The sequence below is a fragment of the Dermacentor albipictus genome, unplaced genomic scaffold (genome assembly GCF_038994185.2).
Source record: "Dermacentor albipictus isolate Rhodes 1998 colony unplaced genomic scaffold, USDA_Dalb.pri_finalv2 scaffold_66, whole genome shotgun sequence".
NCBI lineage: Eukaryota > Metazoa > Arthropoda > Arachnida > Ixodida > Ixodidae > Dermacentor > Dermacentor albipictus.
The window spans coordinates 12522-84610 of record NW_027225620.1 but is presented as its reverse complement, the minus strand read 5'-3'; the positions used below and the strand labels follow the sequence as shown (position 1 = coordinate 84610).

At 45.7% G+C, this 72089-nt stretch overlaps 1 protein-coding gene across 4 annotated transcripts; it reads right to left on the bottom strand.

Annotated features, from left to right (window-relative positions):
- Positions 1 to 16850: 16850 nt before the first annotated feature.
- Positions 16851 to 64447, bottom strand: LOC135916376 (uncharacterized). 4 transcript variants are annotated; one of them, XR_011510198.1, is made up of 14 exons: positions 64268 to 64447; positions 62377 to 62542; positions 59340 to 59464; positions 57097 to 57540; positions 53851 to 54121; positions 53272 to 53427; positions 49010 to 49072; positions 47283 to 47374; positions 46133 to 46206; positions 44368 to 44490; positions 42076 to 42169; positions 40898 to 41016; positions 19474 to 19550; positions 16851 to 17223 (listed from the first exon to the last, which is right to left on the bottom strand). XR_011510198.1 is itself a non-coding variant. In XM_070530220.1 (14 exons), exons 1-13 carry the CDS (start codon positions 64425 to 64427, stop codon positions 19504 to 19506), a joined length of 2058 nt encoding a protein of 685 aa, XP_070386321.1. In that variant the 5' UTR covers positions 64428 to 64447; the 3' UTR covers positions 16851 to 17223; positions 19474 to 19503. The 4 variants fall into 4 exon arrangements, 3 of the variants coding, with proteins under 3 accessions (XP_070386321.1, XP_065305807.1, XP_070386322.1); XM_070530220.1 differs by having other exon boundaries at positions 44244 to 44490; XM_065449735.2 differs by lacking the exons at positions 16851 to 17223; positions 19474 to 19550 and having other exon boundaries at positions 39511 to 41016; positions 44244 to 44490.
- Positions 64448 to 72089: the final 7642 nt, after the last annotated feature.

Sequence of the window (72089 nt, the reverse complement as noted above, 5' to 3'; positions counted from 1 at the left end):
CGATATAAGAGACCATGTGCTGACCTTCTCAGTGTCTACGTCATTATTTAGCACGTAACAAACGAGACAATATGTGTCTAACCGCCAGTGAGTGGACATGCTTGATCGTGTCCTATCAAAAAAGGCATCATGCTTGCCAAGCGTCAAGTGACAACAGGTGGGAAGGTTCTGTAGTTAACGTCGAGAACGTGACGGTCCTCCATTCCATTAGGAGAACTGATGTTGGATCGTGCTTAGGTATCAGCACAAGACGACCGTCGCGAAAACTAGACGGGAAATCAGTTTCCGAGGAAGCGGATGATGACAGACACGAAAGAGGCACTAATATTTCCCCAGAATGTTACATAAAATTCTAGGGATAGGTGAGTTTAGAAAAAGTTTATTTAAACAAGAGGCTATAGGAAGACTGAGTAGCAATCACGGCACAATCACTCCAGGGCTATGATATATACACAAAAAGAACCATTGTGTATGCGGGATGTTTTCAAAGTAGTGTACGAGTCCTCACTAACATATATTCACATAGACCTAGAACAGCACACTGAGGTCCACTGCTTCGCGAATGGAGCCAAATTGCACATATTACACCGTAATACTCTCTTGTTTCAGCGGCAGTTGTTGCACAGGGTGCGTCTGAATAGTTTTCTTATTTAGCCGCACAACCTTAAAATATATATTTATTTTCAAAAAGCACGAGACTCCAAATCTCACGAAGCAAGGAAGTTTAATTAAAAAAGGTACGATTGATCCCTCTTTGACGCAAATCGACATAACAAGAAATGAAACCTGTCTTCACAGAAGCTGTGCATGTTTGGGTACAGACAGTCCGCTGCAGCGAAATCTGACCCGACGACACATTATTGGAACGTGTGCGGCACCCTGGGCAAGCTAGAGGAAGCAGTAAGGATGACATTTTACCTGGAGCACGGTTTTCGAGAACGTCTACATCAGAACATATCTGTTCTATGTGGCAATAAAATACCAAGGCCGTACATTAAAATGCAGGTGCGTTTAATACTTGTGATCCGCGATGCAACTACACGCCCGGTAACATGTAACTAGTTTTTGTGCCAAGGGAATCGCAGGTGACTTCGCGCGCGGACCACTAATCACGCTGTAACTGGCGGAGCAGAAATCGAAGAGTGAACAGCCCGCAACAGGCAGATACGAATGAGAACGCGAATCCAACGCGAGAGCGTGGTTGCCCAAGCACCGTGCGACCGATCAGTTCGCTACTGCCCGACCAGGAGAAGGAACCGAGAAGGGACTGCAAAGACCTTGTAGCCCTGAATAGTAGCTGTACAACAGGACAAACGTACCTTACTGAGACGCAAAATACTGATTGCGTTAAGTACCTTCTTTCACATTGGGGTTGACCATAGCCTTGAAAATCCTGAGTATTTACCTTTACATATTCAAGAATTGAGAGCCTCACACAGTCTAGTACACCATCATGGGTTTAACTTAGGCTTAAAATACGAAATGACTCACTCTTTGGAAGACGGAAAAGGGGAATTAGGTGTGTATGTGGTGAATCCATGAACAATTACCGACATTTTCAAAAATTTAGCGCAGCACCTGAAAGATTTCCGTACTCAGTGAAAATTCGAAGGCGACGGCATACGCTATCTTCATTACCGAGATAAAATGTTATGTCATCGGCGACAGCTGCCACTTAACAAACACCCCTACTAGGCAGTGGGAGGCCGCATAATAATGGTCTCTCTGTATTGAACGCCGAAATGGCTCAAGGATGAGCACAAAGGTTACTGGAGACTGAGGACGCCCCTGACGAACACCACGAGTGACGGGAAATGGTGCATTTCACGACCATCAAGAAACAATGTTCTTCGAATGTTTGTATAAGCAATCCTGATTAGTTCGACAAAACTTGATGAAAAGCCGAACGAGGTCACTACAATAAATATGTAACTATGTTCATGGCCATCGAAGGCCTTTCCTAGATCTAGTGAAACTAAGACTCTATTTGCTGACCTGCTCAGTCTTTACGTCATTATTTCGCACGTAACAAACGATAGACTATGTATCTAACTGCCAGTGAGTGAACATGCTTGATACTTGAAACTCTTGCCTTTGCTTCGTGTTGTCGACAAATTCGACTTCGCCCTACCATCTGCTAGCCGCCTGGTTAGCTCATATGGTAGAGCGGCTGCCCCGGAAGTGGGTGGTCCCGGGTTCGAGTCCCGGACCAGGACGAATTTTTCTTCAACTATGAGGCTTTTCTTTCGAGGAACCCGCATGGGTTTCCTTTGTAGCAATCGCTACGAACGGGTGGATGTCTCATTTTCTCTTTATTCATGCTTGATCGTGTGCTATCAAAAAAGGCATCATGATTGCCAAGCGTCAAGTGACAACAGGTGTGAAGGTTCTGTAGTTAACATCGACAAGCGTGACTGTTCACCATTCCATTAGGAGAACTGATGTTGGATAGTGCTTAGGTATCAGTACAAGACGACCGTAGCGAGAACTAGACGGTAAATCAGTTTCCGAAGGAGCGGATGATGACAGACACGAAAGAGGCACTAATATTGTCCGAGAATGTTACATAAAATTCTAGGGATAGGTGGGTTTAGAAAAAGTGTATATAAATAAAAGGCTATAGGAACACTGAGTAGCAATCACGGCGCAATTACACCAGGGCTATGACATATACACAAAAGGAACCATTGTGTGTAAGGGATGTTTTCAAAGTAGTGTATGAGTCCTCACTAACATATATTCAAATAGACCTAAAACAACACAATCCATGCGGACCGCTTGTGAATGGAGCCAAATTGCACATATTACAACGTAATACTCTTTTGTTTCAGCAGCAGTAGTTGCACAGGGTGCCTCTGAATAGTTTTCTTATTTAGCCGTACAAACTTAAAATATATATTTATTTTCAAAAAGCACGAGACTCCAAATCCCACGAAGCAAGGAAGTTTATTCAAGAAAGATACGATTGATCCCTCTTTGACGCAAATCGGCATAACAAGAAATGAAACCTGTGTTCACAGAAGCTGTGCATGTATGTGGACGGACAGTCCGCTGCAGCGAAAGGAGCACAATTTGCGAGAGCACGACGGTGTTGCATGTTGGTTTCACGCTCGGCGTCCTTTTGCCGAGCGAGGACCTGCTGCCGAGTCGTTTCGCGAAGGCACGAGCATTTCGGACCGGCACCATAGTGTCTTGGGAAGCCAGTTGAATTGAGACGCGCTTAACGTCAGCAGTGTGAGTGGCCGAGTTCACAGCGTTAGACGCGAACGCACGAAGGCGTTCTGCCTCATGCTGGCCTGTTTCAGGAAGAATAAATGCGTGATAAGTTAGTCGAGGACTTTCGATTTCTGCCCCAGTTAACATTTACGGTTAACGGCTTTCTTCGTTGGTGCCATCACAAGGCAAACAGTAATGGGTGCGTAAGCACTGCTGACGCATGTAAGCATGTTGAAGCTTCTCTACGTAGGTGACGTGGCCTCACAGACTAATCGGACGCCAAAGACAAACCACGTGCGGGAACTACTTAGCCACCTCAGAAGAATGCCTACACCGCCTACACCAGGTTACACCGGGTTACACCGCCTACACCAGCGAAGGCTTCTACACCGGGCACTAGCCTCCGCTGCACTGACACTACTGAAGCGTTCACTGGTTAGAGTAATGATGCAGTATTTCGCTTCCCTGCTCCTAGACGGTGGCGCCATCTAGGCCCGTCAAGAGAGAGCATACTTAATGCGTTCGCGTCGACACCCGTTATAGAAAGCTGATGGTGGACCCCGTCATAAAACACTTTTATGTTAAAAATTCCCAACAGATATGCCACGTCTCATTTAACCTTTATTATTACCCATATATTCTTTTGGAACTCCCGCCGTGATTTAAAACACCTACTAGCACGGAGGAGGACGAGGAGGAGGAAAAACGGTTATTGAGCTCTAGAAAAATTTGATGAATTTGACGCTAAGATGGTGTCTTCCATCTTAGCAATGGCCGTCTGCCCCTAGTCTAGGGCTCTGCTGGATGCCGCTGCCAGCTGGGCCCGTCGGATCAGCCCTACAGTTGGACGTTCTGACGGTCGCTGGAGAGCATTCCTTCCCATGGTTGCGCACTCGCATTTGGGTATTATTGGTGCCGCATTTGTTTTCTGGCAGGCCCACGTTATTTGGTGGAGCGTGGGTGTATCCTGGCACCGCGGGCATTTGTCATTGAATGTGTGGGTTCTATTTTACTGAGTGTGTTTAGGTTCGGATATGCACCGGTCTGTAGAAGCCTCCAAGCTACGGAGTCCTCTCAAGTGAGAGAGCTATGTGGCGGGAGGTACCGCTTCCTGCTGCCCTTAAAGTGGTTTAGAATAGCCGAGTATTCTCTGGGGAGTGGCTCGGTTTCCTCGAGGTCATTGCCGGAGGGTGCTTGGTATGCAGTGTATCCTCGAGCTACCCTGTCGACCGCACGGTTGCCTTCCACGTCCGTGTGATCCGATGTGCACACTATCCTGTGTCTAATTGGTTGTTCTTTTTCTGGGTCTTGTGTGTCGTAGTCTTAAGAGCGGAGTATGCGCAGCGCTCTGTCACATATTCTGCCTAACGTGTAGTTTTGGCATACTGCTTGGGTGTCAGTTAGTATTGTTAAGGACCACCTAGTCCGGTAGCCCTGAGCTGCCGCTAGGGCGGCGGCCGCTTATTCAGCCTCGACTTCCATGCAGTCCCGTAGAGTTGCTCTGACAATTTCTCATGTGTCCGAGTTTATCACCACCGCTACTGCGTTGGGGTTGGTCTGTCTCGCCCTTCTAGTGTATGTGGCTGCGTCCGCGTATACCGTTGCTGCCTGGGAAGCTAGTGACTTTTGGATGTATTCGGCTCTCTCCTTCCTGCGTTCTTCGTGTGGGTTGGGGGTCCATGTTCTTGGGAATGGGAGCCACCTTGATTGTGTTTCGTATTTTGTACGGGATAGTCGCGGTTCTTTGGGCTTCTTGCATCTGTTCGCTGCATCGCAACTTCTGCAGAAGCTCCCTGCCAGACGGAGTCTGTTGTAGTCTGTGCAGCTGAGCAACATGTTGTGCCTCTCTAAGTTTTTCGAATGTGTTATGAAGTCCTAGTGCGAAGAGCTTCTCCGTGGATGTGCATTGTGGTGGACGGAGCGCTGTTCTGTATGCCTTGCGTATGATCGCCTCTATCTGATGAACCTCGCTCTTGATTGGGTTGTAGTACGAGAGACTGCAGGTAACCCGGCTGATCACCAGACTCCTAACCAGCTTTAGTGTGTCATCCTCTCGCATGCCTGAGCGTCTGGGATAGATGCGCGTTATCATGCGAGCAACTGGTAGAGTTGATATCTTGAGTAGAGCGAAGATGTGTGAGCAGTGTTGATTCGACTGTATCCACATACCCAAAATTCTTATGAGCATTTTCTCTGGTATTGGTTTTCCTTCGAGGTAGACGCCTAGCTTGAGCTCGTCGCTAGTCGGGACCGTGCGATTCTGTTTCCCTCTCCAGACTCTGAGCAGCTCAGATTTCTCGGTCGAGCAGGCAAGCTCTCTTGCCCTCGCGCAGTTCTCTACGCAGGTCGCAGCTTCTTGTAGTCTTTCTTCTTTTTCTTTGAGTGATCACGTGTTGGTCCAAATGGTTATGTCGTCGGTGTACATGGCATGGTGTATGCCCTCGACCTCTTTGAGTTGTCTCACTAGGCGAATAATTGCTATGTTAAATAGCGTTGGTGAAATGACGATCCCTGGGGGTTCCTTTGTTGGGGGTATGGAACTTCTCTGAGCGGAGTTCTCCTAGCCCTATCGTACCTGTTGTGTTGGAGAGGAAAGCTTTGCCGTAGCCGAAAACTCTCCTGCCGCAGTTTAGATCGCCCAGGCCCGCTAAGATGGCTTCGTTGCTCACGTTGTCAAAGGCTCCTTGAATGTCCAATGCCATTATCACGTTCTCTCTGTTCCTGGGAACGTTGCTTAAGACTTCTTCCTTGATCTGTAATAGTACGTCTTAGGTCGACAGCTTCGCCCTCAATCCGATCATACTGCGGGGGTATAATTCGTGATCCTCTATGTCTTGATCGCCTCTATCTGATGAACCTCGCTCTTGATTGGGTTGTAGTACGAGAGACTGCAGGTAACCCGGCTGATCACCAGACTCCTAACCAGCTTTAGTGTGTCATCCTCTCGCATGCCTGAGCGTCTGGGATAGATGCGTGTTATCATGCGAGCAACTGGTAGAGTTGATGTCTTATCGTGACCCCTCTCTCGTACAACTTGCCAAGGCATGATGTGAGGGAGATGGATCTTAGGTTTTCGATTTGGAGCTTTTTACGCGGTTCTGGTATCATAACTACCTCTGCATGTTTCCAATCCTCGGGGACGGTCTCCGCTGCCCAGTGCTTATTGAGGAATTCGCTTAGTCGGAAGTCGACTCCGGAATAATTTGGACCAACTGATGCTCATTAACGGCAACCTAAATTTAAATACAAGGGTGTTTTCGCATTTCCCCCCATCGAAATTAGGCCGCGATCGCCGGGATTGGATCCCGTGACCTCGTGCTTAGTAGTCTAACAACATAGCCAGTAAGCAACCACCGCAGGTCGCGAAGTGTTTGTCACAACAAAGAAAGCATGCTTACGACGTCGAACTCAACGTTAAAAAATGATTATTTTATGCCTTTTAAGTGGGCAAATATGACCGTGGACGTTTTTCAACTGTCAGATGTAGCTTCATTATTTGGAGCGTGCCTTACTACTCACATATGGAGAGGTATTGGCGAAATGGCACGTTGGTGTTTGTTTCTCCGTTGGCAAAGTGCCTCGAGCATTTTTTAGTAATGTCGCACGGGTTTGATTGTGAGAGTGCATTACAGCTGAAGCATAAAAGAGAGCAATCAGCTGAAGTTATTCAACGAGAACTCTGAACAAATATGAGTTAGCTTGCGCGTGAGTAATCCTAATTTTCGAATACTCGACGTGTGCAGTGGTGTACTCCAACCTGAGTTCTGTTTTTCTAAGCGCGAGAATACATCGCCGCGAAAGAGCCCGGTTCCAGCAGTCAAGTCTTGATCTTGAAGCAGGAACGAGCATAGTGCGTACAAAGCTCCAGCACGGAGCGCTTACGTGGCTACATTTGTCACGTAATAACCAGTGCGCCATTGTTTTGCAGTAAAACGACCTAAGCAACTAACTAAACTAATATACAATAGCAGGAAAAATTCACGGGTTTTTTACGCAGTTGACGCCTTATTGTGTGTTTTTATGGATGCCGCTGCCAGTTATTATTTCTTTCTTGTTCTTGAATTTGTTGCACATAGTTTACTGAAAATTCGCAAGATCAACATGAACTGCGACGATCCACTTCAGCCACCGGGTCGCTTCCACCGGTTAAAAAAATATAATGGGGTTTTACGTGCCAAAACCACTTTCTCAATATGAGGCAGGCCGTAGTGGAGGACTTCGGAAATTTCAACCACCTGGAGTTCCTTAACAAGCGCCTATGTCTAAGTACGCGAGGGTTCTCGCCCCCATCTAAATGCGGCCGCCGTGGCCGGGATTCGATGCCGCGACCTCGTGCTCAGCAGCCCAACACCATGGCCACTGAGCATAGCCACGGCGGTTTGTACACCGGTTTTGAAGGGAAGTGGTACAATTTGTTGCCGACATTCGGTTCGAGGTTGTGAAAATCCTTAACGCCGCAGTATCTGCGATTGCTCTTTTCATTCACACTTCTCGCGGAGGAGCTACCATGAAGCTGCGGTGAATTCATTGGAAAAGCTGGCTTTCCGGTGGAGCTGAGCGCGCCACGGACAATGGTGAAATGACGGTAAGGGCCAACTCGTGGGTGCTCACCGCCGCTGCTAGGTGGCGTGACATGTACCGGCAGACTTAATCGCAGTGTACCCATAGGTGAGACTATGCCTGGTCGCTTCCCTGCCTACGAATAAGCGTAGATAAAGGCGAACTTAAGAACAAAGTTTCTTTCGTCTTCAAGCCTACACGTGGCACCAGCATCATGACCATATCAACGACCGCCATGTTGGATGAACAGCAGCGGCACCCATAAGACGTGAAAAATGCGAATAATTATCGGGGACGTGTGGAACGACATTAGCGCCGCTGTGCAGAATAATATTAGGGCATATATGATAAATGCGGTTGCAGCAACAGCTTTGTAGGGTTGACTACAAACAATGTTGCGAACTTCTACGCAAGATCAAGTAGGTATATGTAGAAGCATAACGTTATTCGCCCCTAGACATTCCGGAAGATTGGTCATGAACTTGCTAGGCCAAACTCACGTATGCTAATATCCACGCCGAACAGATCCTTGACTTCCTCGACGGGATATTAGTAATAGCGGGAACAAGCGGCACCATGTTTAGTACTCACCGTATGATGCAGGCAGAGAATGGAGCAAGAGGGACTATATATATATATATATATATATATATATATATATATATATATATATATATATATATATATATATATATATATATATATATATATATTCAGTTGTGCAGATGTAATTCAGTTGTAAATTGTAATGTAAATTCAAATTCAAATTGTAATGTAGTTGTAATGTAAATTCAGTTGTGCAGATGTAATTATATGAGAGAGAAATGAGCACATCATGTTAATGCTAGAGGGAGTCGAACGCGAAACCTTGCCATTTGTAAGTCGCGTCATATACAGGCGACGTGTTCGCTCTATCCAGTTTCATTTTCCTCTTTACGAGCATCAATCCTCCCATAGGGAAATAGCTCTTCAATAAGTATCTCTATCTCGTACTCCGTATATAAACAAAAGAGTTCCTTTCCTCAAAGCTTTTATTGGGCTCTTTGTTTGCGTGCGATGTTTACAAATTTCGCGAGAATCACCAGTCAGAAATGGCCATTCGTTTAAATGTGTTTCAGCGAACACTTTAAAAAAATCTCTAAAGGTTGCCTGTGTCAGACATCACAATTTATGTTCATGAACTGGTCTACTCCAAGCCGTGGACAATTCTTGCACAAAAAATTGAGAAACAAAATCGACTAATTAATAAATATTCACTAATTAAATCTTTTACTATTTGCATTAGGGCCCATAACGCAATTTACAAATTCTAGCCGTGGAGTTCTCAAGGCGGATTCACTTGCAACGAATTTTTAAGATTACACCAGTTTCGAGGCATGAATTCCTGAACTTTGCGGAGAAATGCAGTGCTGTTCCGTTTAATTTAGTAAGAAAACGTCGTTTCATGCACCGAGAACACAAGTAACGGAAACGCCAATCCATTCCTCCGAAAAGTTCGGGAATTTATGTCTCGAAACTGGTGTCGTACTGAGAACTCGTTCCAAGTGGATCCGCCTTGCGAAGTCCGCTCCTAGAATATTAAATTGCAATATGGGTCATAGGATAATCAGCTAACAAGTTAATTACGGAACTCTTGTTAATTAATCGATATTCCATTTCAATTTTTTGTGCAGGTTGTGTCCGCCGCTTCGAGTAGACGGGTTCATATAATATAATTGAGCTATATCGCATTGGCAGCCTTTAAAAATTTGTGAAAGTGTTCGCTGAAACACCCTTTATGTGACATATGGGACACAATGGTAATATCTGTATGTACGACAATCGTCTTTTCTAAAGATATGCATGCAACAGTACGACCGAATTCCGGGCCAGGCCTCCTGCTCACTTTTCTCTTCCCAACTAATTGCCCTTTTTGAGAAAAGGTACTTTATACTTTTTTAAAGAAACTTTTACCTATCCAAGCGCCAAAGCAAGTGGACTACCAATGTATTTTGTCACCCTATTTTGGAAAAGAAACATCTAAAACTGCTGCCACCCTCACAGTTGTTTCCGAGAGATTAGCTGTATCGAGCTTACCGGTTAGCGTTAGCAAAGCGCAATTCGTGCCGTAAACTGAATAACTAAAAATATCCTTAATAATTTAACTTTAATTAGTGCACATGCGCTTGAAGTGATTCACCAAGAAATGTCCGCCCCTTCGTGTAATTCAACTCAAGGACCACAATTATGCAATCTGCCGCAATTTCAAACCAAATATCAAATGAACAGCGAAAAGCGATCACGTACGACTTTCTCTCCGTTTCTCAAATAAGGTCTGGTGGCTGAAGCAGCACGGAATTCTAGTACCTGGACTTTCATACTTCTCAAGATCTGCTTATCATTTGCGATATTACTAGGGCGAAGAAGATGTCAGAAAACAAAACTATGAGTAAAACACTCCATACAGATTGCTAACCAGTGAAGCTGAAACGTGTGATCCCGGTGTTTATCCTTGGATAAATAACGACGATTCCTTAATTTGTTTCTCAATAATTGGTTATGTCTGTGTTTATTAATAATTTCTGCCACCTAAGTACACGGGAGCTGTGCCACGAGCGTGTTCGTGAGGTATCGACGAGGGGTGCGTAAGAGCAAGCTGTGGAGGAAGGCGACAGCGCGGGAGCCATTGTGATGTTGACAGTTCTTTCAACACGTAAATCGATACTGGAGGAACTGTGCCTGTAGCTGGGCTTTAAAGAAAGCCGAAGGAAACAGGGGCATCATTACTAGGCTGAAGCATTCATCGACGTCCACCACGTCACACTTGGGGGACGATCCTTTTAGTGACGTTGGAACCAATCGGCGAGGACCTCTTCATCGAGGCACCGCCTCACGTACTTTTCCAAACTTACACTTTCGAATAGCGCAGCCTAATGTCTGCCGTAACTTGACACAGCTGCCACACACGCGAAAGACCTCGCCGAAGTCGGTTCTCGTCAATGCCCAGTCCAAGCGAGCTAGCGCATTGAGTGACAACTAACTCAAGTCGGACCATAACACGCCGAGCGCACTCATCACCACCTGACCGAAACCCACGTGGCCACAACCAGCTTCTCGCCGTTGCCAACCAGCCGGTGAGGCGCATTTGAAGCCTGCGTTTGCTTCCAGTGTTAGGGTGGATATCTTTATGGGAGACATCGGCGGCGCCAACCACTACGTGGCCTACGCAAACGAAGACGCCATGATGACTCCCGAATGGCTGATGTGCGACGTCTTGATTCCGAAAGGGCGGCCGACGACCGACAAAAATAGCGTCGACGAACAGCAGCACACAATGGGGAAACAAGGTACGAAGATCTTTGTTGAAGAGCTTCTTGGAATGCCCCAGTGGTTACAGTTTTCCTGTTCTCTATGGGGAATGGGACCTATAACATTCGGGCACCCGCTGCCGTACTACTGCGTCTGTGTGTTCTGTGGGACGGTTCCCTCCAAGGCGATACTGCTTCCCTGCCTCAACATTATGTGCGATAAATGCCGAAGCAAATCCATCAGCGACACGAGAGAACCAGTCCGCGTAAGCCAGCGACGAAGCCAAGACGCGCTTGGTCTGTGCTTGGCCCTGTGACAGCGCCCCTTTTCAGTATGGAGCACATCGAACGGGAGATCGTGCTTTGCTAATAGGCAGGCTTGGGGTGCCAGTTCCGGGGGGAGCTAAAATACCTCAAGCATCAAGACTACTTCGACTGTCGCCATGGCCCCAAAACCTGCAACCCCTGCGGCAGCTCCCAGATTCCAGCGTTCGACCTTCTGCGGCATACCCCGCTCTGCCCGCGACGGTAGGTGGGTGAGAAGACGCTAGCCGCCAAGACTGTACGTGTCCTATAGGACATGTAATTTTCTACAGCTACACAATTAGACAGCAGTGATTTAAGCGATCATTTCAGCGACAAAGCGGTGTAGTATCTCACGTCAGAAGTAAAGGGTGGCCGGTTGAATGTCATGAACCAAACTTTAAAATTAATTTTCAGGGAAACTACATGACTTGCAGCCATATACTTTGGCCACAAAGTTAGAGTGCTAAAGAGAAGATATAGTCAAACTTTATAAAGATCAGTGGACATCTAAAAATCGTCTGAGTTGCCTGAAGGGAAGCCTAAGTGAACCACTACATTTTTTATCGAGGCAAAGGTTCTTTTTTTGTTACAACCAGTTTGAAATTCAGATGGCAAAATGTTAAACAAAGTTAAAATTTTTAACTTGACGCTAAACAACGCACGCCGTTGTGTCAATGCGACGTCATGATTATCAATGAATTTTAACCCTTATAGCTATGTTACACCGGGTTCCATCCAGTTCAAATATCACCCAAGTACCTACACGTCACGCAATCATGCATGTTCACGTAAATCCACTAGATCGTGATACCACCTAACTCAAAGAAAAGTAGGCTTAGAAGTTATCAGAAATTCTTCCTTTATCACAACAATTGGGCTTCCGATGACGTCTATTCGTCCCAATGAGGATATTTAGGTATAATTTGCAATATGACTGAGTAACTTTGTAGACAACATGACCGACAGCCTAGACAAATTTAAAGCTAGTAAAAATAGTAGTGTACTTAACTGTCGTGCAATAATGCTTTACCCTTCTGCGCGCGCCTAATAGATTTCCAAACTACACAGAAGTGCACATAAAGTCGGAGGCGTGAAGTAGTGAGCAGAAGTTGAAGAAGATTGTTTGAAGAGATTGATTGAAGCTGATGAAGATCGATTGTTGCTTTTAGTGGTTCAACTCAGTCATTTAAGGACAAGCTAGTCGAGGATTCACTACAAGAATGCTTATGCTGTAGCAAATGAGTTCGGAAAGAAAGCAATTGCAAAACGCTGCTATATTATTCACAGCAAAGCGGCCTATGGCTAGGGTCTGGAAAAAACTGTTTCCGAGACAAGGACAAAAACGTGCCGGTGAGATCAGTCAAACAACTATTTCCACGTTATGTTATTTGTCGCGGCGGTCACTCTGAATGTATTGTTTCTTCGGGCTGGCAAGTGGAGAGGGAGGGACAAGAAGGAGGGGGAGGGGAACTAACTTTCGTCTGTTAACACGCTCCGTTGTTCGTTGTGGCAAGTGCTGGGAAAGGGCGCATGCACTTAAGGACGCGCCCTTTTGCAGCCCTTCACGCGATAGCAGCAAGTGGATTGTATCGTTCCTGTTGGAACGGTTTCGAATTCAGTGCTACATGGACGTCAATGTGCCGACCAAGCGTCACCGGTCGTGTATAGCTCCATCCTTCCGCGAGAACGCGTCTAGCTAAACAGCATAATTGCTTTCACAACTCACAACTAATATTTGTTAAGCATGAACCAACTTGTACAGCAACAAATTTTGTTAACATGTCCAGCGTAGCAGTAGAACCGATCGCGGTGTACCACAGCGAACACAAAACTATTGTCACTGTGCTAACAAATGAGACAAAATAAAGACAATAACAACCAAGAAGGTACGTCTATGTGTCTTCATTCAATGAATATTGCAAAAACCATGTAGATCAATAGATTTGTCGATGTAGTCACCCCATACAACCTCGCTGGTTATCATTTTTTAAAGAATGGAAGGGCATTAAATTTTCTAGCGGTGTCTTGGAACACTATTCGCCTTCTTGAAACGTTAATCCAAGAAATATATGTTCGAACTCTGAAGTCTAGGTGGGAGATCAGCACAAACACGACGTAGGAAGTTGACATCCTGATGGCTTTAACCAGTTAAGAAAAAAACTTCATCCACGCAACTATGACATAAACCTGTTTAGAAAACGTTTGTCTCCACAAGAGACGATACTAACGCTGAGTAACAATCAGGGTGCAATTTCACCAGGACGCTAACATATGCAAACTACAAAGCATTTTATAGATCGCGCGCTTTAAAGTAGTGTCCGAGACCTCACTCACTAACATATAACCACATAGACCAACGGAAGTGCACAGTTACATATAAAATAATTGTCAACATGTATAAAATGATGTTAAATGCATACAATTTACACAATCATGAGGTGACAGGGACACTTTACATATTTTGTAGGAATGCTGTATGAGATGTCTCTATATCAAAAGGGTCATGCATACGAGAGCACGCACACACAGAAACCACGACGCCTAAATTCTACGCCCATTCAATAACTTCATCTGATGGCCTGGCTACAAGAACTAGGCTGATCGAAAATTAAGCCATAGGCGTCCATCAACCACCGACATGAAACGGCATGACCAATGTCGAAGAAACTCTTCTTCCTCAAAAAAGAACAACTCTTCTGACAGAAACGACAGTAGCTCAGAGTGGAGCCTCCCCAGAAGTGGAAACACACCGCGGTGACGATGTCCAGCGGCTAGATGCCTCACACCGGTTACGCCACAGACAAAAGGCCCACGCCAAAATTAAAGCTCAAATTAAAGCGCAAAGCTTCCACACGAGCAGCAACCAGATTTATAAAGCGGTTAACAACAAGGCCACGCAAACCAGCATACACGGCCATCCAATATACCCTGGACACGACGCATTGCAGCAGCAGATTTTGAGTGGATTCTTGAATAGGGCAATAGGGACACAGCAAAGATGGGACTATGACCCCTGTTCAAGCCTATCACGCATTGGGAGCACTTGCCACTCTAGACTAGGTGGCCAGGGAAAAATGGCACCATTATCTGACCCGACGACACATTATTGGAGCGTGTGCCGCACCCTGGGCAAGCAAGAGGAAGCACTAAGGATGACATTTTATCTAGAGCATGGTTTTCGAGAATGTCTACATCAGAACATATCTGTTCTATGTGGCAGTAAAATACCAAGGCCGTACATTAAAATGCAGGTGCGTTTAATACTTCTGATCCGCGATTCAACTACACGCCCGGTAACATGTAACTAGTTTTTGTGCCAAGGAAATAGCAGGCAAGTTCGCGCGCGGACCACTGATCACGCTGTAAGTGGCGGAGCAGAAATCGAAGAGCAAACAGCCCGCAACAAACAGATAGGGATGAGAACGCGAACCCAACGTGAGAGCGTGGTTGCCCAAGCACTATGCGACCGATCAGTTCCCTACTGCCCGACCAGGAGAAGGAACCGAGAAGGGACTGCAAATACCTAGTAACCCTCAATAGTAGCTGTACAACAGGACAAACGTAGCACACTGAGACGCAAAATACTAATTGCGTTAAGTACCTTCTTTCTCATAGGGGTTGATCATAGCCTTGAAAATCCTGAGTATTTACCTTTCCATATTCAAGAATTGAGAGCCTCACAGAGTCTAATATACCATCATAGGTTTATTCTAGGTTTAAAATACGAAAATAATCGCTCTTTGGAAAACGGAAAAGGGGAATTAGGTGTGGCTATGGTGAACCCATGAACAATTACCGACATATTGAAAAATTTAGCGCACCACCTGAAACATTTCCGTACTCAATGAAAATTCGAAGGAGACGGGATACGCTATCTTCCTTCCCGAGATAAAATGGTATGTCATCGGCGAAAGCCGCCACTTTCACAACACCCCTACTAGGCAGTGGGTGGCCGCACACATAATGGTCTCTCTGTGTTGAACGCCGAAATGGCTCAAGGCTGAGTACAAAGGGTACTGGGGGCCATGGGCGCCCCTGACGAACACCACGAGTGACGAGAAATTGTGCATTTTACGACCACCAAGAAAGAATGTTCTTCGAATATTTGAATGAATGAATGATGTTTTTATTTCTTTTCACATTGAAAAAGAGGAGACAGGACTAAAAGCTGGGATACAGCTTGACGAGGGTCCCGCCCCCTTATACGTTTGACAGCAGAGCACTGCAGAAACCATCCGAAAAGATGCAACACTTGCAACAAAGTAATATTGGAAAACAAATGCACTTTTAACAAAGGAAAAAACCTAGTATGAAATTACAGAAAATACATACATACTCATATACGGACACAATTTCGCATTTATGCATATATACACACATTCAGATACATACTATATGCACAAGCAATGCACACAGATCTATTACACATATGAACAGGTGTGCTATTATGACTAAAATATTTTCACATTCTAGTCTATTTGGCACAACTGACAAAATAGTCTTATTTCTTTATTGGAGTTGCATAAAGTATCAAAGTCTTCTTGTGCGAGTTGATTAAGTAGAATGGGTACAGTAAGTGTTAATGATTATTTATCGTAATTGGTCCGAGGTGTGCGTACGTGCCATTCCTCTTTATGCCTAGTATCACGGGGCATAAAGAGGAATGTACAAGCAATCCTGATAAGTTCGACAAAACTTGATGAAAAGCCGAACGAGGTCAGTACAATAAATATGTAGCTATGTTCATGGCCATCGAAGGCCTTTTCTAGATCTAGTGAAACTAAGAGACCATGTGCTGACCTTCTCAGTGTCTGCGCCATTATTTCGCGCGTAACAAACGAGAGATTACTTATCTAACTGCCAGTCAGTGAACATGCTTGATCGTGCCCTATCAAAAAAGGCATCATGCTTGCCAAGCGTCAAGTGACAACAGGTGTGAAGGTTCTGTAGTTAACGTCGAGAAGCGTGACTGTCCTTCATTCCATTAGGGGAACTGATGTTGGATCGTGCTCAGGTATTAGTACAAGACGGCCGTCGCGAAAACCAGACGGGAAATCAGTTTCCGAAGGAGCGGATGATGACAGACACGAAAGGGGCACTAATATTTTCCCAGAATGTTACATAAAATTCTAGAGATAGGTGGGTTTAGAAAACGTTTATTTAAACAAGAGGCTATACGAACACTGAGTCGCAATCACGGCGCAATTACACCGGGGCTATGACATATACACAAAAGGAACCATTGTGTATACGGGATGTTTTCAAGGTTGTGTACGAGTGCTCACTAACATTTATCCACATAGACCTGGAACAACACCACAATGCCATGACAGCGTGAATGGAGCCAAATTGCACATATTACAACGCAATACTCTTTTGTTTCAGCTGCAGTAGTTGCACAGGGTGCCTCTGAATAGTTTTCTTATTTAGCTGTACAAACTTAAAATATATATTTGTTTTCAAAAATCCCGAGACTCCAAATCTCACGAAACAAGGAAGTTTCTTTTTAAAACATGATACGATTGATCCCTCTTTGACGCAAATCGGCATAACAAGAAATGAAACCTGTCTTCACAGAAGCTGTGCGAGTTTGTGGACAGACAGTCCGCTGCAGCGAAAGGAGCACAATTTGCGAGAGCACGACGGAGTTGCAGGTTTGTTTCACGCTCGGCGTCCTTTTGCCGAGCGAGGACCTGATGCCGAGTCGCTTCGGCGAAGGCAGGAGCATTTGTGACCGGCACCATAGTGTCTTGGGAAGCCAGTTGAATTGAGACGCACTTAACGTCAGCATTGCGAGTGGCCGAGCTCACAGCGTGTGGCACGAACGCGCGAAGGCGTTCTGCCTCATGCTGGCCTGTTTCGGGAAGAATAAAAGCGAGATAAGTTAGTCGAGGACTTTTAATCGAGGCGTTAATCGAGGAAGAGAAAGAAAGGATGGTAGAATTAAGTATGGACGTACGTTTGCAAGATTTCGGATACCATATCAAATGTTGCTTTATATGTGAAATATGGTTAATGTACTTTAAGTTGTAATCGAGGACAACCCCCAAAAAACGACGATGACTAGAAGGTTTGATGGATAACTATCGATAGCTATGGTCGGAATGCTTATTACTTTCCTCTGAGTGGAGTGAAATGGCATGAAGACTGCTTTACTATGGTTGATTTCTAAAGAGTTACGATGACACCAGCCAATAATAGTTACTAATCGCTATTGAGCTTAGAAGTTAGGCAATTACTATAGGTATCAGCAGTTAAAATCGTAGTGTCGTCCGCATAGAAGTAAGGTTCACAATGCGAAAGATACTGTGGTATAAAATTGTGTAAACAGGGATGAAGTACCTCAGACAGGCTGGCCAACATTTCGATAGGTGGACCTATCTTCGTCAAAGGCGGCCTCGTCATCCTCGGCGTGTTAGTTTTAAAGGGTTAGTGTAGTGACGTCACGTGCGGGTGTTGTCGCTGGCGGCTGGTTTTAAAGAGAGAGATTACAAGAGGGAACAGGCGCTGTCGTCCGACGTCTGTGAGCCTCATTCTCAAGACGAGGGGACAAGAGCGTGAGAGTGGGCACGCGGGGAGGAAAGAAAAGTGGCAGTAGCCAGCCACTTTAATGAACATGGACATATGTTTGACAAAGCAAGGCTCTATATACTACAAACAAATTTCCGTTCCCCTCGCGAAAGGAAGTACACGGAATCATACCTCATACACAAGTTTAATTGCCTACACCCGACAGGAATTAATTTGGCACGCGGCAACTTAGAATCTTTAAAAGCTGTAACTTAAATCTGAAACTCTCATATCATCAACCAATACACAAACCACATTAGGCCACCAGCCAACTTTAATTCTTAACCTCACCTACTCTTCCATTTCGGAGGAAAAAAAAATTTTCCTGCCTACTACTCAATTTAATGTACTCTTTCAGGATTTTACGTCTATACCAACTGTACGATCCCCTTATTCCATGTACACTTGCCCCCGCCCGCTTCTGCACGCGTGACCCTCCTGTTTGCTATACCGATTTTGCCCCCCCCTTCCCCCTGCCCCCTTTTTTAGTCTTTTATTTTGAAACCCCCTCGACAACACATTCCGAAGTCACTATGCCTTTTTCGGCGCCTCAACCCAGAGTATCGCCTTCTGGATGCCGCCGTAATGACACCTACGTTAAGCGCGTGGGGCAGTGCCCCTTGAAAGACCATGCCGCTGCCTTTCAGTCACCTCACACATTGCACCGCAGACTCCTCGTCGCCACCTGAACTATTTCAAAATTACTCGACCTATTGCTTGACCGGCCGTTCTAATGCCTCAAAAACATGCCGCCAACGACTCCCCCTGAATACCTCCTAACCTTTCGCATCCCCAACACGCTCCCAAGCCCCCGTATTTCTTAAAGATTTCATTTTTCTCTTTCTTTTTCTTTCACCCCCCCCCCCTTTGTTGTGTCTTGGTACGGCCCTGGCTCCCCCCTCCTTTTTTTCTTTTTTTCCCTTTTTTTCTGCTTCTATTTCTTTTCTTTCCTCCCCGCGTGCCCACTCTCACGCTCTTGTCCCCTCGTCTTGAGAATGAGGCTCACAGACGTCGGACGACAGCGCCTGTTCCCTCTTGTAATCTCTCTCTTTAAAACCAGCCGCCAGCGACAACACCCGCACGTGACGTCACTACACTAACCCTTTAAAACTAACACGCCGAGGATGACGAGGCCGCCTTTGACGAAGATAGGTCCACCTATCGAAACGTTGGCCAGCCTGTCTGAGGTACTTCATCCCTGTTTACAAAATTTTATACCACAGTGTGCTATTCCATCTGTCAGCCCCTTTCTTGTTTTTGGAATGCGAAAGATAGGCATTTAGGTCATTAATGTAGATAGGGAAGAGCAATGGACTTAATATAAACCCCTGAGGAACTCCCCTGTCAATTAATTTGAAGTTGGAAAGGTGATTAGAATAGCTAACAGCCTGTTGTCTGTTAGTTTATTAATCTTGAACAAAAGCCATCGCCGGGCCTACTACGCCGATTGCGTTTAATTTATTAATTAAAATATTATGAAGAATTGAATCAAACGCTCTGGTGAGGTCAATAAACACTGCTCCAGCATATTTACCTTCGTCAGTGTGGTGCATAAGTCGATTCTTTAGCGGCTATTCAGGAACTCAAGAAGGTTGATAAGGCGATGGAAATCTGCGAGAGAATACACACTATGAATAGTAAGACAGCTACTTGCGTCAAGGTACACTGGATCCAAGGCCATTCAGCGAACCCTCACAACATTGCTGCTGACCAGCAGGCACACTCCCCTCCTAATCCTGATCCTCCACCTATTCCCCTCCCACCCCAACCCCGTAACTCGCTGCGAGCCCGTAAAAATGTTCTCCGGCAGGACACACGCGCTCTTATCCCACCGTGTGTCTGCTCCCTCCCCCTTCACCTTACTATGGCGGAGGAAGTTGTGCTTAGGAGGCTTCGGGCCGGGGTGGCCCTTACACCGACTGTTGTATCAAGGTGGAACTGGCCGCATTTACCACTGGGTGCTACGTGTCCATACTGCTCCGTTCCTGTGGTGGAATCAGATGCATACCACCTAATATGGACATGTACGGGTTTACAATCGGAACGCTCGCGTCTCCTACAGCAAGCCGGCCTCCGCTACAGTGTGACAACCAGCTATGACCGCTGGATACATGACAATAGATTTCACAAAACACTGCTTCAATTCATACACAAAACAGGCCTCACAGCACACATATAATACACATATACGCTCCAAGAATTATGCCTTAAGGGCAAGCCTTCATCGCAATAAAAAAAAAGTCGATCAGTAAGTGAAAGAAGAGCAAGATTGATAAAGTGACCTGCACGAAAGCCAAACTGCGTGGTGCAAAGAATGTCAAATTTTGTTAGAGACTTAGACGCTTTTCAAAACATTTCTCTATAATTTTTCTGAACACGGATAATATAGCAATAGGGCGACAGTTAGAAATAAACCCCCTATCACCTTTCTTAAATATAGGGGCTATTTTGCCTTTCTTAAGTTTCGATGTAAATACACCACATTTAAATAAAAGGCAAATTACATAATAAACTGGTCAGCGACAATGTCAGCAACATATTTTAGATGCACTACTTGTATTTCATCAAGACCGGCACTTTATTTATTTATTTATTTACAATACTACCAGTCTCATATCGAGACCATAGCAGGTGGGCATATGATTATACATACATTTCATGGTTTATATGCCGAATGGTAAGAACATGAAAACATGTAAATGGAAATACATAAAACAGGTTCAATGCACAATTTTACAACACTAATAATATGAATAACAAGAGAAACTCACAGAAATAGTGCACTTCAGGTTACATACACGTAAGGATTAATACAGTGTTATAAAAACAAAGAAAGAAACAAAGGGGGTAAATGTTTAGCTACAGTTTTAAAAAAATGGGGGTTCTGACAATTATATATGCATAAGCTCTATTATTTCCTAATTAATTATTTCGGTTTCTAATAACTTAACAAAATCAGACTGCGATACTGTGTTAGTTACAGATGGATCTAGGTTATTCCACTCGCGGACAACACGGGGGAAAAAGGAAGACTGAAAAGTATCGTTATTACAAAGGAACTCGTTTAGTGTATATGCATGATTATGACGAAGTACGCGGGATTTAGAAAAGGTAACGTATGCAGAGGCATTTATTTTTAGTCGGCTGTGTAATATTTGATGCAGAAATTTGAGACGAGCTCGTTTTGCTCGTACAGCCAAAGTTGCAAGCCCTGACTGTCTTAGAAGAAGAGTAGGGGAATCACTGCGCCGGTATTTTCGGTGGATAAACCTAATTGCCTTTCTCTGGATTCTTTCCAGTTTAGATATGTTTGTTTTAGTGTGCGGGAACCATACGACATTAGCATACTCAAGGACGGGTCTCACAAATGTAATGTAAGTTAGAAGTTTGACGTTAGTTGGTGCCAACCGCAGGCACCTTTTGAGAAAGAAGAGTTTCCGTAATGCACAAGAAGTAATGTTGTTAATATGTGTTGTCCAGTTAAGGTCGGATGTTATTGTTAAACCGAGATATTTATGCTGTTGAACTCTATAGTTACGAGGCTGCCGTTAAGTGTGTAGTGGAAAAACGATGGGTGCTTTTTTCTCGTTACTGTCATGCAAACCGTTTTGTTTGTATTAATAGTCATTTGCCAGTTATCACACCATTCGGTTATTTTTGCTAGTGCGTTATTGAGCTGAACTTGATCTTGGTGATTGTGTATTTCTCTGTATATTATGCAGTCGTCTGCAAACAGTTTGATTTTACAATCAATGTTATTTGTAATGTCATTGATAAAAAGTAAAAATAAGAGCGGATCTATTACTGAGCCCTGTGGTACCCCTGATGTGACAGGCATCGGGGCAGATGGGGTGTTTTCGATGACGACAAATTGGGATCGGTGAGATAAAAAGTTTTTTATCCATGCAGTAATAGGTCCATTGCCAATCGCAGCTGTAATTTTGGCAGTTAGTTTAGTATGGCACACACAATCAAACGCTTTACTGAAATCTAGTAAAAGTAGGTCAGTTTGATTATGATTATTAATACTTAAAGCAAGATCGTGTATGACCTCTCTTAGCTGAGTGACTGTCGATAAGCCTCTTCTAAAACCGTGTTGAACATCTACTAGAATATGTTCTTCGAAATATGCGGTTAAGTGTTTGAGAATAATGTGTTCCAAAATTTTACATGATGTGCTGGTAAGCGAAATTGGTCTGTAGTTAGATGGCAGGTTAGTATCGCCTGACTTATGAATGGGTACAATTTTGGCAATTTTCCAGTCTTCAGGTAGCTGTGACGTCGAAAGTGACTTGCGGTAAATAAGGCCAAGATATTTACTATTATATTCAGCATATCTTTTCAAGAACTCGTTGGGGATGTTATCTGGACCGTTTGATTTCTTCACGTCTAACTCAAGTAACTGCTTAAATATTCCGGAGTCATTTATTGTTAATGTGTCAATAGTGTGAAATGATGACGGTGGCAAATATGGAATTGCGTTGTTATCTTTAGTAAAGACTGATTGAAAGTGTTGGTTAAATTTATCAGCGAGTGCCAGTTTTTCCTCGCGTGGACGATGTGGTGTCGTTGCGGGGCGTGTGCGAAAAAAGTTCCAGAAGCGATTAGGGTTGTGATTGATAAGGTTAGGCAAAGTTTCATTGAAATATATATGCTTCGCAAGCTTCGTCTTTAACTTGAGCTCGTTGGCAGCGCGGGAGAGTTGCGATTTCGTTTGTGTACTTGCACCGGTCATTTTCATCTTACGCCGCAAACGTTTTATTCTGCGCTTGACATGAATTATATCGCGTGTTATCCAAGGATTCTTTTTGTTCGATTTTTTACTTTTTTTCGGGATGTAGTGATGCATGCAGTGCGATACTATACGCTTGAAATGAAGCCAGAGATCATTAACGTGGACAGAACTTTCGTTGGCAGTTTCGTAAAATTCTTGGTATTCATGCGCTAAATAGGTTAGTATAGCGGAATCATCTGCTTTTTCAAAATTAGGGACAATGATTTCACTAGCTTTGGCTGTTGCAGTGCATCCGAGGGGCAGCAGGCATTTTGGTATGTTGTGGTCTGAGATACCATTTGTGATCTCCGAGTTCAGTAGATCAAGGGGGAAGTTGTCACTAATCAGTATTAAGTCTAGAATGTTAGCCCTTGTTCCTTGTGTTCGCGTAGGAGAGGTTACTACTTGATGAAGCCCGAAATTTAGCATCAAATCAATGAGCGAATTCGATGAGAGTGAACTGTGGTGCATGGTATTCCAGTCAATGTCAGGTAAATTGAGGTCTCCCATAAGAATAGCTCGGTTGCTAGCATGCTTCTGCATAAACTCCTGTACAGCAATAACACTTTCGGGACCAGAAAGAGGACTTCTGTAGAAGCAACCAGTAAGTATAGCAAAATCATCGCACATAATCTTGCAGAACACAGCCTCGACATCTGGAACGTCGGGCATCAATACAAAGGGTAAGTGCTTCTTAATAAGCAGAGCTACGCCACCGCCTCTAGTTGGTCGATCTTTACGGATAACTGAGTAATTTGGGTGTGCTATTTCGTGGCTGAATATTTCTGGTGAAAGCCATGTTTCAGTAATAGCAACAATGTCAGGGCTGTGCTCGAGTAACAGGTTTTCTAATGCTTCAGTTTTATTTACTATACTTCTCGCGTTCACATTTAGCAGTGTTATTTCTGTGAATGTTTGTGGCTTCGGGTTACTGGTCGACTTCTTTCGGCGTTTTTTCTTGAACTGCGACTCTCACATTTCTTTCATCATCCCAGACAAACATGCTATCGTTTATGTACAGTTTATCAAAGAATAAGGATACCTTTTCACCTTTCTCACGGTTTGATTTAGCGCTTTCCCAGAGGTTTCTTCTCTTGTCTCGCACTCTACGACTGAAGTGTTCACCTATAGAGTACTTAGTATTCTTGAATTTATAGCCTTTCTTCAGTATCGCTGGTTTGTTACTTGAGTCAAGTAGCTTTAAGATTACTGGTCTGTTTTTTCCATTATTCGGCCTGCCTAAGCGGTGTATTCGTTCGATGGCAACTGGCTCCAGGCCAAGGATTTCCTTGATGATTGTATGATTAACACTGTGTTCCAATGTAGAGCTGTTTTCGCCCTCATCCTCGGGAAGTCCGTAAACAATAAGATTTGATCTTCTGCTATGGTTTTCTAAATCATCAACCCTGCTTTCTAATCTTTTAAAAGCTTTTTCCAACTGCAATATGTTCTTTTCGTATGAGATGACTTTTTCTTCAAGTTTGGAGAGGGCGTCTATTTTCTTTTCAATTTCGGTTAGCCGATGTTCTTTGATATCTTTTATATCGGTTGCGATATCCTTGAGTTGTTTAGCAATCTGGCTTAAGTCGGGGCCTGGATTCTCTTCTACATCCCCAGCTACTAAAAGAAGTTTCCACAGAAACAATACAACATCGGCAACTGCAACAACAAGCCGCGGGCACGGCAGCACCAACAAGAAGGGGTTACTAGATCTAAAACACTTATCGTGACGCCTCCTCACCTGCATGAAGAAGGACAGCGGGTTAGACGTCTGCATTCTTGTGGTACTGCCGTGCCCAATGGCTCCCGGCAGCGAAGAAAGACCATATATAGATGGCTGTATAGATGGCGCTCGATGCCGGTCATGTGTCCAGCAGGGCGCGTCGGTCGTCGAACCACGTCGGCAGTTGTTCCAGCACGGATGGTAGGAGAAATCTGGCACGTGGAAAGCAGTGTTATTGATATGCCTTCCGCTGATCACCTCCGGCAGCAGCCCAGTGCGCGCATCCCCACCGATAAGGAGTATGCTGACCGCAAACTGCATGAAGAAGGACAGCGGGTTAGACGTCTGCATTCTTGTGGTACTGCCGTGCCCAATGGCTCCCGGCAGCGAAGAAAGACCATATATAGATGGTTGTATAGATGGCGCTCGATGCCGGTCATGTGTCCAGCAGGGCGCGTCGGTCGTCGAACCACGTCGGCAGTTGTTCCAGCACGGATGGTAGGAGCAATCTGGCACGTGGAAAGCAGTGTTGCTGATATGCCTTCCGCTGATCACCTCCGGCAGCAGCCCAGTGCGCGCATCCCCACCGATAAGGAGTATGCTGACCGCAAACTGCATGAAGAAGGACAGCGGGTTAGACGTCTGCATTCTTGTGGTACTGCCGTGCCCAATCACGGCAGTACTTGTTAGCTTTAGTTGTTGCATGACGTTGTATATTTCATCCGGAATGGTAGGATATAAAAAAAAAGATTTTGATTGTCTCTGGATTGTTGGTATAGGAATGGTAGGAAGGTGCTTGTTTTTATCGGAAAAGAAATTATTAAATTCATTTGCGATGTCTGATTGGTTTTGATACGAATCGCTGGAGCTTGAAATTTAACTTATTTGTCAGTCTTTTGAGCTTCTCTTCAACTGACCTACGGAAATGCACAGTTACACATAAAAATAATTGTGAAAATATATAATATCATGTTAAATATATACAATGTACACAATGATGATGTGACCGGGATATTTCACATATTTTGTAGGGATGCTATGTGAGATGTCTATGTATAAAAATGATAATGTATACGAGAGCACGCACAAAAAGAAACCTACATTCTATGCACAATCAATGACTTCATCTGATGGCCTGGCTACAAGAACTAGGCTGGTCGAAAATAAAGTCATATTCGTCCATCAGCCACCGACATAAATGGCATGACCACTGTCAAAGGAACTATACTTCCTCAAAGAAGAACAACTCCTCTGACAGAAACGACAGTAGCTCAGAGTAGATCCTTTCCAGAAGTGGAAACACAGCGCGGTGACGATGTCCAGCGGCTGCTGCCTCGCACCGGTTACGCCACCGACAAAAGGTCCCCAGCACAATTAAATGTCGCGCAAAGCTTCCACATGTGCAACAACCAGATTTAATAAAGCGGTTAACTACAAGGCCACGCAAACCAGCATACACGGCCATCCACTACACTCTGGCAACGGCGCATTGCAGCAGCACATGTTGAGTGGATAGTTGAAGGGGGCGATTGGGACACAGCAAAGATGGGACTGTGACCCTCGCTCTATCCTCTCACGCGTCGGAAGCACTTGGCACGCTAGACTACGTGATCAGGCAGGAATGACACTGTTATCCATCCCGACGTCACATTATGGGAACGTGCGCGGCACCCTGGGCAAGCAGGAGGAAGCAGTAAGGACGACATTTAACCTAGAGCACAGTTTTCGAGAACGTCTACATCAGAACTTATCTGTTGTATGTGGCAATAAAATGCTACGGCCGTACTTTAAAGGCAGGTACGTTTAATACTTGCGATCCGCGATATAACTACACGCCCTGTAACATGCAACTACTTTTTGTGCCGAGGGAATAGCGGGAAAGTTCGCGCGCGGAATACTGATCACGCTGTAACTGGCAGAACAGAAATCGCAGAGCAAGCTGCCGGCAATGAACAGACACGCATGAGAACGCAAACCCACCGCGAGAGCGCGATTGCCCAAGCACCGTGCGACCGATCAGTTCCCTACTGCCAGAACAGGAGAAGGAACCGAGAAGGGACTGCAAGGACCTAGTAACCCTCAATAGTACCTGTGCAACAGGACAAACGTACCACACTGAGACGCAAAATACTAATTGCGTTAAGTACCTTCTTTCTCATAGGGGTCGATTATAGCCTTGAAAATCCTGAGTATTTACCTCTACATATTCAACAATTGAGAGCCTCACAGAGTCTTATATAACATCATAGGGTTATTCTAAGCTTAACATGCCAAAATAATCGCTCTTTGGAAGACGCAAAAGGGGAAATACGTGTGTCTATGGTGACACCATGAACAATTACCGACATTTTGAAAAATTTAGCGCTGCACCTGAAACATTTCCGTACTCAGTGAACATTCGAAGGCTACGGGATACGCTATCTTCATTCCCGAGATAAAATGTTATATCATCGTGGAAAGCTGCCACTTTCACAACACCCCTACTAGGCAGTGGGAGGCCGCATAATAATGGTCTCTCTGTATTGAACGCCGAAATGGCTCAAGGATGAGCACAAAGGTTACTAGAGACTGAGGGCGCTCCTGACGAACACCACGAGTGACGGGAAATGGTGCATTTCACGACCATCAAGAAACAATGCTCTTCGAATGTTTGTATAGGCAATCCTGATTAGTTCGACAAAACTTGATGAAAAGCCGAACGAGGTCACTACAATAAATATGTAGCTATGTTCATGGCCATCGAAGGCCTTTCCTACATCTAGTGAAACTAAGAGTCCATTTGCTGACCTGCTGAGTCTTTACCTCATTATTTCGCGCGTAACAAACGAGAGATTATGTATCTAACTGCCATTGAGTGAACATGCTTGATCGTGTCCTACCAAAAAAGGCATCATGCTTGCCAAGCGTCAAGTGACAACAGGAGTGAAGGTTCTGTAGTTAAAGTCGAGAAACGTGACTGTCCTGAATTCCATTAGGAGAACTGATGTTGGATCGTGCTTAGGTATCAGTACAAGACGACCGTCGCGAAAACTAGACGGGAAATCAGTTTCCGAAGGAGCGGATGATGACAGACACGAAAAAGGCACTAATATTTTCCCAGAATGTTACATAAAATTCTAGGGATAGGTGGGTTTAGAAAAAGTTTATTCAAACAAAAGGTTATAGGAACACTGAGTCGCAATCATGGCACAATTACACCAGGGCTATGACATATACTCAAAACGAACCATTGTATCTACGGCATGTTTTCAAAGTAGTGTACGAGTCCTCACTGACTTACATACATTCACATATACCTGGAACAGCAGAAGATGTGCTTCTGGACCGTGAATGGAGCCAAATTGCATTAGTACAACGCAATACTCTTTTGTTTCAGCTGCAGTAGTTGCACAGGGTGCCTCTGAATAGTTTTCTTATTTAGCCGTACAAACTTAAAATATATATTTATTTTCAAAAATCACGAGACTCCAAATCTCACGGAGCAAGGAAGTTTTTTTTAAGAGATGATACGATTGATACCCTTTTGACGCAAATCGGCATAACAAGAAATGAAACCTGTCTTCACAGAAGCTCTGCATGTTTGTGGACAGACAGTCCGCTGCAGCGAAAGGAGCACAATTTTCGAGAGCACGACGGTGTTGCAGGTTTGCTTCACGCTCGGCGTCCGTTTGCCGAGTCGCTTCGGCGAAGGCACGAGCATTTCGGACCGGCACCATAGTGTCTTGGGAAGCCAGTTGAATTGAGACGCGCTTAACGTCAGCAGTGCGAGTGGCCGAGCCCACAGCGGGCGGTGCGAACACGCGAAGGCGTTCTGCCTCATGCTGGCCTGTTTCAGTAAGGGTAAAAGCGAGATAAGTTAGTCGAGGACTTTCGCTTTCTGCCCCAGTTAACATTTACGGTTAACGGCTTTCTTCCTTGGTGCCATCGCAAGGGAAACAGTATTCGGTGCGTAAGTACTGCTGACGCATGTAAGCATGTTGAAGCTTCCCTACGTAGGTGACGAGGCCTCACAGACTAATGGGACGCAAAAGACAAACCACGTGCGGAAACTACTTAGCCAGCTCAGAAGAATGCCTACACCGCCTACACCAGGTTACACCAGGCAGGAACCTCCGCTGCACTGACACTACTGAAGAGTTCACTATTATAGTAATGATGCAGTATTTCGGTTCCCTGCTTCTAGACGGCGGCGCCATCTAGGCCTGTGCAGAGAGAGAATACTTAATGCGGTCGCGTCGACACCCGTTATAGAAAGCTGTTGGTGGACCCCGGCATAAAACACTGTTATGTTAAAAATTCCCAACAGATATGCCACGTCCCGTTTAAACTTTATTATTACCCATATATTCTATTGGAACTCCTGCCGTAATTGGAAACATCTGCTAGCACGGAGGAGGACGAGGAGGAGAAAAAACGTTTATTGAGGTCTAGAAAAATTTGATGAATTTGATGCAAAGATGGTGTCTTCCATATTCTTAGCAATGGGCATCTGCCACTAGTCCAGAGCTCTGCTGGATGCCGCTACCAGCTGGGCCCGTTGGATCAGCCCAACACTTCGATGTCCTGACGGTCGCTGGAGAGAATTCTTTCCCATGGTTGCGCACTCGGATTTGAGTATTATTTGTGCCGCATTTGTTTCTTGCAAGCCCATGTTATTTGGTAGAGCGTGGGTGTATCCTGGCACCGCGGGCATTTGTCAGTGTACTGTGTGGGTTGTATTTTACTGAGTGTGCTTAAGTTCGGATATGCACCCGTCTGTAGAAGCCTCCAAGCTACGGAGCCTTCTCTAGTGAGAGAGCTATGTGGCGGGGGGTACCGTTTCCTGCTGCCCGTATAGCGGTTTAGAATAGCCGAGTATTCTCTGGGGACTGGCTCGGTTTCCTCGAGGTCATTGCCGGAGGGTGCTCGGTATGCAGTGTATCCTCGAGCTACCCTGTCGACCTCACGGTTGCCTTCCACGTCCGTGTGACCCGGTGTCCACACTATCGTGTGTCTAATTGTTGTTTTTTTTCTGGGTCTTGTGTGTGGTAGTCTTCAGAGCGGAGTATGCGGAGCGCTCTGTGACATATTCTGCCTTACATGTAGTTTGGCATGCTGTTTAGGTGTCGGGTATTATTCTTAAGGACCACCTAGTCCGATAGCCCTCAGCTGCCGCTAGAGCGGCGGCCGCTTCTTCAGCCTCGACTACCGTGCAGTCCCGTAGAGATGCGCTGACAATTTCTCATATGTCCGAGTTTATCACCACCGCTACTGCGTTGGGGTTGGTCTGTCTCGCCCTTCTCGTGTATGTGGCCGCTTCCACGCATACCATTGTTGCCTGGGAAGCTAGTGACTTTTGGATGTATTCGGCTCTCGCCTTCCTGCGTTCTTCGTGTAGGTTGGGGTCCATGTTCTTGGGAATGGGAGCCACCTTGATTGTGTTTCGTATTTTGTCCGGGATAGTCGCGGTTCTTCGTGTTTCTTGCAGCTGTTCGCTGCATCCCAACTTCTGCAGAAGCTCCCTGCCAGATGGTGTCTGTTGTAGTCTGCGCAGCTGAGCAACATGTTGTGCCTCTCTATGTTTTTCGAAAGTGTTATGAAGTCCTAGTGCCAAAAGCTTCTCCCGTGGATGTGCATTGTGGTAGGCGGAGCGCTGTTTTGTATGCCTTGCGTATGATCGCGTCTATCTGCTGAACCTCGCTCTTGATTGGGTTTTAGTACGGGAGACTGCAGGTAACCCGGCTGATCCCCAGACTCCTAACCAGCTTTAGCGTGTCATCCTCTCGCAGGCCTGAGCGTCTGTTGGAGATGCGCGTTATCATGCGAGCGACTTGTAGAGTTGATGTCTTGAGTAGAGCGAGGATGTGTGAGCAGCGTTGATTCGACTGTATCCACATGCCCAAAAATTCTTATGAACATTTTCATCGTTATTGGCTTTCCCTCGAGGTAGACGCCTAGCTTGAGCTCATCGCTAGTCGGGACCGTGCGATTCTGTTTCCCTCTCCAGACTCTCAGCAGCTCAGATTTCTCGGTGGAGCAGGCTAGCTCTCTTGCCCTCGCGCAGTTCTCTACGCAGGTCGCAGCCTCTTGTAGTCTTTCTTCTTTTTCTTTGAGTGATCCCGTGTTGGTCCAAATGGTTATGTCGTCGGCGTACATGGCATGGTGTATGCCCTCGACCTCTTTGGGTTGTCTCGCTAGGCCGATCACTGCTATGTTGAATAGCGTTGGTGAAATGACCGCTCCCTGGGGTTTCCTTTGTTAGGGTTATGGAACTTCTCCGAGCGGAGTTCTCCTAACCCTATCGTAGCTGTTGTGATGGAGAGGAACGCTTTGCCGTTGCCGAAAACTCTCCTGCCGCAGTTCAGATCGTCCAGGCCCACTAAGATGGCTTCGTTGCTCACGTTGTCAAAGGCTCCTTTAATGTCCAATGCCATTATCACGTTCTCTCCGTTCCTGGGAACGTTGCTTAAGACTTCTTTCTTGATCTGTAATAGTACGTCTTGGGTCGACAGCTTCGCCCTGAATCCGATCATACTGTGGGGGTATAATTCGTGATCCTCTATGTATTGTTGTAGCCTTATCGTGACCCCTCTCTCGTACAACTTGCCAAGGCATGATGTGAAGGAGATGGGTCTTAGGTTTTCGATTTGTAGCTTTTTACGCGGTTTTGGTATCATAACTACCTCTGCATGCTTCCAATCCTCGGGGATGGTCTCCGCTGCCCAGTGCTTATTGAGGCAGTCGGTTGGTCGGAAGTCGACTCCGGGAAAATTTGGACCAACTGGTGCTCATTAACGGCAACCTAAATTCAAATACAAGGGTGTTTTCGCATTTCGGCCCCATCGAAATTAGGCCGCGGTCACCGAAACTTGAGGTCCGCGATTCAACTACACGCCCGATAACATGTAAAGAGTGTTTGCGCCAAGGTACGCTGTAAAAGGGGGAGCAGAAATGGCAGCGCAATCAGCCAGCTATGGACAGACACGGATGAGAACGCGAACCCATCGCAAGAGTGTGGTTGCCCGAGCGCCGTGCTACCGACCATTTCTGTACTGCCCGACCAGGAGAAGGAACAGAGAAGGGACTGGAAGGACCTAGTAACCCTCAATAGTAGCTGTACAACGTGGCAAACGTACCACACTCAGCCGTAAAATACTTATTGTGCGAAGTACCTTCTCCCTCATAGGGGTAGACCATAGCCTTGAAAATGCTAAATATTTAACCTTACATATCCAAGAATTTAGAGCCTCACAGAGTCTAATATACCATCATGGGTTTAGTCTAGGCTTAAAATACAAAAAAGAATAGCTCTTTGGAAGACGGACAAGGGAAATTAGGTGTGTGTATGGTGAACCCATGAACAATTACCGACATTTTGAAAAATTTAGCGCAGCACCTGACACATTCCCGTACTCAGTGAAAATTCGACGGGTACAGGATATGCTAGCTTCATTGCCGAGATACAATGTTATGTCATCGGCGAAAGCTGTCACCTTCACAACACCGCTACCAGGCAGTGGGAGGCCGCACATGTAAGGGTTTCTCTGTATTGAACGCCGAAATGGCTCAAGGCTGAGCACAAAGAGTACTGGGGATAGAGGGCACCGTTGACAAAGCCGACGAGTGACGGTAAATGGTCCATTTTCAGGACCATCAAGAAACAATGTTCTTCTAATATTTGTATAGGCAATCCTGATAAGTTCGGCAAAATTTGATGAAAAACCAAACAAGGTCAGTACAATAAATATGTAGCAATGTTCGTGGTAATCGAAGGCCTTTTCTAGATCTAGCGAAACTAAGAGACCATGTGCTGACCTGCTCAGTGCCTACGTCATTCTTCGCACGCAACAAACGAGAGATTATGTATCTCTCTGTTAGTGAGTGAACATGCTTGATGGTGTCCTATCAAAAAAGGCATCAAGCTTGCCATGCGTCAAATGACAACAGGTGTGAAGGTTCTGTAGTTAACATCGAAAAGCGTGACTGGCCTCCATTCCATTAGGAAAACTGATGTTGGATCGTGGTTAGGTATCAGTACAAGATGACCATCGCGAAAACTAGCAGGAAATCAACGTTTCCGAAGGAGCGGATGATGACAGACACGAAAGGGGCACTAATATCTTCCCAGAATGTTACGTAAAACTCTAGGGATAGGTGGGTTTAGAAGACGTTTATTTAAACAAGAGGCTGTACGAACACTGAGTGGCAATCACGGTGCAATTATACCAGGGCTTTGCCATACACAAATTAGGAACCATTGTGTATACGACATGTTTTCAAAGTAGTGTATGAATCCTCACTGACCAACATATATTCACATAGACCTGAAACCACGAAACAGCGAGGGGCATCGTGAATGGAGCCAACTTGCACGCATTACAACGTAATACTCCTTTCTTTCAGCTCCAGTAGTTGCACAGGGCCCCTCTGAAACATTTTCTTATTTAGCCGTACAAACTTAAAAGATATATTTATTTTCAAAAAGCACGGGACTCCAAATCTCACGAAGCACAGAAATTTATTTTAAAAAGGTACAATTGATCCCTCTTTCATGCAAATCGGCATAACAAGCAACGAGGCCTGTCTGCAAAGAAGCTGTGCATGTTTCTGGACTGACACTCCGCTGCAGCGAAAGGAGCACAATTTGCGGGTGCACGACGGTGTTGCTGGTTTATTGATGCTCGGCGTCCTTTTGCCGAGCGAGGACCTGCTCCCGAGTCGGTTCGGCAAAGGTACGGGCATTTTGGGCCGGCGCCGTAGCGTCTTTAAAAGCCAGTTGAATTGTGACGAGTTTAACGTGAGCAGCGTGAGAGGCAAGGTTGACAGCGAGGGCCGCCAACGCGAAAAGGCCTTCTGCCTCATGTTGGTGTGTTTCAGGAAGGATAAAAGTGAGATATGTCCGTCGACGATGTTGCCTTTCTGCGCCTGTTGACGTTTACTGTTAACGGCTTTTTTCGTTGGTACCATCGCAATGGAAACAGTAGCCGGTGCGTAAGCACTGCTGACGCAAGTTGAAGCTTCCCTACGTAGGTGACGAGGCCTCACAGATTAATCGGACGCAAAAGAGAAACCACGTGCGGAAACTGCTTAGCCCAGCTCAGAAGGATGCCTACACGACCTACACCAGGATACACAGGGTAGGAGAATCCGCTGCACTGACACCACTGAAGCGCTAAAGGTGGGCGCTGGTCACAGTAATGATGCAGTACTTCGCTTCCCTGCTCCTAGAGGGGGGTCCACATAGGCCCGTCAAGAGGGAGCATACTTTACGCATTCGCGCTGACAGCCGTTATAGGAAGTTGATGATGGACCCCGGCATAAAACACTTTCATGTTAAAAATTCACAACACATATGCCACGTCTCGTTTAAACTTTATTTTCACCGACACATTCAATGGGAACTCCCACCGTGATTCGAGATATCTACTCGCACGGAGAACTTTTTCTGACACAGAGAGGTTTTGCGCCTCCGGTATATACCCGTAAATTCAAGATGGCTTCGAGTTCTCCTGGCTGAGCAGAATCGCCATCGTGAACACCCTGCATGGCAGGCACGGGGTGGCGCAGAATTCAAACATCCAGTCAGACATCTAATCTTGCTGTAACCAAATGTAAAACGTTTTAAATATTTGACGAGACAACATGTTGCTGACTACGCGGATGCCGAAAATTTACACCAGAAGCAGATAGAATACACTTGGTTACTTTAGTGTTAGCTCTGTGCTTGTCTGATTGAGCTGATCGCCACGACGTGGCGTCACTATGTACCCCATTCACGTTTACACCTCTGCAAGATTCGGCAACTCAACTAGCGGCTTTGCACTTAGCAAGACACCCGACAAGCTAACACACTCTAATGAGAGTAAAACAATTGGGGCAATGCCCCCACAAGCCAGAGTGCGTCTAAGAAGCGTCTTCAACCTTAATCCACGTGAGTTCAAGCTTGGGAAGAGGAAACCCAAACACTTCACTTGCCATAGCTAAATAAGGGAAAGCACACCACTGACAGTTAAAGTTGACCTATTTTGCGGCTTCTCCCTGCGTAAGCGCGAAACCATCGCACGTGGATGCAGCATCGATTGAACTTTTGTTCCAAGGAATCGCAAGCGCTCCCAAACGTCGTAGGACTACTCAGCATGGTAGCACATTTGCAGAAGCTCCAACGCCGTAGACCTCCTTTCTATGCCACAGAAAGTTGACGCGAGTATAGGCACCCTGCTTCGGCAAGACGGCGCTGTAAGTCTTCCATTTATGACATTAGTGTCCCCGGCCAAGACGGCCGCTTTTCGTTGGGGGCCAAATGCGAAAACACCCGTGTATTTAGTTTTAGGTGGACGTTAAAAAACCCCATCTGCTCCAAATGATTGCTGAGTTCCTAACTACGGCGTTCAGATGCATACCACCTAATATAGACACGTACGGGTTTCCAATCGCAACGCTCGCGTCTCCTACTGCAAGCCGGCCTCCGCTACAGTGTGACAACCAGCTATGACCGCTGGATACATGACAACAGATTCCACAAAACACTGCTTCAGTTCATACACAACACAGGCCTCAGAACATACATATAATACACATATACGCTCCAAGAATTATGCCTTAAGGGCAAGTCTTTCTCGCAATTAAAAAAAAAACTACGGAGTGCGTCATAATCATATTGTGATTTTGGCACGTAATACCCCATTATTTTTTAGCACTAGTATCGCGAACAGGAGCCGCTAGGGTGGCGATGAGAAAAAATCTGCCTGCATTCTACTCTGTGAAAGTGGATGTACAGTGAAGCTGTTGCTGATGTTAAGAGACCTTACACAAGGACCACCACCACCACAAGCGACGTGCTTCACACGCACACGCACGTGTGCGGCAGTGGAGCATATATTCTAATTTTCTAGGCCCTCCAAATGCTTTATGAAAAAAATATTTAATTGTAAACTCCCTCAGAAAATGCATGATGTACGATTTTTTTGTCATTCGAATACGTATTGTTATTCGGATATATAAAAGGAAACGTAAATCTGTTACGCGGGAACTCAAAGGGAAAGACTTTTTGCCGCTGCCGCTTGAGGTCGATGTGAGTGGCCTCGACCGCAAGGAGGCGGCACCGTTTTGGACCGTGTTTGCCGTAATGTCAATTACCGCCAGCGCACACGGTTCCAGACAGATGCAACGGGTAAACACGTACTCATCAAAGTGTGTACATCCTGGGCACACGTTCCTCACGCGCGCACGGACGTGTTCGCATGTGCAGCATACATTCTTATTATTGAAGGTCCTTAGCCCAGTGCAAGTATGATATTGAAGTAGTTGAATTTCTGAAAGTAAACTGTGTCAGAAAATTGATAAAGTTTGACTTATTCACAACCTGCAGACATGATAGCACCGGATTGTAATTCGTATATACGAGAAAACATATTGATGTGATGCGGAAACTTTAACGCCAAAGCCTTATTTTCCAGCTTTCCTTTACTTCTTGAGTGGAAACACATCGAAGAATTCCGACCAACTATGGAGGCTCATGGCTTCGCGGAAAAACGTTTCTAAAAGGAAGCGACGCACCCATGCGTGTTGGTCGACGGAGAGGCAACAACGCGTACAATTTGGCACTCGACCTCACTTCCAAACAAATCATCTGGGGTGTACCTCTCGGAGATTCACCCCGGGACTCCACCGCCCAGGTCGCTACCCCAAATATCTCTGCCGCAATCGTTGCGGAATGACTCATCAAAACCACCACGGTCTTCGCGCTCTTTTCAGGACTGTAAGTTCCTAGCTACGTCTGCTACGGAGAGGCACTCATCATGAGCGCGATATACAGAAAACAGGTTGACCCGTACCACCAATGCGGCAGACTGGGCCACGGCTGGGACGCGTGCCCCATGCGCAGGACCGCATCTGCAGAGGCTCCGGCATGGCCCGCCCAGGTACCGACCACCGGTGCTACCACTATTGGCAACTTTGCGGGGCTGAGCACATAAAGGCCGATAAGAATTGCAAAGATCGCTCCAAGACGCCATATATAGTCAAGAGACGACAACGGGATAGACAACGACAACAGGAAGAAGAAAAATTCCTGGCCTCCGCTCCCACCAGGGAGCCAGTTGAACGCCCTTCCCGGGAGAGAAGGCCCCCTTCGCAGTCTTGGGCCCGCTAGAGAACCAGAAAGTCCAGATCACTGAGCCGCGCTCCCGGACCGGCACAAACCAGATCCAGGAGCCGTGCGCGATCGCTGTCCCGCTACGGGGGAGGCAAGGCGACCAACAAGGTGAGCAGGGCAGACGCGGTCAAATTCTCGTCGCGCCACGGCTGACCTGAAGAGACTGCAGCTTTTAGGGAAATGAGACGAGAAACACAGCAATGAGACGGGAAAATGGAACTTAAGAATTTTCGAAGGGCTGAGATAACAGCCTGCCCGAGTTCTTGTAGTGGAGGGGCAACTGCAGTGACGACCGATAATCGCATGGAGGTGGGCGACAACCCTCCGCCATCTAAGAAAAAGTATCGCGCTGTTAGCAGCCAAACCGGATCGCAACTGGCCGACCTAGGACAGAAATTAACAGAAATGCCGAATGTAGTCTAAGAACAAGCAGAATTCGTCGGTAACCGAATGCTAGCGGTCTCGACCCTAACGTCGAGACTTGGCAAATTCGAAAGCAACATGTCCAACCTATGTCTTAGGTTAGCCAAACTGCAGCCAATTACAGCTGGAGGGGCCCCTACACCTTCGTCACATCTAATCAATCCTACAAGGCCTCTATGTATAACCACCGTACCCATATCTAGGTTGGTTCATACAGCCAGCCCACGTGTAGATCAACGTAGGCTAACACGCTAAAAGAGGCGCGTTGAGGATTTTGCAGAGGAACTGCATGAATTGCATAGTGAAATAACCCCATTGATGATTTTCAATGTAAGCTAATGACCGATTAATTCTAGACAGCTATTTGATTTACTTAAAAAGTTGTACTTACACCGGAAAGGCAAAGCAATGGTTGCGATAGCAAATAATAATAATAATAATAATAATAATAATAATAATAATAATAATAATAATAATAATAATAATAATAATAATAATAATAATAATAATAATTTTATAGGCAGTATAAATTTATAAACGTTACCTTACTAACTAAATTAACCATGGCGTCACGCCCACAACGAAATATCAACACATCTCACTCGATGACCGTGCACACTCGCTTTCAAAACGGTGGAGTAGGAAAGCGTGGCAGAAGCAACAACGAGCAAATTGGCCTTCGTGTTGTCTCTCGCTTCAACGCGAACTAAGCAGCGCGAACGCACGCTTTGAACAAGAGATAACGCGAAGTACCAGCAAATTAAGCGCTCGGCCCTTATCGCATTCCAGTTTTTTTTTTTTTTTTTATTCTGCGCACCAGTCAGGGTAAAAATTTACTCCCCTGTTGACATATGGTTTGGGTTTGTCTTCGGACATTCACACAGAATAAAACACAGAAGATCAGAGAGCACTGGGACAGCGTGCTGCACAGCTGTGCATCGGAAGAACAACTTACAGAAATCGAGCAGGCCGAATATGGCGCCAGGGCCCAAGGGCTTGAAGCCGCCAACTAGGTATAGAGGCCTAGCTTTCATAAATCTGCGGCACTGAAAGCAAGTTTATTCCTCCTCGTCCTCCCTTGCTGACCGTGCTTTTGCATGTAAATTCGGGAGTATTTCTTTTTCATCCATTTGAAGGTACTTGCACAGGGTAGCCAGAGAATTTTTTTCTCCCTTCACGAAATTGTTGTGGCTGTTGCTGAGAGTTATTCCTGAGAGGTCACCGACTATGGTGCCACGTGTCGTGTTTTTTGAGAATATGTCGCCTCATCTTGAATTGGTGGAACCACATTTCTTCTGAACGTAAGAAACAGAGAAAACATCGTGATGGCTGGCTTGCTACGGCAGCTGGGGCTTCGGCGGAAGTAAAACAACCACACTGCTTGCATGCACGCGTACACAACCAAATACCGCTATGATCCATACACAAATTTCACAGTTACGCCAACTGACAATTATAAATTGTACAGCTCTGCGCCCAAGCAAGCACTCTCGGTATTCCCGCTGCCGTAGGTATGTCTTCGACCACTGCTAAAGTCAACGCAGCAATATTTTGGCCGGTGCGTCACTACGGCATGTTTTCCGATAAAGTGGTGGTGCCTTCCACAAACTATAGGCTTAACTGGAAAGTACGGAGCTTGTGAGGGCTTGCGCAGTGTAACGGCAGTATTTAATCATGTTATCTTGAGCAAGGTTCTAGGTTGCGTGGTTTTGAACTCCCCATAGATGGTTTCAGAGCAAGTGATCTAAAACTCCATACGTCGTAAAGTCGTCTAATGACATCCTTTTACTACGTTTTTTAGAGGTAGGTAGTAAAACGACGTAAAGGAACGCATTTCACTCCATCATACCAGAGTAATATCTTTCTACAAAGGAGTTTTCACAGCGCATGAGTGGTGAAACCCCAAATCTCGGCTTATTTTCGCTAACAGTGCAGCGCACACGAAGCTATCAGCCGTCCGCGCACCCTGTCCCCATCGCAGATCACAGAAGCCTGGCTGAGAGTGCCTGGCGATATGCTTATTGTGCTGCGGTCCTACGCTGTATACTACACTGTTTCATAAAGAACGGGTGGCACTACAACAGCTATAAAGACTTCTTTTACGGTTCACGTTCACAAGAAACAGAACACATCGCATCTGAAACAAAGATATCACTATGCGTAATATAATTTAACATAAAATTAAGTGTCACACATTTATTTCGCAAATTATCAGTTATTCACAACATGGACAGCATCGCTGATAGGAAATCATTTGTCACCGATTCAGCAGAGTAACGCATTTCTGCAGCAAGTGGGCACAATGCATCGCATGCCTTCACGACACAACAACGAAGTCGCAGTGTAGTATGTTAAGACCATAGTGTAATCTGTGGCCACGTTTGTCAAGCTTCCTTTTCATCCACAGCATTATATTTACCCAATGCCGTGGCACTTGTGAATGTGCACTTTGTGCTTGCTTCCCGGCTTCCTTGCACTATAATTGGCAGGAAAATGCTCTAGCACTGCCGGAGTAAGATTTCACATACCGCATGCTAATTATAATGCGTTGTAAATGCTTCAACATAAAATATATTTCATAGTGGACACCTTTATGTCGAACTCTAAATTTAATGACCTGATGAGGGCTTGCATAGAACGGCTACGTATAGTTTCTTGTTCAATAGTTGAACTCGTCACCAGCTGTACAAGAACAACTTGCATGAACAGGTGTTTGTTAACGCGTCGCAACATCGGCTTCGCATGTCAGCAAGAACCTGTGCCTTGCACTTGTCGAGGTTCCGTCACTCGCCTGTTCACCTCGAAGATTTATTTCCCTCGCTCTTTTCATCTCGTTGCGGTGGTGCTTTGTCTTCCACCTGTGGTTGTTTTGGTGTTAGTTCAAGTTATTCTAGTCGGGTTGTCACGCACTTTACGTGTTTTGCATTGGGCTGCGTGTTCATTAATGCTCATGCTCCTCGCGAAAGCACATTCCCCTGGAGGCTTTTAATGCCTGTCACCAAAACCTTGAAGGCCCGTTCTCCCTGTCAACCAAGCACCTTTTTTTCGTACAGCCGCAGTTTTCGCAGGAGCCTCATTCACTACCAGATCGCTTACAATAATCTCACTAGGGAACCGCTCACCCCGAAAAAAAAAGCAAAAAACGAACGAAGCGTAGCCGATTCAAGCTAAATTTCATTTATTGGTTCCTTGAGGATAATCCTCATGTTCTATGGTTATGTCAATCGGTGAGACGGCCATAGAAAGTGCGCGTTTTCGGCGTGCTACTTTAAAGAGTGACAATGAGGAGCTAAACCAAAACATGAACACAGGAAGCGAAGTTTTACATTATGCGGCAATACTTGTGTTATCAGGTCACGGCAGGGATTCGTTCGACTGCAATAGCTGTTGAGGGCTCTTCAATTTCGCTGCTCCTAGCCTTTGTAAAAATCACCATAATCGTCATAATCAAGTTTTCTGGCAGAATATATCGCAAACAATATATTCTATTAGATGATACCTGAAATCTTTTCGAGTCGGCGACGAATTTTCTTCCTGCCACCATTACCATCGTGATAAGTGGATTCTTCACACCAATACCGCCAATCACGCCACAGGCATCCCCTACCCCGCCGCACACAATACTCTTGCCCTGTAACGAACTTCCCTTACTTAACAACGGTATTTTAGACAACAAACGAGTTCCATTCCACTTCAGTTAGCGTCAACTCTCTGAATATCGCAAGAGGAGTTTAGCCCTTGCGGAAGTCGACGCCTGGAATGGCTCTACATTTCTTCGGTCATATCCGTAGACTCGGCGAGCACATTGCTGGGCACAAAGCGGGCGATTACAAAAGCTCCTGCGCTGATGAAAGCCGGAATCTCCTCCGACCACCACAAGAGGTCCTTCCAAGCTTCCCACTCGCCTCTTGTCCAAGAAGACTTGCCGTAAGTTAAAATTTGCTTGTGTTTTTCCAGTAGTCCATGAACCAGGTCGTGGAGGAAGATGACGTTGGTGTAAGGCTCGAAGCGGGATGCGTCGGGCCTGAGGACGAGACAATGAGATTGTAATGTTCCGAAACGTTGATAAAACTTCGGCATACAAATTCCCCTCCTACTTTAATTACGGACCCTAGCTGCAATACGCAAACTCTCTGTGAATTCTGCATGAATTGCACAGACATACAGAATAAAGCCAACGGAAATGGCCGCTTGCTTTGGGCGCCGAAATCAGTTAATGTGACAGTAGCACATTCTTCTAGTCGACAGCACCATCTTTTGAACAGGAACTTCATGGAGCTGCAGGCAACGTGGTCTATAGCCACTACAGCATAGTGTTATGACTTCCGAAATACATGCACAAACACCAGTTCTGAAATTTAACTTTCTGGCCACTCGCCTACGTGGCTCAATGGCTTCCGCTTTTACCTAGTTCTCCTTTTGCTCATTCTCTTGAATTTAATCTCTCGCCTTCCCCGTGTTTTACTTCAACGGGTATAGGGCTTTCTGCTCTCAAGTACGATGCCGCTGACTCGATATCCGACAAAAGTGGCCATACTATCAGGCTAAAGAAATAGCGCACGTTGGACTATTTTCACGACGGCATTACTGTGACCTAAAGTGGACCTTTTAGCATGTTCACTTGTCGGTAAGGTTCTACATCCAGAAGGGACAGATATGATATTATGAAAGCTGCTGCGGACACCATGGTATAATTTCTAGCACGTTGAGTTCATAAATTCATTCCGACATCCCTATGTGCCACAAACGACTTAGTGTAGCTCTGCATCGAAATTCTGGCCTACGCGGCTATGATTTTAAACAAAAGTACCAGACCGCACCTAACATTCAGCGCGCTCTCAAGGAAGGAACAGCACATTGTGCTCAAAGCGATTTTTGTGCAAACAGATCGCCAAACGAAATAGAATAAGAAGTATGAACATAAACAGCCGCATTGGTTTTTTCGTGTAGCTAAATTGGGGGCCACCTTCGTGAATGCAAGCAATGCTTAAGCCCTCCAATACGACATCTGTCATAGGCAGATGATTGCTTCCAAAGATGTACAGAACGCTAAATAATTATCAGCCATGACTTTTCACCGCACCTGACAATTTTGTCGATGAGAGCGAGCCCGTCGCCCACACTCTTCCTCTTGTCGTCAGGGAGTTCGTGTAGTCCAACGAAGACGGGCATCTCTCCTGTTCCCCCCAAAAAATTTAAATATAAGACAACCGTGAAACTAATGCGCCATCACAGTTTCTCTGTTTAGGGTCCGCTTTTTGCAGGTTTTCAGCCAGACTGTATTACATGTCCCCAAACAGTTCAGTTTACTTGGGTGCAACTAGCCGTGTAATCGGTGAATCCTACATCGGTGACACTGAGATTAGAGAGCTTCAAGATATGTGCTTTTACTTTTCTTCGGTTACCGGTACCACCTACACTGCCGGCCAGGTGCTCATGCTAGCTATAAACCGTTTCATGCTTAGCGAATTCAGCACTGTGGAAGTTGCCCAGGAAGTGTGGTCACAGAAGTCTCACAATCCCTGCTTCGGGGAGCAGTTGGTTTTTGAACGGCGATGGTTACTGTTGAACCGCTACTTCGTGCATTACAACTAGAACTTGTGGACACGAGATTACGTCAAAAGTTGTATTATTTGGGTACCATGGCGCTAACCAACACGTGATGTGCAATGTTTTGGTCACGTGCGCAACTGGTGCGACTGCAGAAACGCTGAACTCGACTCCGTGCCTCGGCTTAGCACACGGCGCCTCTCTGCAGCAAATGTGACTCCCCTCGGCACGTCAGCTCTGTACAGTCACCGCCTGCATCTGCCTTTTAAGCTGGAGCCTCCAGTGACTGCTGCTATCACGTCTTTTTGCACCGGAAACGACTATTGGACAACGTTGTGTAGTCAATCCTCGTATCCAATACGATTTCAGTAGCACAGGCCACTCGACTCGCATTCGAAATTTCCAGATTGTCACACACCAAGTTAAGATGCATCTGACGCCAGCTGCGAATTTACCAGTTAAGTACGGCATGCATAAAGATTTCTAAAGGAGCGGTAGTAGGGACACCATGTACGTCATTTGGTAGACCACCCCATACGTAATGTAGAGGTTGTGGATACGGGGTCCAACCTGGCCGCGTTCTCTGCCATTTCAATTTCTTTCTTCTCGATGAGGAATGTAAAGTTGCTCCCGCATTCAACATTCATTCGTTATTTTCACCGCAATGTTTGAAATCCTTTCTTCTTTACTCTTAATTCGGTCTTGGCTTCATAAGGTTGTTCACGCTCATCGCAGCTACAGTTGTCAGACAAACCTATTTTACCAACTTTTCATGCAGCAACAGTTTAGCACCTGATGTAGCACGAGTATAATGGCTGCAATGCGATTGCGTTTCTCAGTTTCGTTGACATATTGCTGCCAAAAATTACAATGATTGTACACGAATAACTATAGACGTAGCACGCATAGTCTGAGATGGCGGCGTGAGCAAACCTTCAATCACCCTCCCCAAAAAGTATTCAAACATTTTTTTACGCTCTACGTCCGTTCAAGAATTTTTTTCGGTTACTTTATTTTCTGAGATGAACTTTCGTCGCCTTTTTTATGATCGAGAATTTCTCGCGCAAATTTTTTTTCGTTAAATATCTGGTTCGCCATTGCTCTTGACGCTGAAATGATGCTACTTAAGTGCAAAGATGTTAAACACTGAGGTTTTATTCAAAACACAACATAACAATTTCTGGAAGCAATCTGTATCAATAGCAGAGCGCTGTAGGGCGAATCATTGCAGAAAATTATCGCTTGAAGCCGCCCTGGTTTCTCCAAAAGCGAGCGTTGTTTTTACAACGAAAAGGCTTTCAAGCTTGCACAAGCCTTCAGTGGCTATGCACTCGAACACTGTGTGCTGCGTAGTTCACGTTTGCCGCAGTTGTGACATTGACCATTTGAAACCACCTCGAAGCGCGCAAGCCGATGATGGGTGGTTAAATGTGTGAAGAATTTTTTGGATGGATCCACGACTTACTTCGAAAAATGCTATAATACGTATAAATGCTTGAATTCTGACCTACCGGGTAGCCGGGATTAGCGAACCTCAGTTTTGCTAATAAAACAATGAATCGCGTCATAGACCCAGTGCATGCAATGTCTAACAGGTTTCTCTAAAACAAACTAGCCTCTTTGCGGAAAGGTTAGCTTGATGTTTTTCTTTACTCGAAGCACGCTTAGCCCTATATTGGTAACAACCATTCACGCACGTACCTCCACCCGGGCAAAGCCTGGATGAAGCGAAATCCACGATGCACGCCTCCCATCCGTGCAACTTGACGAACAAGACAGTGTTCATGAATCGGTAGTGCACTACGCGATCGCTTGCAGGTCTCACCAGCACGTGCCCAGGGGTCAGGGCCCGGAGCTCAAACTCCAGCTCGGCCTCAGCGACCGCTAACGCTAGCGCTACCTGCTGGACCACGGATCGGAGCTGCAGGGCGTTGCTGAATTGCCCGATCTGAGGAAGAACAAAATAGCACAGGGTAGTGCTCAAAACTTGGACTTAATGCGCTGCTGATGAGGGCAATATATGAGGAGCGTAAACTTTTATTTTCAAATCAACAAGATTTGAGTCTGGCGCCTTTTTAGTGGGTCTGGGCACCTGCCGTGGACGCGGTTCCGAGACCTTGTCTCGAAGCGGCTTCCTCGGCTCGCAGGACGGCCCAGGGTCAGCTATGAAAAACGCCGAATTTATGTGACAGAAATGATTTTGTTTACGTTGTAGTGACGGAGAAAAAATTTTAGAAAAAGAACTGCCTAAAGCGTGAGTTAGCAGCTGAGCCACCGTGTTTGCTTAGTGGCTACGGCGTTGCGTTGCTAAGCATGAGGTCGCGGGATCGAATCCCGGCCGTGGTGACTGTGTTTCGATGGAGGCGAAGTGAAAGAACGCCTGTGTACCGTGCATTTGGTGCACGTTGAAGAACCCCAGGTGCTCCAAATTAATCCAGAGTATCCCACTACAACGTGCCCCATAATCATCTCGTGTTTTGGCAAGTAAAACCGCAGAATTATTTCAAGTTAAGAAATTGATTCGTTATTGTGGCTACCTTGTGCCTAGCAATACAAGCACCACAACTATAGCGGTGAGCACGGTTGTCCGAAATGTGCTCCACGGGACAAGTGCGTCGGTTAATAATTCATGACTAATTGTGAAATCCGGTGTGATGACTGCTGGTCGCGTTTGTAGGAGAATGTGTACGTCTATTCGCTTTGCTCCCGGAATCAGATTGGACCAGTATTTTCAGCTATTGAATCGGGGACATTTCAAAAATGCCAAAATACATTATGCGCGTCTTAACGTTGAGCGACAAATCAATAAATATGACACATGCCAAAAATGGTCACTGTCATATAATAAAACAGTGTGCGCTTGATAATATTGTGCATGTCTTCAACAAAATATTTGGTTTATGATTACTATAAGGATACGATGATGTCACCATCTGCTACCGTCGACACTACAATTTATCTCGCTCAAACAGAGCCACAACCCTACGGAGTTCCCTGGCACTCTTTACTACTGACCGAGCCCGATTCGGTTTAATTCCTGCATTTTAAAATAAGCTGACATATTCAGTATGACAGGTCTGTTATCCGGGGTTTACAAATATAACCAGTGCTTGTAGGCTATACTAAAGTTTGCAAAGTGAGTCAGCCAGCCAACCAGCCACACTTTGCTTGCCTGCGTAGGAGACCGCAAAGTAAAGTATGTTTAATCGATCAACCTTTTATTTCAATTTTTCGGTACGAGGAACTGATGATGGCGAGATAGAATCACTGTCAAACCGTTACTTGACGAACCTTATCGCCCATACCTTATTTGCAGAACCAAATTGAGCGCTAATCTGTAAACATGACAGTTTTATCAATGAAGTCACTTGCCTTAGCCTATACTTTCTTTTGCTTCAAATGGTTAAATATAGATGGCATATTCTTTTGCAATTGGATGATGTTCTTTGTTCCAAGTACGAAGATATAAAACTGAAGCAATCTGTGGCATTGCGTACATTTCTGACCAATCCACCATACAAGCATTTGTACTTATGAGGATGCGCTGTGATCGGGACGGCAGCTGATAATAATTTCATGGCACTACTTACCGTCATATTGGAGAGCGGCTCACCAGCGTTTTCCATGCAGATGAGGGCGTAGGGTGAGTAGAGCTTTCGTCCGTCTGAAAGTGTCATTTTAGTAAACAGTGAGAGTGTCCCAAGAACCTAATTTTGATGTAGGCGCGTACTGGAGAGATTTCCTTGACAGACCTTCGTCCTGCGATGTACGTTATATATGATGATGAAGATAGTCGTGTTGGTGTCTCCAGTAAGAGTGGCAGGTATGATGGGACACTTAATATAATAATATGCACTTCATCTCAGCTGGTAAGTCTAACCCAGCTGTATTCTGGCTTCGTGGCATGATGACCATCACTTTGGAAACCTCACTTCAACACATTCAAGCTTCATGCTAAAAAGCCACGTCTGACACGAGAATTCCTTCGTTATATCCAATATTCATTATGAGCATGTATTCGCAATAATATGACTAGAGAAATCACTGCGGCGGCAGAGATTAATCGCCTGGCAATCAAGTGCGTAAGTCGATAGGATCGTCACGACGATAAAAAGAGCTAGATTGCCTATCATATGGTCCGCGCTTAAAGGCTAGCATTTCTCGGCCTGCGTTGGACATAAATAGGCTCAGTTAATGAATTCCAATTGAAAGTTAGCGCTAGTGTCTATTTGGTCTCGTCTCTGTCTCCTAGTTTGTCCGCAAAAGCCTACCGTCATTTTAGATTCAAATCACGCAAATCGGTAATGCATATTTGTCATATCGAGCTTCTTCTGTATTGCCCGGGCAGGGACAACTTTCTAATGCGTGTTGGAAGGAATAGTATTCTAATGTGCAAACGTCAATGTGCAGCGCAAGCCCATGCGGTGACAACTGATTTCGCAAATGCATTCAGGCATCAGGGTGCAGAACAGAACACCTAGAGGCCTCAATTAATCCTCAGCTTTGTACGGTGAATTTGGACCAGACGCGAAATTAATTCAGTCAGTGAAGACACATGCTTCGTCTTTCGTTTACGCCTCACTTGGGCAGTCAATAGGACGAGCCAAACGACAATTCAGTCTTTTGACTGAACAAATGGACTCGTTAGGACAAACTGCTTAGGGGACAAGGAGAACGTCATTTTTTTCATTAAACAGAAAAAATAACATACTGCAAGGAAAACTATCATAGCATGCTCACACTCTCTGAAATCTGCCGACCCTCTCCTCTCCAGGTAGCTGGTGCATGCATTTTCCAGCAGCATGGGATAGCTGTCCCAAATGCAACATGTCCTGTGAAAGATAACCGGGGAAAAAACGTAAAGCGAATATTTCGGCTGTGAAGTGTTTCCTTTATATTATTTCGTTTCTTTCCTCTCAATGCATTTCGGTGTCATAGAAATGAGTGGGCGAACAACCAGGGAGAAGTTCCAATGGACGATCACTTAGCTATACAGGCTTTTAGCGTGTCCGCTATTACGGCAAACGGGGCTGGTTTGGGCAGATTGCCGGATGGGCGGAGGCGTAAACGTCAGCAGCCGGAGCCGTTCAGCCGCATGGTGGCGTAGAGCTCAACCAGACAAAAACAGAGCTGAAATTGCAGCAACCTACTGTATTAAGTTTCGCTGCAGGTGCAAATTCTCGGCAGCTGAGTAATTGTGAACACGATTGCGCTGCTGTCGAAAATCTACACCAGTAGCTAAGCAGAATATGTGACTGGCTGTATTTGTTTAGTTCAGCTTTTCGCCACCAGCCTGCGCCACTAATCTGTCCGTTCACGTTTTAGCCCCCACTCAACCGCCACACTTCCCGCGCATGCCGGAATAATAGACCCACTACAATTCTCTAATGATTTGGACAATAAAGAGTCTCTTATAGTGATTAATGCAGGCAGCTAAAGACACACTACAGAACCACAATAAAATCGCTTTAGACACTTGAAGCATTCTTTCAAAACTCTACCCTGATGCATGCGGCAAAAAAAAAAAGTGATTCACAGGACCGGAAATTGGAGGCCAAATTTTATCGTTTCTAACTTCCCATTTCCCTGCAGCCAGGCATGTCCGTAATACCTCATCGATTACAATATATCGTTTTGTGTTGGCGTTAATATAAAGCAAGATACCTTATCTAAACTCTGTGTGCACTCTTCCCCTATATTGGAAAACAATTTATTGTTCGTTTATCAATTAGCAATCAAATGGAGGAACCCACTCACAATTCGGAAAATTTTAGTGCGTGGAAGACAAAGTGATATCGCAAACTGGCTGTAGCTTCTCCACAGTACTTAGCCTTCCTAAGCCTGCGCGCATCTTATCGATAACCATTTAGATAATAAAGAAAAGTTAATCCACTAATGCTGCTTAACTTTGTGGTTAGCGACCTTTAAATGATCACCGAGAGGAATATTAGGTCGAGCAAGACTGAACATCTGCAAGTGCGGAGTATTCCACAGATAGGTTTGTTATGGCGTAGAACGAGCAAAAACAGAAGCCGGATATCAACACAACCACGACATTTACGGTACGTCTCTTCGTGACATCAGAAGTGTTGATGGCGGTTGCAGTGAAACTAGTGGATTGCATATTCGTAAAAAATATACTACTTAGCTTACAAGCTATGATGGGCTCAAATGCGCACAAAAAGTCATAAACATGAGAAAGCGTTGTCGTATCCGTGACGTCACAAGTGCCGCGGCTCGGGAAGGAAATTTGAAAGCCGGAAAAGTGCACTTCATTTCATATTCTCTAATAGTATGCCTAAAACGGAAAGACTGCTCGTTACTTTTCTATTTAATAATATTACTGCACCAAAGCAATGTAAACAGTTTTTCAAACGCAACCTACCAAAATGTGTAGATTGTTTATTAGTCCCCTGTACTGTGCTTTCAATGCAAATTTCGCTCTGTGCACTTTGTCATAAACTTACAGGCGGAGCTGAGGGAAGCCTCTTGTTTGATTTTCTAGCCCTTCAGCCAACTTTGTGAGGAACCTGTAGGGATGAAGGGAAATTAGAGAGCATAATTGAATGGACAACCTAATCCGTGGCAAATTTCATCAAACAAGTTCGGGTCCAGCAACTGAGTACAATTTTTCAAGCAATCAAAAAGAAACTCCCTTTGTTTTAGCTAGCAAAGTGTTCGCTCTCACTTCAACGAGTAACGTGTAGTTATGCAATTTTTCCTGTAGCGTAAATGGCACAAGGACGTAGAGGAACAAACAGACACATACATAGCGCCTGGGTGTGTCTATTTTCTCCTCTACGTCCTTATGCTATTTGTGCTACAGAAAAAAAAAAACTACAAAATGTTGCACCAACAAGCCCAAATATTTACTGATGTAGTTATGCGACATGGCCCACTCGCAAAACGTCTAAAAGTGCTAGTCTCCACTAGATTAGGACTGGTAATTTTGTCGTTATATGCATGCGTGTGTGGTCTAATCAATAGAGCCTCGAGCTTCTTCACTAGAAAAATCAGTAATACGATCCTTGTAGTACTACTGCTATTGCAATTATATTAGGGGTGTGCGAATATTGAAATTTTCGAATACGAATCGAATATGAATAAGCCGAAAAACTGTCTTCGAATATCGAATCGAATATCGAATATATGTGCAGTATTAAAAAATTGCAAAACGAGGTAACAATAGCTTTATTACCCTTTTAAAAATAATATTGCATTTTATGAGGCTGCTTCAGGTTAAAGAGGCACTCATTATAGGTAATGCACTCAGGTAATGTCACGTAATGCTCTGTCAGGTAAGCGCTTGTTACAGATTATTGCGAAGAAAAATTGACTGCTCAACATGTTCAGAAAGTAAGGGCTCTCTATGCAGTGTGACATTTGTCCAGGTAACATTTTCTAGGTGCATATTTTATTGCGCATACTTACAGAGCCCGAAAGTACATCATACATTGTTATGAAAGAGCCCTGTAATAAAGCTTGGTAAAAAAAAATTGAAACTGATCATGTCTCAAGGGCCTGATGCAGATAGACTGGAACAGAGCGTACGCATTCATTGTAAGGTTTGTTACAGCATTTAAGATCACAGTGCTGTAACGCTGTGTCGTCGTTTTGTATTTTCTTTTGTCCTTGGTTTGTGTTGCACTGTAACGAACCTTACTATGAATCCCAACGAACTGGCCCAACTTGCTGAATGGTCTTGATGCAGAGCATACAGATAATGAGCGGATCATGTGAAGCTCTCAGTGAATAAGCATGTTCTTAGAATGTGGAGCAAGCATATAATTCGTTAATTGCTAAATTATTCACAGTATGTCCGAATATTCGCCATTTCGACCATTATTCGGCCTTCCTCGAATATTCGGGAATTTACGAATATGCATTTCTCGAATCGAATACGCTTCGAATAAGGAAAATATTCGATTCGTATTCGAAATTTCGAATATTCGCACACCCCTAAATTATATGGACATTCCAGGCGTATTTTTGCCGTTGCCGTCGCCGTCGCGGTGGCGTTCCGTATAGAGTCCAACGGCGATAAAACCGTCACCACGTGCTTTACGATGTATGTGCGAATGAAAGCACGCGAGGGGAATTGACAATCGCGGCTTATGGGGGAGACACACGGTCCGATTTGGGGTGCGATCTTGTACGCGTTCCAAACTCGAACGGAGGCGGTCCGTTCTTTCCGTCGCGGAATTGGCGGTCCGTTCCGTTGCGTTCGTCCGATAGCAGACAACACGGAATGATTGACAGCAGATATCACTTCACAATTGACGTCATGGCGTTCTTCACCGTTCAAACTGACCAACCATGTGCGGCTCGGTGGAACGGACCGCCTCCGTTCTATTTTGGAACGCGTACAAGATCGCACCCCAAGTTGGTGTCCGATCCGGCGTCCGACAACCGCACCGTCGTCTGGCCGCAGCCAATGACAGCGCGACTGGCATGCGACGTTCCCTCCACGGAGGCGGCGCTGGCTGGCCGGTTTCTCGCAGTGTTTTCTTTTTCCTTGCGTGCTGCAGTTTCCGACACGAAATAGTTACCAGTTCAATAAAATTATCTCGACGTGTGCCTGTTATTCAAAGCAACGCCTAGTAAACTAGGACTAAGCTACTGGCGAGATCAGGAGACGCGACGCGAGGGCATTTCGCGGGCAGACAGCACACACCGACCGTCTGAGCGAGGCTGCTCGCTTTGCTTGCACGTTTGCCCTTCGCAACGACTGCGTCGAGTAAACCAATTGTATTTAATTACGGGCGACCTAAGTGTACAGTGTTAACTGTTTTGGCAAACATAAGCGCTCTTCGACGAGCTCGGGTTGGATCGTAAGCGCCGTCGGCCGCGGCGTCTGCCTAGCTAGGCCTACCGGCCCTATCGCTGGCTGTTAGCGGAGTCGTCAGTGGACGACGCGCCGTCGTGACGTGTTCTGCCACTCGCAGGGGCATAACGTTATTGGCAGTGTTCGCGTAAAGCGACGCAGTGTTGTGCAGAGTTGATTATATATTGCGTTTCTCGACGTGGCTCTGAAGTCAAGCTGGAGGGCTGGATCTGGGCGGAGCTTACGCGCCGCTCAATCTTTCGGATGCACGCACCGTGTGTCCCGAATCATCGTATGCCGCATGCCGGAGCATGCGGCGCCGCACGTCGGATCGGACGCCGAATCGTACCGTGTGTCTCCTGCTTTAATCTGTCACGCGTCAGGGAGGAAATCGGAGAGCAAACGCGCTGTCTTCTTGCGCGCGATATTTCGTGGAGGGGCGCGATAGAGGGAAGGGGCGTGGGAGCGATGTGCTCCGGCATCTCTGGCAGCAACTGCGTATTGCGCAAGCGGGCGCAATAATTAACTGACGATCGCGGCTCAACCTCGCGCGTGCAAGTGAGTTAAGCGGGGAGGCAGCGCGGGCGGCAGGGGCGGCTTCTACTCTACCAGCAACTGCGTACTTCACGCGTGCCGCATCTTGAAAGCGATCTGCAGACGGCTTATACGTTTGTGCGTGCTATGTTCTCGCCGATCATTTCTTGTTGAAGCGATAAACAGCACGAATGTCACTTCGCTAGCTGTTGTTGCTGCAGCGCTATCTGGTGCCAGCGTTTTGAAAGCGAATGTCAGCGGTCATCGAGTGTGATTTGTTCATGTTTGCCGGTGCGCGCTGACACCATGCTTGTTAATTTAGTTAGTAAACAAATGTTTCTAATCTTTTACTGCTGATAAACCTACTAACCTTATTTCGTATTGCTGTATGCTAATTTCCTTTCGCAATCGATGCTTCGCCTTTCGGGCGAAACGATGGCTTTTTTTTAAGTGAGCCGCAGCTTTTGCCGTGCGATCGAAGCAAAAGAACGAACGAACCACACCATATCTCGTAAAGATAACGAAACAAAGCGTCGCCGTATAAAATAATGAATTACGGAAACGTGCTGGTTTTCATGGTTATCTTTTCCTATCGTCAGTAGGGTGATGCTTCAGTTGAGCGATATTATGCGTTACAGTGGCCCTCGCGCGTTCATAATGCTTAGACAAACTGACTAGATGTTGACAACTTTGCAGTTTATGCGCGACGGATTGTTCTGGACGTGGAAAACATGAAATCAAACACACTGGGAAGCCACATGCCAATATGTTTCCGTTTCTTCGTCTCGGGAGGTGTAGTGTCGTGACGTCATCACCCAGAGGGCTGTCACGTGTGAGCAGGTAAATCCCGAGGTTCTGGCGCTCGCTTCGTATTGCATTACTCGTTTTCATGGAGCTTCTGTGGGGCGCACAACCATTACCAATACGGAAAATAACGGACGTGCAATTCGAGTAAGTTATTCTTTTTTCTTATGGGGTTTTACGTGCCAAAACCACTTTCTGATTATGAGGCACGCCATATTGGAGGACTCCAGAAATTTCGACCACCTGGGGTTCTTTAACGTGCACCCAAATCTAAGCGCACGGGTGTTTTCGCATTTCGCCCCCATCGAAATTCGGCCGCCGTGGCAGGGATTCGATCCCGCGACCTCGTGCTCAGGAGCCTAACACCATAGCCAGTGAGCAACCACGGCGGGTGAGTAAGTTATTTTACTATATCAGTATTCTTATGGGGAGAGGCGGGTGTAGGGACCTGGAGGTTTACTACTTCCGTTTAATGCGAAATAATAAAGAAAATGTCAAATCGGAAATGGCACGTCAATGATCGTTTATGCAGAAGCCCGGAGCGCGGAAAATTATGCAGCGACTCACCAGCCAATCCGGACCTCGTTGATAAGGCACCGCATGTATTTCCCCATGCGCGCGCAGTCGCATACCTTGAACACCATGGTGTCGCCGCGCACCGTGGACGCGACGAAGATGTCCGCGTACTCGCTCTCGTGTAGCTTCACGCAGGTGTCCACGCAGCTGCAACGTTCCAACCCCGTGTTTACTCGAACACAAGCATCACTCCATTCCTTGTCAATCGTTACCACAGTGGTCGAGTGTGGCCAGCTTCCGAAAAAAAAAAAAACTCCCCATCCCAGGACAATAAACTGTACTGTGCTATTGGAAAACTAAATGCTGTGCATTTACGATATGTCATTATTTCTATGTTCTTTTGCGTTCTTTCTCTAATACCACTGACACGCCTCCCTGCTGACCAACTCGTTTCATAACGACGTTAAGTTGCTTATAGAGTTGAACTATTTGCCAAAATCTAGGGCGTCGGCGTTTTTTCTGGCTGATATTGCTTTGGTATCAATTTAGTTTCCACTGCAGAATGGTCGCTAAACTGAAGTTTTTGGGTCACTCGTACGTCTAAGTACTTCAAATGTTACGCAGACTCACAGTTCCTTCAGGACGGCGGAAAATGATACGGCTTCCGGCTGCCTGCAGGCCTCGAGTAGCTGGCCGAATAAGTTATGAGGTCGCAGCTGCTGCGACGGCAGAGGAGTACTCGTGGCGAAACGATCGACTGCGGCAGCCACCGAGAGCCACTCCTTTTGGGCTGCAGTGCCCGATGAGCAGATGCTCGCGGCTTCGGATGACCGCTCGGACTTCGGCAGCTCCATGTAGGCCGTCTCTTCCGAGAGGCCACTGTTGTTCACGTCGGAGCGGTCTGCGCATATCGGGCGAGGCGCAAAAGGTAATACGAGTATCTATGCACCCCGCCCCTCCCCCCCCCCACCCCACCACCATCTGCCGCGCTCTCTCAATTGCTTTAGCACACGCTGCGGAACAAGAGCTCGCTGGTTTGACCTCGGCGCGGAGCGAACATTTCGTTGGGGGGTGGAACACAGAATACTCTCGTGAACCATGCATTCATTGCGCATTCAAAAAGCCCAGTTGATCCAAAGTAAGCGGTAGTCCCCCTCGCTTCCCCCTTCCCTCCCGCCTTACTGCGTGCCTCACTTTACGTTAACTTATGGCGTGCAAATTCAGTTAAAGAGCAGCTTCGGTGCAAGTCAAAGTTCGAGAGTCATCGGTACCGCTAAAAGCAATTTGACTAACTTCGGAATAAGTTTTATCATTGTATTTCTGAATTGTTTTGTATTGGCTTTCATCACGTGATCATCTTTGTGTTTTGTTATATCTTGTCTCGTTTCCACGTCTACCTAAACGGTTACCTTCAAAAACCTGTACTACAGTTAGTAGTTCCCGCACGTTCTTGCTCTTGTTCCGTCTGCCATTCTCGATTTTGACCAACATTGAGCAACGCAATTTAATTGAACCTAAAAACAAGGAACATCTATCCTCTTTGTCACCTTCATAGATTCCTGGTTTTACGTGCGTAAATGCAACGTGTCGTCATCCTGTACCGCATGGGGAGCAGCGACATCAATGGCAGTTGGCAGTCGTCAAATGGGATGAAAGGTACTGTCGTCTTGGCGCTTTTATGCATTTGTCCTTGAATTTGTTTAAACGGAAGCCAAGGCGGTGGTGCAGATTCGAGAACGTGCCACAATCATCCGATATCGCTACTATATGCTGATGAGCGACGGGCTCTCCTCGAGTAACATTGTAAACAATAAAAGTGGCCACTCGAGCCGTTGCACGGCGGCGCTAGATGTTCCCCGATTTCGGTAGGTGGCGCTACTTCTTTCCCGATGAGGTGGTTGCAGCCACTTCGTCGGTAGCTGAAGTGCTAGCTATGGCTGCAGCTATGGCTAGGGCTGGGGCCATAGCTAGCAGCTTGGCAAGCGGCACGACCTAGCACATGCTAAGCCCCTGCAGAGACTGTCGCCGGGCGCGCTACGTTGTTTCCCTGTAAAAAAAGCCCGGGGGTCGTTGCGTTGTTCTGCCTGCGTCTGACACTACTGCATCGTCACCGTTTCATGGTAAGGCCGCAAGCAGTTCTTTTGCACGTTTGTAAAGGCTTACTTCGCATTTCATTGTGTCACTGTTAGCCTCATGAAGGATCCATAAAGTGCTCATGGTGCTCTTGAAGCCATGAAGAGCTGATGCCCGTTTGTAACGTTGAATTTAATTTTCCATTCGTTTTTTTTTCTGTCGTGCGTCACAGTGGGTGGTGATGACAGTGATAACGTGGCCGCATTCAAGCTGCGAGGCACATTCGGAACAGTGACATAGCTCGAACAGAAATTAATATGAAATTGTTCGTTAAGAAGTGCAGCCTATCAACACATGCCTTTCAGTGAAGGTGGCTTTATGTTGATTTATTCAAGAAGGTGAGTGCAACGAAGCATTTTGAAGTACCAGGTTTTCAAAATAACTGTTACTAAAGTGATGCGCGTGCAATATTTGGAGTATGGCAATAATGCGCGCGCTTTCACCATCTGTACCAAGCTATGTCCGCTCGAACATTGTTCGCTGTGCTGAATTGGGCAGAGGATTCGTGATTGCATGTTCTAATCGTGTATGGAGTCCTTATCACAGAAAGGTGCTTCTTAAGATCTATAACAGTACTCCTTTGACAGCCACTCTTTTTGATGACATGCTTTAATACCAGAGGCCGTCGCTGCTCCAGATGCAGCAAAATACGGTTTACACGAAGGAGGATCTGCATTCGCAACTTTCAAAGCTCCAGCATTGTTTACCTTTTGCGACTGTCATTCTCCGTATTGGAGGAATCTCCACTATTCCTTTCTCAAAATACACTCCACAGCCAAAAGAAATCATCCGTATTCATGGGCAAATTTCCAAGTACCAAAACACGATTGCAAGGCTTCGAATACAGCAAGTGAAGACCCAAATCACACTCGAAGTGCCCCATTGGTTGTGATGCTAATGTGTAGCAGCTGTTTGGCGAGGGACCCAATGGATTGCACATCAGAAACGATGATGTTGGTGCGTTCCCAATTCTTCATGCAGCAGGGCCCGGAACGGCTTCACGGCTAGCCTTTCTTTTTCCCTGTCAACTGTCCCAAATGATACGCCCGGTTAACGTACAGTAGCCTTCAACTACTTATCTCATGCCCAGCATCAGAATGGCTATAAACTTGCAATTTCAGTTTGCCCGCAACCACATGGATAATCTTGTTACCTTAATTGATACTCCTTCGAAGAAGTAATTACAAGAAACAGCGCCGATAAGAAGTTCCCATTCCGAGTAAATTAACTGGTGGTATGTGATCGCAGTTTTTTTTTCATGATCTAGATACTTGTAACACGTCTTTTGTTTCTTTTTATGCCTGTGTAAATGTTTATTCCCATTGCGCCATTTAGTTCCGAGTGTTCTCCATTGATTGCATTTTCTAGTTTCTCCCCGTTTTCATGTGTGTGCCACTTATCTCACATGTCCGCCGTAAAAAAATCTTCTGAGCTTTTTTCGTGTTCGTGGCTGTCGATCAAGATGAATGGTATTGAAGGAACGGGACGCAACATTTATTTCCGATACTACTTTTCTTGTGAATTATTAGAAGTACAAATCACCAACAATTATGTTCCAGATGCTCAGTTACAATTGGCAGGATTGTTGAGCTAATTACCGCAGTTTGAAACGTAACGAATACGAGTTTAGAAAAAACTACCATAGGAAGAAACAACAATTTCGTGAAAACGTCGCCGCAACATATAGCCAAGTCATTTAACAGTACACAATTCAAAATAAAAAAAAAATTGCATAACGCTTACCATCATCACCACCTCCAGAGCGTCGCTTCTCACCGTTGCTGCCTTCGCAGTTGGAAGAATCGTCGGACGACTCCAGTAAGGGCTGGTCTTCATCGCCGTAGTCTACGAGTTCTGGAATTTCGTCGGCGTTGTCTTTACTCCTCCATTGCGGAGAAGTAGTGTGGTAGTACAGGTCTTCCGCAAGGTTTCCCCCAACTTCGCTGCCGTCTCTACGCTCAGCAGCAGCTTTGTCGTTGGCTGAAAAATTCCGGGACCTGTCCCTCGAACGCAGCCCTTCCTGTCTAGCTCTAAAACCGCGTTCGTCGGCTTCACTAAGCCTCGCAGCAAAGCAGTCGCGCTTGTAAGGCTGGTCGCCTTGCAGATGTCGCTGTGTGACAGCCAGAGGCCATTCCTGGATCTTGTAAGCAGCAGTCGGATCCTGCTCTGTGAAGCCGTTGTGGCCCACTGCGTTGAGAACAGGGGATGCCACTTCCACTAAAGGTTTCAAACTTTGTAAAACCCGTACTTGATACCAACGCGTCTCTGAAGGTGAGCTGCTGTGCATTTAGAAAATGTAAAAAAAACGTGATATTCCAATATAAACTGATTTGCACCCTTAAGGGTGCTTTATGTCTATAAATCACACCGTTACTCCCGTAAAGTATGTGGTGATGTGAGTTATAGGTTGGGGGTGGGGGGTGAATACCTAATAGTAGACTTCGAATCAATTTCGAATGGAATATCGAATGGAATTAAAAAACAAAATCCGCGGATACCTAAGCACTTTTTCTGAGTTGTGATTGTGAAAAGAAAAATGTCCAATAGAACGCCGATGAGCGGTCATTCGAGTTATGAACTCCTCTCGGGCATACGAGCACCTTGCGACTCTTGGCGACTTTTGATTTCGCCTTACGGAGGCGCGGTTACAACGCAGGCGAGAGCTTCGGGTTAAAGGTACGCACGGATTAGAAAGGTTCGCGAGGGCGAGGGTGACGTGGGTCGCGGCGAGGCCCTCTACCCTCACGCAGCACATGGCGCACTACTCCTGCAGAAGGTGTTCCCTTTCCCTCTCTCTGCTCGGTCGAGGCGTGCTCATGACGTGGCGTCGCAGCCAACATGAATATGAAGTGCGCTTTCGGTGCTGCAGATGACGGCTTTCTTGTTCAATGAGCCATTGGATGCTTTCGAATCTAAAAAAAATACCATTATGGAATAGAATATCCAATAATGGGAAGTGTTTCACTAATTATTTTGTTTACAAATTTCCGGCAAGAAAGTACGGCTATGCAGCTGCTCCGGAGCCTCCTAGCATTGCATAGGAAAATAGCAAGCTATCAGTACCTTAGGGAATTAGAAATCCAGATATGCAGCATGGTCTGCTGTTAATAAAGGCAACACCAAATTAGTGTACCACCATAGCAGACAGCTCAGTTCATGAATGTGAAGGTTTGGAAAGTGCTTTTTTTTTCATCAATACAACTTCTTATAAACTCAAGTGCTTTTCTTTCCCTCTGAAACTAATGAATTAGTGACATCTTGTTGTGCGACTACCAAAGAGGTTCTCGGACTTGTAGCTGTGTTTTGCTGCAATCTTTTATTTATTGCATAGAAAGTGTTGCTTTCCAGTTTTTTTCTACAATATACAGAAGCGCTATCCCAACATAACGGCAGATGGGTTACCGCAAGGCCAATCTAAACGACACACGAAAGGACCACGCGCCACGTAATTCGATCACTGCTTCTCTCGTAGCCGGCGCCGATGGCTACGAGAAACTAAGTTTCGGCAATATCAAACTGGCTAGTATTACTTTGAGAAGTGACTTGGTAAACCACTAAAGAAGCAGTGACGAAATACAAGTCGGGAAGCAACTTTGAAGTTCCTGCCATAAATCGCCATGATTTCATGGATTTTCACAGCGTCTCCTCTTCTCTAGTTAATTGTTTGTCAGTAAAGATGAAGCACACTCCGTGATAAAAGTGTCAAAGATTGCACTTAGCAAGTTTTGATGGCTCTAACTGCGCCACAGACGCCCGCGTACTAGAAGATACTTTCAAATTTGTGAAGTCACATTAAGCTGCAGGCGCTTGTGTTTCATCGCGCAATTCAAGAATTTTAATGTTTCGTGTATAATTATTTCTTCTGGGGCAACAAACTCATTGCCGCCAAATGAACAAAAAGAAATGAAGCTTAGAAAGACGACTATCAATCTAAGCTGACGGAACGTTTCACTTTGGTGTCCGTTTAAATGAGCTCGTTTTCGTACCTTGATCAGGGCTTCTCAGCAACCCGTCGCCGAACAGGTCATGCAGGGTCAAGCTGCTTTGACGTGACGCATCGGAACTAAAGGATGTTTTCGACGACGGTCTTCTTCGCTTGCGACGACAGCAACTGCGAATGGAGAAGAGATAGTGAATGATCGCGTGGGGGCGTGGGTTAAAGAAAAAGGTTTTAATACCAAAACTAAAGAAGCGGCAAACCTTCCTATAACTTTAAGGAACGGGGAAACGGCCACCCATTACGACAGATTAAAGAAAACATGTTAAACGCCGTTTTTATTTCATTGGATTTATTTGGTTTCTTTTTAAGCACACACTATTTCTAGTTTTAGTAAAACCACCGTGTAATCTCGCTTATGCTAACAAAAAAAAATGTCGCATATAACGGCAGGAATAATCAAGGACTTGACCATGATAGTTGTATTTAAGCAATTCGAGGTTTTATATTTAAGATCCATGTTTCTTGAGCGTACTGTGACCCAAGATTGCGCTTACGAGTCGCGCAACGCACACTATAGAATAGCCACCAAGCTACGCTAGGGTGTTGATACGATCTCGACCGGGCGAGGTGGGTCTTCACCGCAAGAATCGGGAAACGACGACGAAGCAGGTCATCGTAAAGGTAAAAGGAAGTAGAAAATAATGTATTCACATCATTGGTACATGGCCGTGACTCGTCTCTGTCTCGAGCTGTTCTGATTACCGCGATAGCCAGGACAGCCTTAAATTACACCTCGCGGTCTTGTGGTCGTCGCTGTCTTCTTCGGAGCCTGTGGAAGTATTAGTGCTTTCGTCAGATTCTGCCGTCGACGACCTCCTGTCCTTCGGCTTTTCCTTTCTTCGTCCTTCCCCTTGTGTCAGCTCGGGGAATAGAAGGGGTGACGCTCTTTCGAAGAAGAGGGCAGTTATGTCGACATGCGGACGCCCTCTTGAACGCTTCTCACACTTGACAGGTCGACGTCCAGGTTTATCCTAACAGCCTTTTATGGGCCGAGGCAAATCATCTTATCATGCGAACGTCTGCCTGAATTTCTCTCACATCTGACAGGTCGATCATAACAGTGTGTACAGACCCTGGCTACGCCTCATACAATACCTCCATAGCAAGCCCAACATTTAAGGTGGGGACACGGCGCCCACCAGCACCATTTTGGTTTTCGCCTCTACAACGCCGCCTGTCAGCCTGTTGGAAAGCCATTGCGATTTTCTTGAAATCGCCCACATTTGCCCCGGGAAGAGTACGTCACCAGTAGAAATTTCTTCAAAAAATTATTTGGCTTGGTAATATATACGCAACAAAATTACAAATAAATATTCGACATTTAAGAGGAAGGTGTATTGAGACACTCCTCTAAGTGCATGTGAATGAAGAAAGCTTTCATCTCGGAAGCGACTGCACCAATTTTGGAAGCGTCACGCCTGTCACGCTCTAGAGGCTGTATCTAATATGGAAGCGCGACAACAGCTACACGCACAAACATGCATGAACATGCACACACACACATGAACAAATGCACACCCAATCTTCTATGCACGCACAGATGGATGCACAAATATACACACGTGCATGCACAAGCGCTGACATGCACCTTAACTAGCATGCGCACTCACGAAAACGTGCAAACGCACTCACAAAAACAAGCCTGCACAAAGATCTGCATGCACACACACAAAAACACCTTCATAAACACATACACGCTCACACAGAGGCGCACATATGAAAAAGGCGCACATTAAAACACGCACACACGCCCACCCACACTTACACACTCACATGCATGCACATACAGAGGGAGACAAGGATAGACCGGAGCATGGCTACGAAAGGCATCCGGCAAGCAACCACAGCAGTACACGACCACGCCAGAGAAAACCAGTAAGGCTCTGGCTTTTTCGAATGGCGGCAAGCACTGGGTAACTGGATGAAAGGGTGTCTCTACCCTGACCGGCGACGCTATTATCGAGATACCCTCACACCTCAGACGATAGACGGGCAGTGTGCTTAAGGTGCACCTTGCCGTCGTCGCTGCGTTCTAACAAGCTATAAAAACTTCAGTAATAGGAGAAGAGGTGACTACTCTCTGTGAGAGAGATGCGATTCGCTAAACGTTTGTGGGGAATTGAGGAGATTTCTGAAGCGAGGGAACCGTCGCCGGCTATTAATAACCGTGGCGGCAGCGGCGGTGGCTGCTGCTGCATATGGTAGTGTTACTGTTACCTGCTGCTGCTGCTGCGGTTGCCACCACCACCGCTTCTAATGCTGCTGCTGCTTCATTAAACACATTATTATGGCATGAGAATATACGATTTACAAATGACAATAAAAAAGAGTATATGCACTGCACGTAGTTTTATAGCCTCTAACTATCCACTCTACGTAGATTTCTATAGTTGCGTTGGATCTCCGGAAACTTTCAATACCCGATTCCTTTCGTTTTTCCTCTGCGATTGTGTATTTTTTGCTTACTTTTGCGTCATCTGGAATATTTGAACCTTATTCCCCGGTTGCACGATGCCGCCTTTACATTACACACTGCTCCAGCAAGTAACGAGCTATAGAATGAGAAGATCTACAGTAGGATATTTAAGATTATAACGGCGAAATGTTTATTTAAAGAATGGTGGCGCTTTGATTCTGCTGTAGATAGGAGTAAAATGAGCAAACCGATGCTTAACCCTGCGATACCCTGTCAGAAGCAGACATAAAGCTATATTCCTTTAACAAACTTTTCGTAATGATTCTCTCTTTATTAAAGCTAGTAGCACACCTCTTTGTAGTTTCATCTCGGCGGTTGCCTAATGCAACACCCTTTTTCATCGTCTAGCAAACTCCTTTCGTATTTATGGCTAAGAGCACCAAAAGATCAAGAAAAAGAAAATAATAACTAGACAATTAAGATAGTCGCTTAACCACAAAAATCTACAAACTACTCCACTTTTCGATCCTGTTGACTTCCGTAACCCTTCGACGGGCCGCCCGTGAAACAATAAATCAGGAAGCAATAAACAGTATCACTCGCTGACCTCTTGTAGACGACGCCGAGCACCAGCGCTATTGTGACGATGAGCAACTCCGCGGGGATGCTGTCGCGTGCAACACGGGCCACCTGGAGAGCCTGCTTTACGCTCTGGTAGCGCTGTGTGTCGACTCGTTCGATGACCGCGTGAACGTCGTCGAGGACTGGACGCGCTGCGAAGAACAGGCAAGAGAGAAATCTTCTGCGTGGCTGGAGCTGAAAGGAACGCCACCTTCAAATGCACTGGCGGAGATTCTTCAGTGTGGCAATCACTGCTCGCCTTCCTGAAAGTGTACCGAATGGTTTTTGTGGCTAACGCTTTTTAAGGCGAAAGCCTTTCTACGCTCACGGTGATGTTTGTGTCGGCAGACCTGACCACCCAAGTGTCCGCCGAAGCGTCATCACACAATATGATGACATTACACTATGAAAAATTATTGATAGTGACAGTTAGTGAATGCTAACGTTAGAATATATCAGTAGAGGTTAATAATTAGTAGCAATGACTAATAATAACTATTAATGCCTTGTAATGATTACTAATGACTACAAACTACCAATATTTAAAACGCTGAATTGTAACGACATTTGATTGGAAATGACTAAACATGCTTAGTAAAGACCTGTAATGACTAATAATGTGTAGCAAGTATGTGACGCCCCCTCGGGCATAATCTTGGTTCGCCCGCCAAGCTCGGTGGCCTGCTAAAGCTCGGCAGGCAACATTGGTCACCGCACCACAATAAACACCGACGAGCGTGGCTGCTCGCCGGTCCGTCATCGTTCAGCACCACGACGCTGCGGAGCGTCCGTCTATCGGAGAGTGCCACAAGCCCTCCCTTGTTCACGACCCGGGGTGGATCGTGACACTGGCGACGAGGATGGGATTTTTGTGACATAATGACTGAAATGACTTGTAATGACTACTGATGACTATGATATGACCAACACGTCTAACGATAGCTTGTAATCACCTCGATTGATTACAAATGGCTAAAATGCTTAGTAGTGAGAAGTAATGACTGGTAATGAGTGAAATAACTTGCAATGATTAGTAATGACTACGAATTGACCAGTATGACTCACGACAACTTGTAGTGACTACAATTCATTAGAAATGACTAAAAATGCTTAGTAATGACCACTAATTACTTAAATTACTTGTAATAACTATGATATGACCAACGTGTCTAACGACGGCTTGTAATGACCCCGGTTGATTACAAAAGACTAAAAATGCCTAGTAGTGAGCAGTGACGACGAGAAAGAGCAGAACGATAGGAGGAAGAGTAGGCGCCATTCACCTCGTACCAGATCTTAAGAGACCCTTTAACTATTTCGATATGCTTATCAATACCATCTCGGCCGTCAAACGACATACCAACCACTGAGGCACTAGGTACGTCGAAATCGCAAAGTTAGACCAAGCTATAATAAGATTAGTTTAAGTAAGATTAGCGTATATGTTATGTTAGCGTGGGTTAGGGTAGGAAATATGGTGTGCTGGAAACTGTTATTCCCTGTGATAACGCATCTGATAACATACACCGAATGCAGGGTGCGTGCACACTGTTGCCTGGCTGCCGAGTGAGCCAATTAATAAGCATGGCTGCAGGGGAGAGGTGGGGAGAGGAGGACGGCTACAAGATTAAATCATTGAGCAAGATTCGAAATATACTTCATGTCTAGGCCATGGTATCGACACCTTAAGTAGATGTCTTCGAAAACGACAACAGCTTCATTGCAAACACATTGGAAGCCGTAGAGAGCAATGAAGGAAATCTCACAGTGCTACGCTCATTTGCCCACGCACCTTACAATGACGAACCCGCACGCGCCCGTACGTTTACTTAATGCGTCCTAAGCGATGTCCAATCGAGACTTTCATTGCAGCTTACGTGAATCGCGCTTGTGCACCAGAAGCGGTGGCGCTCCGTAGAAGTCGTCGTCGCAGCTCCGCTGACCGAGTCCCAAAGGCCACAGTGGCCAGTCCTGCTTGTAGAGGCCTAGGAAGACCACGCCCAATATCGTACTGGCAGCAATGAACCACAGAACCATGGCGGGGGGTGCGTACTGGTTCCTCGTCCCGTTAATGCTGAATGATGATGATGATTGCTTGATACTATGGCTCGTACCCACAGTGGGGGATTGGCAAAGAATTGTAAGCATGAACTGTCACTTAATGTTTCAAGTATTGCACATTCGATTAAAAAAGCACAAACACAGACAAAAAGAAAAAGAGAACATTTAAAAATTTATTAGTTTAGTTCATTGTATGTAACCGCATCAAACACGTCCTTGTGGCTAAAACCCAGGACTGGCGCACCGAAAGTTAGTATCATTTCTGATCATATGATTAACCCTAATGTAGCAAGCTGTATGTTTATAAGTCTTCCTCTTAATAATTTGTATCAGTGACCTAAAAAAATATTGATCTATTGATTCTCTTCTTTGGCAGTATGGACACATGGCCAATCGTCGCGTTCCAATAAGGCACACCCGTCTATGTATAGCAATCCTATGGACCCTCCTGGTGAATTTCCGCTGCTGTCCCCACGATATTCCATCCAAGGTCGATAACATCGCGTCCACGGGCCTTGCATTGTAGGTGGGAGCGAAAGCTCGCAAGAGTGAGCCGAGAAGGACAGCAACTTCATGCGGCGGTGTACTGTGGTGCTCGCAACGAAGGAGAGCGGGAGCGAGTTCTCCATATTCACACGCGCGCAATAAGGTTAGCGGGAGGGGGGGCAAGAAGCAAGGTAGTTTGCATCTGCACTTCTACTCCAGCTGCGGCGATTGAGCGTGGTCGCGTGCAACCTATCTTAAGCCGAGCGCTCACGATGTCACGATGCTTTTCCATCGTGTGCAAACCTAACTGTAAGTAAGCAGATATGTTTTAGATATGTTTCCTTCCGCAAAAGAATTATGCTCTTGAGGACTTCTATTTCTCACAATGAGGATGTTTAGGGATCATTTCTTTATTGACTGAATAATTTCGTAGTGAACACCACCTACAGGCTAGACACCTATAAAGCTAGCAGTGATAGTAGCGCATGGAAGTGCTTGACAATCGTACTTTGCCGTTCTGTGTCCACCTAGTGGTTTTTCCGAACAAGAAGGAAGCGTACAGGAAGTTGGAGGCCTAGAGGGGCGAACAGTAGTTGAAGATGAAATATCGGTTTAAGCCAAAGTTTCGACATGGGTAAACTTAAGGAAAGCAACAGTTCTCCTTCACAGCAATGTTAAGTAAGCTTAGGTCAATCACCTCGCCCTTAAGGGGGAGAGGAGGAGAATACCCCGGTTTTTGGTGGGGGGTATCTGTCAAAAATATGTCAAAGTACAAAACAAAGGAAGAGATGAAGACATCTGGGAGCTGAAAAGGGTAGGCACCAAGGCAAGTTTGACTTTAGGATCAAAAATACGTGCGACCAGGTCGCAGGTGCTTGAGGTAATACAAGAAGTCAAGATCGAACAAGCGGGAAGGAATTCACGAACAGATGCTGGCGATACAAATCAAGTGTGATGAGTTTTCTGAGAAAGCATGAACTATGTTTTCTTGTATTTCCTCCAGATTTTGACAAAAAAAATTACAATAATGGGTTCCAATCTACGCTGTGAAGGTGGCTTGCCAGAAAAGCTGTAGTATCGCCTGATCTGACAAAGTAGTGTGATGTAGCCTTGAACTGGGTCCTGCCAAACCTGAGCACGACGCCGTTGTGCATGTTGACATTTTTCATTTTCCGTCGATCGTCGTATTCGCGCTGCTCTTCACGCGTGCTAACTGTGCGGGGCTTGCTTTGAGCAAGAACCGCTGCGCGGAATCTAGCCTGAGCAAGAAGCCGTTTTCTATATTCGTGGTGCTGTTCCCTTCACCGATGATCGTGTTCACGTTTTCCCGCGCGAATCCTGACTATACGTTGCGTTTCCGTAGCGCTTTGACAACACAAATGAAATCAGGGGAGCTCTACATTAAATATGAAACTGCAGTGAAGCCACAACCTGGTTCCTATGCTAAGTGGCCGCGTACCAGTGTTGTCATCGGCCGTACCACCCGCGACAACCTTCGGTCACGGCTAACACGATTATAGAGAACGGGCCAACGGGTGCGTCAAACTGGTTCTCAGAACGGGTGATTTATGGCACACGGGTGGCTTCGGCCATTAGCAAGGATACGGCCATCAATTGTCAGCCGCAGAAACTATGACCTGGACGCCGGGAACGCGGTCAGTGCTACGATACGGTCCATCACCTGTCAGCCGCCCAAATTCACATGTCCACGCCGGGGGCGGAGTCAGTGGACATTCCCACCCTTTCCCTGTTTGTGCCCAGTGATGCGCGTGCGATTCCGACAAAGCTCCCTTCGGAGGGAAAGGGCAACCGACCTCCAGATTGGTGGAACCTAATGTCAGCGGTCTCCTGACACCGGATTATGGGAAGAGAGTAAAGAATGACCACGCAGGGCATAAGAGGGGCAACGGATGTTGGAAGTCATCGGCTGCTACAACTTCATCAGGAACCTTTTCTCAATCACTTTAGATTTTCATATAAATATGTATATATAAACGTGCTTGTAAAACGTCCTGAATATCGGACGTTTTATATAGCTCACGTTCCCTTACTCCACCACAATATAGCTCATTTTAATTAGCTCACGTTCCCTTGAAAGTAGATTCCATTGAAAGTAGATTCCCTTGAAAGTAGACACACTGAAAGTAGATTCCATATCTTCGGACCCCCAATTGCAACACAGGCAACTGCACCTTATGGAGCCGTAATCTTTACGGGGAAGTTCCTGCGGTGGGCGGTTTGGGAAAAGCGACCCTTCTAGTTCTTTATTTTTACCCCCCCACCCCCATCTGGTGCCGCGGATGCGCGGAGGTGAGCACCATCTTGTGGTGTTGCAAGGAATCCAGGGGCGCATGCCATCCGCTGTCACTGGTCGAGTTTTTGCTATGGAGACGAATAAATCCTACGATCTTAGTTATATACAACTTCGCTGTTAAAGAAAACAAAATGATTTTAAAGGATTTTACGTGCCGAAACCTCGATTTGTTTGTGAATAACGCCGTAGATGGGGAGTACGGAATAATTTGGACCATCAGGGGGTCTTTACCGTCCACTTAAATCTATGTACACGGGTGCTTTAGCACTTCGCCCTCGTTTAATTGCGGCTGCCGTGGCCAGGATTCTATCGTGGGACCTCGTACTTAGCAGCCCGCTGTAGAAAAAGTGGGGTGGCGAACAAAGTTGGAACGTAACGAATATCGCTGTTGCCTCATTTGTCCACGCGGTGTTGCCGACGGGACGGTGCACGGTGCTGATCGCTTTTTGTTAGTGACGGCATTTAAGTATCAAGGTTGGCACAATCTATACAGCAATCAGCTTTGTAGGCAACATTTGAAACTACACTGCGAGACATGAAGCAAAGGAAATCGTCTGAAGAGAGAGAATCGCAGGGTAATTTTGACGCGGGATCATTGAAATGCAAAGCAAATGCTTAGCAAATATAAGCGCGGAGGAAGGCAACTAGGTGAAAGCATTGCAGAGAATGACTGAAACCAAACGTGATTGCTGAACGAGTGATTTTCAAGTCAGAACGCGCTGTGGACCTTAGTGCTACCGGCGCGTCCGGATGTTGCAGGCAGAGCCGCCGACCAGGTGCCGTGTGAATTAAGTACTACCGAAAACCAAGCGTTCTCCGGCAATATGGACTTCGCAACAAGGGTTAAACGGCGCTACGTACGCTGATGAGCGACGCCGCTCGCGAAGGCAAATGAAAAATTTGCCAGGCAGCACTGTTTTGAAGGCGTATTGTGTAGGCGTGTACGGGCTGTGAGATTGTCTCCCGTTCATTTGACCGCACAAGCCTGCTGTTCAGTGTAGCGAGCATTCCAATTAAAGGCCATCTGAAGAGCCATGGTGCAGTCACGACGGGCATGTAGGCGCTCAGGCGTACGTCATACAAGCTGATATTAAACAATGGGGCTGTTTTACGCAAGTTCGTAAGATCTGTTACACTGACCACAGCGCCATTTCACATTGATAAAACGCAAAAGAGAACATGATGCACCAAGATTGTGTGAAAAATGTATGTTGAAATACTAAAACGTTCAACCACCTCGAATAAAAATAAAAACAGAATAACGTAGGCCTTTGGTGAAACAGCTGCGAATAAAAGATTCCAAAAGGCTGAATATATTAGGTAATAAGTCGAGTAAACTCACGGAAAGGAAGCGTAAAAATGCGAAAGTGTGTCTGTAAGCGCAGTTGGGATTCCATAACATACATTACTATGTGCTAGAGGATGAATGCCGTGTGCGTTACACCCCCCCCCCCACACACATACACACTTACGTGAAAACCTATTTATCTGATGCACAAATATTTTTTCTGCACTACCACACAATATAAATTACGTTTTAGACGTGCAATAAATACTTGTTTTAGTCAAAATGTTTCTTTATACTAATGCAATTTTTTATACGACCACGCCGCTTCCGTTTCAAACGTACAACTATAACTTTCAGCTAAATATTACGTTAAATAGTGCCAGTTTTTAAGCGACCGTGCGGCTTGCCCTGCACAAATCACCTGTAATAGATAAGTTCTTGTCTGTAGTTCGCAGGCGAATGCTTCTGTTGAAGAAAATGTGTTCAGAGAGGGAGGAATCGTCAACGCTGATTTCTATATTTGTTGCGAAGGGGGGGTGGCGGGGTTCAGGGGAGAAAACGCTAATTCGAAGAAACGAATGTACAAACGATGTTGAAACAGTACGTAGGGAGTTGACCGCCTTATGGTGCGAAGGAAAAATTCTGAATGATTGAGCAGCGAACTGAAGTTTTACTGCACCGATGTTTGGGGGCGAAGTCCAAGTATTGAAGCGTGCTACTCCTTTGGTTCAGCCCCGCTAGTTGCACAGGTGCCTCTGAAAATTTTGTTAATCTCAGCCATACAAATGTAAAATGGATACGTATTTTAAAAACCATGGGAATGCAACCCTATAAAACCACCGAAACCTATTTCAAAAAGTTGAAAACAGAAAAGTCTCGTCTGATTTAACCCTTATTATCCACTCGACATACTGGGGGATCTGCCGCCATCTATACTCAAGGACGATCATCTTGTGGCTTCTTGGAGAACGGCCAACAGCCACTAAAGTGTTTCAACGATCGCTTGGGAAGGGCAGCGGTGCCATAGTTAATGGCATCATAGATATAGGATGCCATAGATATGGCATCCTATAAAACCACCGAAACCTATTTCAAAAAGTTGAAAACAGAAAAGTCACGTCTGATTTAACCCTTATTATCCACTCGACATACTGGGGGAACTTCCGCCATCTATACTCAAGGACGATCACCCTGTGGCTTCTTGGGGAGCGGCCAACAGCCACTAAAGTGTTTCAACGATCGCTTGGGAAGGGCAGCTGTGCCATAGTTAATGGCATCTCCCGTCACGCTGATCAGCCATCTGGCTGATCGTTACCGTAGGTGCCCGCATCCGCGCAATTTAAAAGCACTCGGGCGCCAGCGGGCTCCAGATGCAAGTTGATACGAAAATAGTTGAAGCGTTTGGTATCAAAAAAGGCAAGCAAGGTACGGAAGCACCCCGTCCCTGGTTCTCGGCAAGAAAGAGTGTTCGCACCTGGAAAATAACCTGTTCATCGAATTTTCCGATAGCTCCCGCGTCACAGGGGGGAAAGGAAAAAAATTAGTGTTGCTTCAGTCAGGCTTCATGTTGCCCATTCCGTGAATCCTGTGTTTCTTTGTAGTGAAAAAAAAAATCATTGAAACCTACCGCTCCGTCATGTGTGCTTCTCGTTGCCTTGGGGTGTCTTCTGCGCGCTACTTAATGATGTCTGAAGGCTGTGATGAAGAACGGCAGCCGCAGCGAGCGAATTTCTCCTTCGTGCTGCGTCTCGCTTCAACGTGAACTTCGCGCGCTAGAGCACAGTGCAAACGAAGCCGCCAGATAACTCTGCTTGGCTAGCCTTCGAACACCGCGCAGAGAACGTCTAAAGCCCAGACCACACGTAGGCTTGTGGACGCGCGCAAGCTCGCGTTCGCACGCCCACGCATGCGCAGACGGTGCTGCATGGCTCGTACGCGTCGAAACGCGGCGTGAACTCGGGGAACAGCTCCTCCCGATTTTCTCGCGCTTGGTTTGCCTCGCGTCGGAGCGCGTGCCTACGGAGCTCATTCTGACAAATCCTCATTCTGAAAAACAGACGTCCTAAAGAGCATAAATATTTTGCGAAATGAAACATATCTAAAAAGTATCTGCTTACTCACAGTTAGGTATGCACACGATGGAAAAGTATCGTGCTATCGTGGGTTAACGAGATTATGACAACGCGACGTACATGCATGGGAGGATTTTATATTCATGGAGACGAGCACAACACAGCTGCATGTCAGCATTCACTTCGTAACATCACATTGACGCACCGTCACTGGAGTTTTGGCGGGAAACTATATAATCAGAAATTCGGAATACATTTTCTCATCTAATATTCAAGCTGTTATCACGTATATGAAATAGTTTTTTTTAGTGCTTTATCCATCCAAACAAACTGAGTGTCTCTCTGTAGTGTCCCTTTAAGCAGCTACGCTTCGCAGGCTAGTACATTTAACCTAACGTTCCCCTTCCGTGTTCCGTCCGCACACATCCCAACGTAAATATTGGCGAAGCACCCGGTTTATTGAAAGATTCGCGTAAAAGTGTCTCCCAGGCTACACCATGCACGCCACTCTACTTCTGCCAGCACATCTGGTGGCATCTGCGGTCCCTACATGAAAATTTCAAGGAAGCTGCCTCAGCTGCAGAAGACTACCGAAGGAAACTGGTTGCAATAACACTGGGAGGAATTATAAAGAATATTTGAGCACCCGAAATGTAAGCGTGGGTATTTGTGTTTCCCCAGCACGTCCCCCACAGAGGCGGCCGTTAACATTTTAGATTACATGCGTCGAGAACGCATTTTCTTTTTTCCGGGGTGAAATTGTCCCTGCATTTACCGACGCCAGGTCCCGTTGCCATTTCTTGCACTACTGAAAATTTGATGTCATATCACAAAGGTCACTAGATGTATACCGCCACGCGCATGTCTGTTTGTAATTACCATGCCGGGAATAAGCGGCCTTTTAAGAGTAATGTTCGATAGCTGCGCGTGTTCTTTGCTGAAATGCAAATATAATAGTTTCAATTGGACCAGGAGCTAAACAACCAATTAAAGTGGGCATTCAAAGTAGCAACTGTATGTCTCAACAAAGCTGCAATCAATAGCGAATTGATATGACAAGCTTAGTATATTATTGTACGCTATACTGGGTGTTGTTTTTTGAGGGGGTGGTGGTGGTGGTGAATCTATGCAGAATTCTATAAAATAAATTGTGACAGATAGTATTAGTGTAGCCCTTGAGTTAAATGAATTAACGTGGCGGACATTGCGTGCCAGATAAATAGAAATACATACACATTTTAACAGCATTCTGCTAATAAACATTTAATTTCATTACCTTCCGCGTGTAAATTCAGTTTAGAAATTCTAGTGGGTGGGTCTACAAGGAATATCGACTTGAAATAGATCTCGCGGATGGCACCTCTTCTAGATATGCACTGTAAAAGATTGGGAACAATGCTTGGTTGTTTACACTTTTTTATAGAAACATTGTTTTACGTATGGAAGCGCCAAAGTAATTTGTACGCCAGCATATTCTG

What these genes read in the sequence shown, in the direction of transcription:
- LOC135916376 (XM_065449735.2), bottom strand. Translation starts at nt 64,427, where the DNA reads ATGGTTCTGTGGTTCATTGCTGCCAGTACGATATTGGGCGTGGTCTTC. An exon ending in TCCGCCGTCCTGAAGGAACT is followed by an intron (nt 53,428 to 53,850) that starts GTGAGTCTGCGT and finishes GGAACGTTGCAG; the next exon opens with CTGCGTGGACACCTGCGTGA. An exon ending in CTCATCGACAAAATTGTCAG is followed by an intron (nt 41,017 to 42,075) that starts GTGCGGTGAAAA and finishes TCTCGTCCTCAG; the next exon opens with GCCCGACGCATCCCGCTTCG.